Source organism: Adiantum capillus-veneris, chromosome 17 (assembly GCF_014529385.1).
Source record: "Adiantum capillus-veneris isolate H3 chromosome 17, ASM1452938v2, whole genome shotgun sequence".
Taxonomy (NCBI): domain Eukaryota; kingdom Viridiplantae; phylum Streptophyta; class Polypodiopsida; order Polypodiales; family Pteridaceae; genus Adiantum; species Adiantum capillus-veneris.
Window position 1 is genome coordinate 94,268,155 of NC_140947.1, and position 72,089 is coordinate 94,340,243.

The following is a 72,089-nucleotide window of genomic DNA, read 5'->3' on the forward strand; positions in this document are numbered from 1 at the left end:
TCTTTCGACATACAATGCATTTGACAATATAATCGGGTATGTCTGCCTTCATTTTTTTCCAATAAAAGTACATCTCTACTCCCTTGAGAGTATCTTGAATCCCCCTATGTCCCTCATATGGTGGAACATGAGATTTGTACATAATCTTGTCACGTAAATGATGTGTAATGCATAACCTATTTCCATAGAGATAATAATCATGTGCACACTGTATGATTCTTCTTTCTTCCCTAGGGCGATAAGTGACATTACATCATTGAAGTTTAGATCAATAGCTTCTCATTTATCATAGAGGATAGATCATCGTGAGTAGCTATTGATACAGCATTCACTCTTGGTCTTCATGAAAGTGCATCAACCGCTTGGTTGTGCTTACCAGCTATTTGAGCAATATGAAAGTTAAACTGTGAAAGGGTGTTTTCCCACCTCATTTGTTTATCACTTAATTTATTTTGCATCAAAAATTATTTAAGACTTTGATAATTTGTGCACAAAATAAATGGAGTACCTAGGAGATAATGCTTCCATGCATCGAGGGCGTGCTTCTTACTCCCTTGTTGGAAATGGATCTCGAGGCGACCATACTGTGATGTATGGCAATCGAGATAGTTTTAGGTCGTTGTGAGTTGACATACTCACTTATCTGCAAAGTCTATCTTCGTGTAGACAATGGCTTTGAGATGTAACTCCCAAAACTTATCCACACACTTTTGAATAGATTCTTATGGGGTTTCAAGCTTTACCATTCTGTGAGGGCTTTATCTTTGGCATCACTTGCAAGAAATTGCTTCATAATAGCAATCCTCAAAGATTTCCATGTTTTTGGAGCTACACTTGTGCCGGGATTAAATTTCCTTGTATGTGTATACTAGCCCTTTCCTAGGCACTTTCGAAACTTTGGCTACTACTACTCTTATCCCTCGAAAATCAACACTCCAATAACTAGACCTGTGGTTTAGAATATTGTTAATTACAAAACGTAGTGGTAGGTTTAATAGTGCTAAGCTAACATCGATTCCTATCAGGCAGTTAACAATTCAAGAATGGTTAAGCCGTAGGCAAGTCCCAAAAGACTCCATTATTAAGACCATAGTTTTCGGTGGTGTTCCCCGTACCCTGTAAACGGACATGCCAACAAAGATAATAAATCCGAGTCACACTTACCCTATTGCAATAAACAACTCTACCCTTTCATAGATTACTCAAGGACCTCACTTCTTAGAGAAAAAAAAGAAGAAATCTCAGCTTTGATACCAATGTCAGAGAATCTAATTCTTTCTTTTAGATTCAATGGAATTGAACATATAAAAGGAGAGAGTTTTCCCTTACGAGAGAGATTAAAGAGGAGACTATAGGTTGTGTCGGGATAATTTTCTTTACACAATTACATATTAAAACACTAAAATCATGCACATAATTCAAAGAGAATACTACAATTAAGATTAACAACTTTATGAGGACCAGATTTGCTTTGAGCCGATCCCCCCTCCAAAAGGTCTTTGTATTATAATTCTCTCGTGAAGAGAGCTTTGATAACAATACAATTTGTGCTCTTGCGGAGCTTTTCTTGAATCAAGAAGATGATGTACTTCAAGATTCCATGGTGCAACCTTCCTTTCCAAACCCTAAACACCCCAACGAGAAGAAAATAACTACGAAGAAAGAGGTAGATGAGAGTGAAAGAAGTATTTTTTAAGCACAAAAAAGTTTACTTTATATACGCTTACTTAATGGCAAGCTCTTAGCATACCTTAGCATAATAGAGTAATAGGAGAAGATGAAGAAGAAGATAAAACTCTCATTTGGTGGGATTTGCATCCATAGCCAAGATTTTTAGCATGGAGAGACTCTTTTTTTTTAAAGCCGTTTGAAGCTTTGCTTCGACTAGTTTTACGGGATTGCGCCCACTCACCCAGACCCACATGTCTTAGGGGTTGAATTATAGCGGGTGCGCTTAGAGCCCCTCACCTTTACCACTAGGCCAACATCCTTTGACTTATCTCTTAAGCTCCCATGAGACAGGGAGTGAGAGAAAGTTTACTTCACCACAATGTGAAATTTTACAAGAATGCAAAATGAGGGAGAGAGAGCAACAAAAAGCCCACAATAAAATGTAAACAATTAAAAATGCAACTAAAGCATGCTCAAACACTTGTCTCCACTTTCCTTCTTGAGAAAACTCGTCCACCTTCTCTTTTGACTTGTGATTAGTAAGGGTACACACACACACACACACACACACACACACACACACACACACACACACACACCTTGCTCAACTTCACAGAAGCAAATGGCAAGCTACTTTGGGCATGTGGCCTAACCAAATTTGGAAGAGAAGGTGTAGGGTCAACTTACCAAAATGGCGGGGTTGATCTAACCTTAAACTTAACTTTTCTCTTTCACTTATTAAAAGCCATAAACTTGCCCTTTAATTAAACTAACTCGAATGCAAAACCTTTGCACAAACATTGGAGGCTTTATGAAGCGAACCAGTGCTATAACCTTACTTGCTCATTAGGAAGGACTTTGATAAAAATAAACTCACCCTTGGGCTTTAAAGCATCATCTCCTTTGGGAACCCTTAGCACAATACTTTGGAGGTATCACCAAGCTACTCCCAAAACCTGTTAAATTTAAACAATTTGTGACAAGTTAGAATTTAACCATAAAGTTTCCCATACTTCATACTTGGAGTCTAAAGAATTATTCTAATGACTTGAACTTAACACATCTACTTTTGATTTTCAGACTCCTATAATTGCGGTAAGTCATCTCTTTTGTCTTGTACCTTTATTCAAAGCTACTCAGGATACATTTATCTTCTTTGACCTCTACCTATGACTGAAACAACTACATAGCAATTACTCCTGCTCTTTTAGAGCCTTCTTCCCTTTCAATCCCACGCCTTTGACCGGGTTGGTCCATAAACACTTAATCAATTTCACTTGCTCTGTTTTTATTTTCTTTGAGACTTAATTGACCAATTTAAGAAGAAAAATACTTTTAGAAGGTTAAAAGTTAATTTTCATGACACTCTTGGAGATATCCCCCTTCACTTCCAATCAAAAAAACTCCCTTCAAATTCCCTCAATGTCCCTTTTGCCTTTCATTGGCTAGAAAAAGATTGGGGCGCAAGAACATCAAGAGCAAAAATTGGGGAAAAAAAACACAAGAAAGAGGCCAAGAAAGTATGAGGTATGAAGTTGCACCCCTCAAAAAGGAAATTTAAGGCAAGAACCAAAGAAAATAGTGGAAGAACTAAAGAAAAAGAGGCAAGGGGACAAACCAAGGAACAGAAGGAGTCAATGTACCCAAGAAAGAGTCCAAGGAGGATGCAAACTCCTAGAGATCCACAAAAGGAGGCTGACGAGTAGGGCAAGATGGCATGCAACAACAAAAAGCTTTTTGAGGAGTGTCGAGGACGAACATAGATAACTCTAAAAATCGAAACCAATAACAAGACCAAATGTATAAAGCACATTAGTTCGTCTTTTCACATCACCAAGGATACAAAAATCTTGAGAAATTGAAACCAATGAGACAAGAACCATGTTCATTTCAAAAGTTTTTGCACAAAATGCAAGATGTATGAAGTAGACACCGGTAAAAAAAACCACCTCTTGCAAGCGAGCACTTACAAATATGCGATTTGTGATGGTCACAACATTCAATACTTGCTACTATTGTTAAGACTTCTCTTCCTAAATCACTGAATGTCTCCATGTGTACTTTCCCCTATGCATTCTCTTCTTCCTTCACATATTGTCATTTTCTTTCATTGTTCTACTATCGGACCTTGCCGGTCTTCCTTTGACCTTTACAATATGCCTAGACATGTCTCCTGATTGTTTTTAATTAGTGTTTGTATTAGGTGCATGCCATCTCTACACCATCTGTGAGTCATTGAGATGTGGCCTACTCATGGGGGGTATTGCCTCGCATTAAGGTTTCCTAACAAGGTGAAGCCTAACTCAAGCATAGTAAATCAAAATGTAAAGGAAGCCACTGTGGCCCTTTGGTAATAGGACCTGCTCACTAACTAATTAAACAAAGGCACCCGAAAAGGGGAGAAAAAAAAACTCTCCCCCTTGTCCTCTTGACAAAAAAAAATGTGCACGTGTGTGTGTGTGTGTGTGTGTGTGTGTGTGTGTGAGAGAGAGAGAGAGAGAGAGAGAGAGAGATTGAGATTTAACAAAACTAAAAGACTGGTATGATTTGACTAGCATTTTATAGAATACATGGCCCTTGGCAAAACAACCACAGTATGGGTCCCTTGAATGATACATGATAAGCCTAAAAGAATTAGTGAATCTTCCAAATAGATCAACCCACGGTAGGTGTTAGTTACTACCAACAAGAAAGCCTCTCTACTTCATTGATATATTTGTGGTGACCATCTTGATGAGAGAGCTATTGGTACACTTCATCCACTTGAGTGAGACCTTCATTGCAGCCAGACATTATCCACTCAAGATGCATCACTTTTGAAGATTCTCTGATACATCACAGCCTTAACTATCACGGATGTACTGATATATCACAGCCGTATCTGTTGAGAAATGCCTCCTGTAAATTCTAGATGGGACTATCGTCTATCTCTTCACTGTTTTGCGGAACCATGGAGCAGTGGATACAGCAGCTCTTGATAACGATGTCGTCTTAATACGTCACTCTCTCCAACATGATCGGAGTCTCACTAGTCACACTCGCAACCGGTGTGCTCGCACGAGAAACCCGCTTCGTCGGCACTAGAGGAGGCCCCTCTGACCATTTCTCCCCACTTAACCTGCTTTCCTCATCATCCTCTTCTAATTGTAATGCTGGAGGAAGATATGTATCATTTAAGTAGCTCTTCACGTTCAAATTTGGTTCCATTGCTCGTTCTCGGGTATCTTTTGCCATGGCCTCCTGTATGCAACAAAAATGCACCAGTTAATACAAACAAGACCTTTTGTCAGAATGGAGATATGTATCAAAGTAATCTTCGTGCATCAAAGCTAGAAATTAAACAGACCTCTAGTGGATACTTCCTAAAAGCTGGCTCGAATCGTTTCTTGCAATACAAATGGAAAGTGATGGTGAGGATGGGTAAAAGAATCAGCAGAGGAGTACACTTCTTTGCTTGCTTTGTGGCCAATAGCCCAGCTAAAGAGATCTGTTGTATGATCAAGCACGCGACAATGCGACCATGAATGTGAGGCCAAAAGGCACCTGCACTCTCGTATTCTTGAACATATACATTGATAATCTGGCTCAAAAGGTAAACAAAGTTTAGAGCAATCCATCTCAGTTGAAAGAAAGCATCAAAACAGACATATATTTGACAAACCTGGTGTCTATAGACCAAGTATGCAAACGCAAAGAATACAGTCACAAAAGGGACCAATATTGGCGCAATCACAGAATAGACAAGGCCCACTAGAAAATAAAGCTCCAGTTGAGGAAGTGATTCGTTGAGGCCAATGCTACCTGGATCCATGGCCTTATCCCTGTCTTTGTCAGTTTTAACCAGAAAAGTATTCTTCAAGTGGTATATAATCAAAGGCTTAAGTCGAACAACTTCTGCTGCGACCCCAGCCCATCCATCAACCATTATGTACGTGATAAAGAACAAAGCCTTTAAGCCCACTCCCTCACCGATCAATCTTGGATAGCTGTAAACAAAAATAAATACAAATGGGTCTCTCTCGCTCTCTCTCCTCTACAGAAAGTACAAAGAACTGAAAAAACTGAAACTGAAACGAAGGGGGGGGGGGGGGGGGGGGGGGGGGGGGGGGGGGGTGACATAATTGGGTTGGCTGATACAAAAGTAATACAAAGATGGACACAGATCACTAGTGATACAAATGAGATATGAAACATTAATATAACAATTCATTTCATCTCTCTCTCTCTCTCTCTCTCTCTCTCTCTCTCTCTCTCTCTCTCTCTCTCTCTCTCTCTCAGGGCACGCACATGCATGCGTTCCGATCGAATCAATCACGATTGCTGATCTCTCTCCCGCTTGAATAACAGGTCTTGAGTTCAACTCTCCTCATCAGATAGATCATTGGGATAGTTTCCTACAGCGTTAAAACAATCTTCTTCTTCTTCTTCTTCTTCTTCTCTCTCTCTCTCTCTCTCTCTCTCTCTCTCTCTCTCTCTCTCTCTCTCTCTCTATATATATATATATATATATATATATATATATATATATATATATATTTATTTATTTATTTATTTATTTATTTATTTATTTATTTATTTATATTTATATTTATATTTATATTTATAATGTTGGGCTCGTATTACTTTCAAGGAAGAAATAGCTAATTTACAAATTATGGTCATTCCAGCAAGATGTACTCGTGAGCAAGTAGACAATGAAAAGGCCTTTGGTACGATACAATGGAATTAGTGGGATTCCATTGTTGACACAATGTGGACCCCTTGGATTCAATCCTAAATTAGCCAATGTTGTATATTTTTTTATGCTCATAGTACGTGTTTTGACCTTCTTGATGGTGAGCTAACCGACCTTTGGTCACTTGGAAGCTCTATCAGGTAAGGTTGCCCCCTCAATGCCTTATTGTATGCCATTGCCACTCACCCCTTGTTGTTGCATTTGGATCAGTTGACTTCGCTTGATAGTCTTCACGGGTTGCAATTACCCTCTAGAAATGACTTTATTAGGCACGCTTAATGCCTAAGACTCGTTCATACCTTGCAATAACTAGGATGACATGCGAGAGATTATGTAGGCATTGGATACGTCTCAACTTGCGGCAAGCCTTAAGGTCAATTTCCAAAAATCCAAACTCCTGCCTCTTCATGCAGGTAACTGGCATCATCTTTTTTGGCTTGGAGATATACTTGATCCCCATGTGATTGTCAGACACTTGAGGTATCCTATTGGTTGGAAGGTAACCAATACTCAACAAGTGAATTGGGTTATGCAACACCTGAATGTCAAGTTAAAATATTGGAAATTGTCCACATGGCCATTACATGTTAGGCTCCATATCGTCCAGAGCATCATGCTTGCATATGTTCGATTCTACTTGTCGTTGTTGCATTGGCCACATCCTCGCCTCACATCGCTCATGTCTGATATTTTCTCTCATTTGTGACACTAATTTCCGAAAGAAAGGACTCTGTTTGTTATCAATGGAGAAAATTTGGACTCCGTAGCATTTTTGGGGGCTTAATATTTCCGACCTTCGCCGCCACGCCAAGGTTGTATCCGGACGTACGTATGGATCCGTACGATACCATACATCCATACAATACGGTTCTATACCGTATGGATCCGTACTGTACACTTTTTTTATTTTATTTTTTATAAAACAGCCAGGCTTATGTAGCGCTTGTTTTCGCCCTTGTTCTAGGTTATTTGGGCATCTTATTCAAGAGAGTTTTCTCTGCAATAGATACAAGTAGTAGCCCATAGAGCCTTGCACAGAGAGAGTAAGGATCGTATTACATGTTTTTGGCCTTCAAAAAAATTTTGTGCCTAACAACTCAATCCATTCGGTACTACGTACAGGTTGAGCGAATACGTACCGTACCTTACGTACCTTTCCACCTTGCACCACGCTCTCACGAGGAAGACCATGCTATTAACTACTCTTGCGTAGCAATCTCAGCCATGGACAGTCACGATTGCCTCAGTATGCCAGCATGTTACGCTTCCACCTTTGGTCATTGACAGACCTCCCTTAGTGTCACAAAGTGATGACGTGGCATGACCAACTGGAAGAGAAATGGTCGAGTGGACAAGAGAAACTGTACCAATCAACTTAAAGAACTTATGGAGCACCAACCGAGAGGCCTAAAACCCCAAATACCAAAAGCTTGACCTCTGGGAGACATTTTCGTAAAATGCTTGACATGCTGACGTGGCAGATCGTACGGATGCTAACATGACAGGGCCGTACAGAATGTATGCAATTTCCGTTGCAGGTGCCACGTGGCAGGCTGTATGGATTTTCGCAAATTACGTTGGCTACTTTTGAGAATCTCCAGCGCTAGCTTTTGAGAGGAGATGCTTTTGGGAGGAAGTGCTTTTGAACCTGCCTGCTTTTGGGGCTCGCTTTTGGGGCTCTGCTTTTAGGCATCCCTTGTATGAATAAAAGAGCCAACTATTTTTGTACATTGCTATAAGAATGAGGTCTCATCCTAGTGTAGAAGTACACTCGTCGATTTAAAGTGTATGTTCCACGAAATGACAAGAGCCTGCTATGTCAAGGACGGACGTTTACTTTAAGCCAAAAAAAATCCAAGAAAGGATAGAGTCCTCACCTGCATCCATTCAAACAAAACAACTATGTTAGCCTTGAATGCGTTTTACACGTGTCAATGGACTATATCAATTGTTATCCATGTCCATCTTACAACCTTCTCAACTTAAAACATCGTCCAAAGTAATCATGAATTCCAGTTTGCCAAGTAAAAGATTTGTTTTTTTTTCCTTTTAAGTTCATTCTTGTATTGAAAAAAGGCCATCACTCCTTTAAGATACAAGTGATTTCATGTAGTTTTAATAGATACGGTAATCATACAGCCCGATTTATTAAGACCTTAAATAGTTATTTATATACATATCATTTTAATCAGAAGGCCACCACCCCTCCCGATCCAAGTGTCTTACTCCCAATTTCAAACCCAAATTGTTTTGTTCCCTTTATACTAGTCCTTCCATATCGCATTTTTGCACTCTTGGGTTTTATACAAAAGCCAAATGTTGCTATGAACTTTCAAAACGCAACACAACCAATCTAAAAAATTATTAAGACCAGGCATGTGATCAATGTATCAATCCTACCCCCTTCCCCCGATTTTTAAGGAGAAAATTGAAATTAACTTAGTAGCTCTTTAGACAAAACCAAAAAATTCTTTTTACCTCCTATTCAGCAAAACATAGTTATGTGCATTAAAAAATACAGAGAGAAGGGTCCATTGTTTTGCCTAAAAAACAAAGGGTATAACATGCTTTTCTCATAACCCCCTCGACCAGCATCTTTTTTCTCAGACAAAAAGTTATCAAGACAAAAGTACTGCAAAAAAATAGTTTAAAACCCTAGTGATCATTGGTTCAGAACACCTAAAAGCAAAAAAGCCATCAACTGCCAGCTATCGGCCTTTTACCAAGGCACAACAACCATCCTTCGGGAGTTCGAGAGTAAGCCCCAAGTGTTTAACCCCTTAATCAAAAAAAAAAAAAAAATCTAGCCCATTGCTTGGAAAAAACACGTGCAGTATGGTAAAGTTGCCCTATATCGCTTGTGAAACCAGGAAAAAAACCACATAATGCCAACGACACTCTTTTAAACAAAAAAGCTGTATAGCCCAAATTTGTGCATCTTTCATGAACCAAACCGTAGTGTACTGGTAATATTACCAACCATCCAAACGAGCAAGTGCAGATCATATGTTGTCAATCAAAAAACCAAGTTAGTTCCGGTAGGGTACCAACCTGAGAAGCACCCCCATGTTCCACCAACTCCATAGCCACACAGTATGCAGTGGAGCAAAGAAAGCCCCTCAAACACCTCTCTCTCAAAAACACACACTATACGCAAAAGTCAAGGCTAAGTGAGAGGCATAGAGCATCCCTCCCCTCATTTAAATAGTGAAGCACCTCCGATAGATGCACTCAGAAGCACTAGCAAGGAGAATCCATTCCACGTTTGTTCATCAACACGTCAGAATTCTGAGGCTTATGATATAGGCGGCAGTTGCCATGGTAACTTCAATGGGAGAGAGATGGAGCCCTATATCCAATCGGTGCGCATGCATAGCAGAGAGAGCTTCTCGAGACCAAGGCAGAGAGTGGGGCGGACGTGAAGTGTGCACACACGCCAGTAGGTAATAATGTGTCACATAAATAAGTCACGCGCCCTATTTGGGGGAAGAATTTTACTCGTAGATTTTAACAGAGGCGGCTAAATGCCCAGTGAAGGGCCCCATCACATGGGGATTTAGAGGTCAAGCTCTCTAGTGAAGGGATTCATCCCACGGAGATTAAGTGGATGCCCTAAGGGGAGAACTTTAATTTTTGTCAAAAGGGGTCCTTGATTGCTATGCATACAAAGTAATTGCTCATTCTAGAGTCCCTTTTTGGTGGGGAAAAATCCCTGATTCTGTCATGCAGTGAGATTTAGTTTGTAAGCTAATTTGGTCCGGTGTAGAGCTATAGCTATTGTATCTGTACTTACATGTGTGTGTGTGTGTGTGTGTGTGTGTGTGTGTGTGTGTGTGTGTGTGTGTGTGTGTGTGTGTGTGTGTGTGTGTGTGTGTGTGTGTGTGTGTGTGTGTGAGAGAGAGAGAGAGAGAGAGAGAGAGAGAGAGAAGGACTTCATTGAGAATCGCCCGTGCACTTCGCTTTATTACCTGACAGGCTCTTGCAACCCCTTGCGCGACCTCTGTTGCCACCTACACACAATCCTCTACCTACAGGTCTACGTGAAATCAGCAGCCCGTCTTGTGACTGTAGCAGATGAAGAGACACTGCAGATGCCCCCAGTGTTCTGAGCCCTCAACAGTTCTTGTACAGCTTTCACTCCCCTTTCTGTGTGTGTGCGTGTGAGAGGGTGTAAGTGTGTGTGTATGTGCACGTAGGCCTTTGTTCAACGTGCGTTTTGTCTAGGGATGTGTGTGTGCATGGGAGATTTGGGTGTGGTAAAATCTTCTGCAACTCGTCTATCGCGGACTCTGTTCTGCACAACATCTACCTTGTGCAAGCCCTTCACAGCGTGCCGTTGGTTGAAGTTTGATTTTGCCTGCACGCGATCCTTCTATCGTTTTGTGTGTGAGAGAGAGAGAGAGAGAGAGAGAGAGAGGTGTGAATATAAGCTTTCAAGCAGTAGGTTTCTGTACGGCCAACCTGTGTGTGTCTGTCTGTGTCAATAGCAGACAAATATCAAAAACCCCAAAAAAGAGTGTGTGTGTGTGTGTGCGTGTGAGCTTCACATGGATTCGACTGATCACTATATATACAAGCGCCGGAAAGCCATGGAATCTTTGGATATGGATGCTTTAAGCCTTATATGTTTGCATGAGGACTCCAAGGATGCACGTCAAGCCTAGGAAGGAGCCGCTCCCGTCATGGAAGTGCGCATCCCTATATAGGAGCTTATAAATCCTGTTGCACAATATGCACTTAACGCGGTGATTCTTTTTTTCCCGGGTAGAACGCCTACGGCTCAATATGTAGGCCAATGGGTTGATTTCCTACTCAAACGGCAAGCAGTCCGAGGGGTTTACTTTGGTGCGCGAGGGTTCTATGAAGTCTTGTTGGCCGACATGGATGCTCGGGATGCTCTGCTTGAAATGTATCCTCTTTTTTTCAATACGCAGATGACTCATGTACTACCCTCGGCTCTCACCAAGGACTATCAGAGTCTCATTCGTTACAAGTGTCCCGTCTGGGTTAAGGTGGTCGACTTTCCTCGCACTTGGAGTCACTTTCTTCCTTGGTTGGCTGCTCAGCTGGGCAAAGTCATTTGCCCTCCTAAGCTGCACGCAAACACAAACCATTTTTGTATTCTGTGGGACAAAGATATCCCCACACCAACGGGTATTTCGATTGATTCTGGGGATGCAGTGGTTGGAAAGTGTCCATTTAGGCTTAAATGGTGCAAGTTTGCAAATTCTTGTTTCCGCTGTGGCAAATTTGGTCATATGCAGTCCGAATGTTTGGAACCAAATCTACAACCACCTCCTTCAGCCATCCCTACTCCTCAACCTCGCTCACCTCCGAAATCTTCTACTGAGGTTCAAACCAAAGGTGCTTCAACCTCCTCCCCGACAGCTAGGGCAAATAAAGGCAAAGGGAAACGATTACAATTGTCTGCACTTTCTGCTTCTCCAAATATTAAAGACAAAGGAAAAGAACAGGTTTCGACCTCTCAACCTTGGATAGAGCCCAAGAAACCCACTAAAGCTGCTCCAGCTCGTATTCCGGCATCTTCTCGTAATTATGTGCCCCCTTTGTATGTTGCTCAAAAAAAAATCCCTTGTAATGACAACACTTCTTTGGCTCAAGCTTGGGACAAGGTGGTTCGCTCTTACAAGGAAGTTGCTACAGGAGAAGCCTCTTCATCGCACGGTGCCTTTATTTTCAATCATCCGGGTTGAGGTCTTGACCCACCTCTTGAGGTACCTACAGATCGAGAGCATGTGTCGATGGGCACTCATACTTGAGTTTTCTCCCCTTTTTCCCGTTTCCTCGCCTGCTGTATATACCATATAGAATGCTTAGTTCTTTGAATTGCATCTCCTATAATCTGCGTGGGTTATGCGATCACAATAAGTGGCAGCTTACCTGGCACTATGTACATACATGTAAAGCGGACATTGTGGTTCTTCAAGAGCATAACCAGCATCAATTTGCAAGACAGACTTCTTACTTTGCAGGCTATTGGATAGCTTATGCAAGATCAGCTGGCTATTCTGGAGTGCTTATACTTGTTCAACATGAACTCTTCCCGACCTTGGTTTTCAATGACCCGGGCTGGGAGATGGATGGTCATCCAATGTATTGTTAATGGAGAAGTTAAGTTTTCGAATTTGGAGGATTATATGCATACATAGCTTCTGCAGATAGGGCACGGATGTGGAGTGCTATCTCCTCTTATTGTTGGCGTTCCAATGCCTTTCTCTGCCGGGATTTTAATAATGCACCAAACCTTGCGGATAATACTACTGGCCATTCTCACATGCTTCATATGGAACGGCAATCATGGGACCAATTTATGTCGACATGTAATGGGCTTGATTTGTGGCCCTTTTTGCATGCAACTGATGCAGGATTCACTTTTCAGCATAAAGCTCAACTATGTATCGCGCTCAGTTGGATCGTTGGTATCTTTTTCACATGCAACAGTATGATGACTTTGTATGCGAGATGAAGATTGATTATGCTACGTGTCTCTCGGATCACTTTCCCGTATGCTTGAAATGTAACAATGTCAGACTTTGTAGATTATTAATTTATTTACGAGGAAATAATTATCTAATTAGTTGTGTGCACATCAGAATAGATATAGTAGTTATGGGGCCTCAGGTGCACCCAATATTGGGCCAGAGCACCTTAGGGAGACTCTAGCAAAAAATACACTGAAACCCTAGTGATTGGGAGATCGGGTCTTCAGTAAATGGGTAGATAGTTAGATTTCAGGCTCTGAAGAATTACGTTAGTGCAAGCACAGGAATGAGATGGGGTCCTTAGAACACTAACCCCTAAGGCCTAAATTATTTTTACGGCCTTAGGACAAGTCAGTTAAAATGAATTTAAATTGTTTGTGCCGGACCAAATTGCAGGTGTCACAAAGTGATGACGTGGCTTCCCGAAACCCTAATTCTGTTGAAACCCTAACCCTAAAATCAGAAACCTAATTCTGTCCAAAACCCTAATTTTGTTGAAACCCTAACCCTAAATTCAAAAATCCTAATTCTCCCCTAACCCTAACCCTGATTTGCTCACGTGGTGGGCTGACACGTAGCCTGTTGTACGGACACCAACGCGATTTACGGAAAGCTGGGCAGATTTTTGGCATTGCTTTTGCTTTTGCGTGGGCTGTTTTTTATTTCAGCTTTTGGCATTACTTTTCGACGCAATGGGAAAAGAGAGAGAGCCTCTTTGCTTTATTTCATTTAAGCAAGAGAAAGAGAGAGAGAGAGAGAGAGAGAGAGAGAGAGAGAAGAAAAGCCTCTGCTTTATTAAAAGAAAGAGAGAGAAAGAACTTTTGCTTTATTTTTCAAAGCTTTTACTTAAGCTTTTGATTTTCAGCTTTTGGGGGCTCTGCTTTTGGCAACCCTTGTACTCTTTATATAAGTGGGTAGGCCACTCACAACTCAGAGCATCTGGACGCAGAGTGAGTGAGCGCCTGCCCACACTCTTGTACTTTGAACTCAAATATTAATACAAAAAGAAATACCGAAAGGGGTGACAATCTTTGGGGCCAATATCTCTAGGCACGGAACTCTGTCGGGCCAGTGTCGAACAAATTGTGAACTGTGAACTGTTTTGAAGTGGTTATTTGGTGTTGTCATGGTAGATTCTCGACTTGGAGTGTCCAAGTCTGTTACAATGGTATCAGAGCACGGCCGATTTCTCTTCTACGAGAAATCCGATACCTAATTTTATTTTTTTTTCTGCGGCACCTATGGCTTCAGCAAAGATCAGTCGACTCCCTCTGCATCCGGAGATGAAGGAAGGAATCACAACGAAGATTCACGCGAGGATTATGGCCCACCTCGGCCTACTCAGGCAGAGCGTCAAGAGATGGAGGGCCGACAGTTGATCGGGGATGCAACAAAGATGATGCTTAATTTTGCCAAGGACCCAAAAATGGCAAAATATATGAGCAAGACCTCTTTGAAGGAGGTGCATACGCAATGGCAAAAAACCACAACACCACCCCCAAAACCCGCTCTCAAGAAACCTTCTACTCACAAGAAATATACAGAGAAGGAATTAGAAGAGGTTGTTGATGCACGAATTGCTCAACTTTTTGACGCGCAGAACAAAGCGAAAAAGCACGGCAAAAAGTAGAAGAAAGGCACTGACTTCCCAGGTTATTTGGGTCGTCAGACAACTTTTAAAAAGGCAAAGAAACAGAAGAAGCATGTTCAAATCGAAGGAGTACCCAGTTCTTCTTCTTCTCCTTCTGACAGTTCTTCTAGCTCATCTGACTCGAGTGAAGAAGATAGGAAAGGTAAAAAGCGAAGCAAGAAACAACGCTTCAGAAAGGATAAGAAAAAAACAAAGAAGTCTAAATCTCGCCCCGTGAGTGACAGTTCTACAGACGACTCGTCTACAAACAGTTCAGACTCTGATGAGAGTAACTTTTATGCAAAGAAGAAGAATTTTTACAGTGCCAACCAGTACGACTTCCTTGAAGACAAAAGCAAGAAAGTCCGAGAGTTTAAGAAAGGTGGACAGTCAGTTAAATTTGACACATTTTCGGGTTATAGAAATGCTTCGAAGGCTTTGTCTTTTGTACAGCAGTTTGACATTGCTTTCGCGGGAGGACGTTACTCAGAGCACTCTAAGATTCAGAGAGCTGCCTCTTACTTTAACGGGAATGCTCGAACTTGGTCGCCCACGCTTCTATTAAGCAAGACTACGCCAGTTAAAGTTTACTGGTGCATATTGGAGCAACTTTTAAAAAAGACATTAGTTTACTACGAAGATTCTTGTTGTTTATTGCACTTGGGCATAACTTTATAGGGGAAAAAATGAATGTAGCACCTGTACACAGCGAGCAAAGGATTGCACTACAAGATCCATATAGGAGCAAATATCTACTACATGGCGCAGGGAGTGGGTAGAGAGATGAAGCGATGAAGGGATGAGCTTGGTGGAGGGAAAATGTGACCTACCCCACCGATGAGATCATGACACAAAGAGCCGAACAGACTTTGACAAATGAAAGTAGAAAGAGGAAGAGCAACCCAGAAAAGAAAGATGCACGACCCAACCTTACTCCTCATGAGCGAGCTCGCTTCATCAGGGAGGGGAAGTGCTTTGGATGCCGGGAAACTGGACATATCTCCGTGAAGTGCCCTAACAAGGAACCGAATGAACAGGATGAAGAAAGGCCAGAAAGTTCTAAAGAAGCTGAGGGACGTGGCAGAAAAGGCAGATAAAAAGCAGAACTGGTACCACATTGCGTGGGGCCTGAACCGAATGAAATGAATGAAAGTACAAACTTTTAGGGCAAAGGGAAAGATTCAGGGTAGGATCCGTACGTACGTACGGATCTGTACGATACGGTACGTCCGTACCGTACGGTACCGTACCATACGGGTTTTTTTTTTGGGGGGGAGGGGGGGGGGGGGGGGGGGGCGTAGTGCTATGGGTAATATGTGGAAATAAACCCTATTGTGGAAGGAATTTTTGGTTTGCCCTTCTTTAGCCTTATCCCAACACCTAGTTTTGTAGACATTTCGACATAACTTGCATTTATAGAGCACACACGAACGTCATTACGGTGGTGAATATAGCAGGGCAAGCACGATCAGGAACTCGTATGAAAGCTTTGCCTTGGTTTATAGAATAGTGAACTAACATCCTTGGAGTGATACTTATGAATTTTTTATCAAGTATAGACCGTATTGTAGGTTTTTGGAATTAAAAAAAAAAACACCTACGAATTTTACATACCTAACAACTCTATCCATTCGGTACTACGTACAGGTCGTACCGAATACGTATCGTACCTTACGTACCTTACCACCTTGGAAAGATTAGGAAGCTCTTTTGAGAGAGCCAAGGTCACTTCTTGAATTGGAGGCTCGATTTGGAATTGCGCCCGACAGGCTGAGGCCGCAAGCGGAGGTCAAAAGGGATGTTGCCATTACACCGAGCATTGGTAAACTTCATTTGCAATGACAAGGGTATTGAGGTGTTAGGTGCAACGGAATGAATGTTGTATTTTCTCAAGATTAGTGATCTTTATTGCTCAAGGTTCCTTTTAGTTCTTAGGGAAAGAGAGAGCTTTCCATCTTATGGAGAGTGATATGATCACGAACAAAGTGAGTGGATATTGTGCGTGCAAGTGAATGAGACTGAGAGAAGGAGAGAGAAGAGATACGACACCCGAGAGGTTGTAAAACCCTCCTCTGAAGGCCCCACTCTCGTCGGCGAGAGTGGTCTATTCTTTGATTGCACAAAGGTGTACAATGCGTATGCAATGGACTATGCAACTTGGTCTATGCCGATGACGACGGCGACCTAAGGGCTGAAATCTGCAATCTTTTATCTGCCCAATTTCGGGACTGTTTCGGTGGCTGAAAATGACTGTTTTGGCTGCGTTTTCGAGGCCTGAAAATGGCTATCTTCTGCAAGGCTTCAAGGGCTAAATCTGCTACTGTGTCTACTGCTGAAAACGCTGCTGTTCTGATGCATTTATGGCTGAAAAACCAAAATGCTGGTTTTTAGGGTTTGCTGCGTTTTTAGGGTTTGCTTATATAGAAACTTAGCAAAATTGCCCTACCTACTTTTGTAGGAAAGTCACTTAAAAATAATAAGTGAAAATCCCAATAATAGGAAAATAGGCTAAATGCATTGGAAAATTCCCCTAACTGATGTTAATGGATTCTGATGGGAATTCCGATGATCATGATGTGTGCAACCGGAGGATATGCATCTATGCTAAGTGACTGGGCATACACGGTCTACGAATAGACTCACAAAAATGCCAGATCACTGCTAATCTAGACTTGACTAAACCCTGCTGTGGTGTAGCTTGTCCACGGACACATAGGGTTGGGATGTGTCACGTGACATCCCCTCCTTTTCAAGTGAGGTATTGGTACCGAACTGTATGGCGTCGAGGGAGATCGCCAACAGCATCCGGAATCCTGGAAGGGACTCTTCGCCGGCCCACCCTGATGTGTGGGTCGTGCGGTACTTGAACTTCATAAAGGTCTGCAACGCTTGCTTCTTTGGGCCGCGCCGAAAGCGACACAAAGTCTTCTGAATCTCCTTTCTTGCTTCAACTTCGTCTAGAGTCCTCCTCCTTTCGTCTTCAAGAATCTCCATGGCTGAAAATTCCTGAAACAATCTCCAACACAAAACCATGAACATACCCATTCCATGTATAGTGAAGGAAAAAAATCTTGTCTTCTCTAAAGACTGTGTATGCAATGTCGATGAACATAGAGACAGAGTGACAACCCGTTCATCAAACACATGCAAACAATGAGGTCGAATCTTTTCTGTTTGATCAAAATCAATCAACTGTGGCAATTCACATGCTTGGTACTCATACTATCATGTGATCTTTCGGAAACTGTGTCATGTCAAGGAAGAGACATGGAATGTGACTTCTTGACATACAAACTTTTCAGCTTTTCACGAAAAATCCGCATACATTCGTGCGCATCCATGAAAGAAACGTGCTCAACATACAATATGTCATGCCTAGGAAAAGGGATCACATAACGATGCTGACTAAAATACAGGAAACCGTCACGAATGAAACACTCGAACAATGCGTACGTATCAATCATGCGAACACATAATACATATTGTGAGGGTGTTTTCTACCAAGGCTTGAGAGCCAAGATCGCTTCTTCGGGATCTATCGAATCGTCTTGTGGGGGATCTGTGGACCTCGACTCGAAAGCCAAGATCGGATCTTCGTCACGGGGTTCTTCTTGAGTGGGTTCTTTCTGAGGGGGTTCTGTTGACCTAGGCTCGAGAGCCAAGATCGATCCTTCGTGATTGATCGAATCTACAACGAGGTTAGCTTCGCTAGAAAAAGCATCCACTAACACATCCTCTTGGTGAACAATCACATCTTCTTCAAGCAACTCATCATGCTTGTGAGAAATCACATCTTGATCATGCAAATCATTATTATTCAAATAATCATGCTTATCTTTGTCATCCAAATCATCATCATGCTTCACACAATCATGCAAATCCTGTGTATCCTGCTTTGGAGAAGAAGAGACTGAGACAGTCTCCTTTCCATGATTCTGTGCAAAGTACGCATGTACTTGAGAAAAAAGTCGCAAGAACTCTTTGTTTTGTTGGTCGCTCTGTTCTTGTATTGCTGTTCTTTCTGCTTTGTCTTTTGCGTGTCTGCGATCCATTTCTGCTTCTCTTGCTTTGGCTTCCAAGCGTGCTTGCTCGCTCTTACGCGCTATGGCTGCCATTCTTTCTTGGGACTGACGCTCCATGGCTGCCATCTTTTCTTCGTAGTCACGCTCTATTTCTGCTTTTCGTTTGGCATTTCTTGCTTTGTCTGCTAACTTCTTGTCAATCATCCTCTTGTCGAAAGCCTCCATAGAAGTTAGTGCAATCGGTGTCGTAGATGGAGAAGGGTAAGAAAAACCTCCTGGTGGGGAAAATTCTTCTTCGCCTCTCTCATGCTCATCACTTCCAAGCGAAGTATCCATGCCGCTTCGAGTGATGACCATTCTGCAATCGTGGGTTCTTGTGGGTTCTTGGGGTCTTGGGTTCTTAAGTTCATGAGGAACTTGGGTTCTTGAGGGTCTTGGTTCTTGAGGTCCTTAATTCGTGAGAATCTAGGGTTCTTGAGGTTCTTGAGGTCCTTGATTCGTGAGAATCTTGGGTTCTTGAGGTTCTTGAGGTGTTCTTTCGCTTGCAAATCGCGTTGGAGAAGGATCTTCTCTTCACCCGAGTTCTACCCTTTTCTGCGGGCGCACCCCTTGGCGGCCTTGCGCTCACACCAAGGTTGCTTTTTCCCACCTCACGTCGATTGGCCGGCCGCTAAGTGCACGGTCCGCTCTCAATGAGTGAAAAGAGACACAAGGGGAGGCTGGACAAGCCCTTCTTTCTTGGGATTCCTGTCACTCTTCAACAAAACACGATTAGGAATCGCCACGCCCAAGTAAACTTGGGTTCGTGCGATCGCAACAAGCAAAAAAAATTCTTGTGGTTCTTTCCTTGAGTAATGCAGAACACTTCCAAAGCTCTTATACCAATGTTAGGTGTAGCGGAATGAATGTTGTATTTTCTCAAGATTAGTGATCTTTATTGCTCAAGGTTCCTTTTAGTTCTTAGGGAAAGAGAGAGCTTTCCGTCTTATGGAGAGTGATATGATCACGAACAAAGTGAGTGGATATTGTGCGTGCAAGTGAATGAGACTGAGAGAAGGAGAGAGAAGAGATACGACACCCGAGAGGTTGTAAAACCCTCCTCCGAAGGCCCCACTCTCGTCGGCGAGTGTTGTCTATTCTTTGATTGCACAAAGGTGTACAATGCGTATGCAATGGCCTATGCAACTTGGTCTATGCCGATGACGACGGCGACCTAAGGGCTGAAATCTGCAATCTTTTATCTGCCGAATTTCGGGACTGTTTCGGTGGCTGAAAATGACTGTTTTGGCTGCGTTTTCGAGGCCTGAAAATGGCTATCTTCTGCAAGGCTTCAAGGGCTAAATCTGCTACTGTGTCTACTGCTGAAAACGCTGCTGTTCTGATGCATTTATGGCTGAAAAACCAAAACGCTGGTTTTTAGGGTTTGCTGCGTTTTTAGGGTTTGCTTATATAGAAACTTGGCAAAATTGCCCTACCTACTTTTGTAGAAAAGTCACTTAAAAAGAATAAGTGAAAATCCCAATAAATAGGAAAATAGGCTAAATGCACTGGAAAATTCCCCTAACTGATGTTAATGGATTCTGATGGGAATTCCAATGATCATGTTGTGTGCAACCGGAGGATATGCATCTATGCTAAGTGATTGGGCATACACGGTCTACGAATAGACTCACAAAAATGCCAGATCACTGCTAATCTAGACTTGACTTAACCTTGCTGTGGTGTAGCTTGTCCACGGACACATAGGGTTGGGATGTGTCACGTGACATAAGGGCACGAGGAGTTTTACGTATTTGCCTTGGAAGGTTGTGACGTTCTACTCGAAATCCCTTGGTACCACCACAACAACGCCGTGGTTGACTACCGGGCCGAAATGCGACTTTGACAAAAGAAGGGCTCAGAGATTGTACTTGATTAAATTTCAGTTTCTTTACTCACTTTTTTTTGAGAGAGAATTGAACGATGGATGGAGGTCAAATATGTTTTGACCTGAACAAAAGAATGCCAAGATTTTCTCCACACTCATGCCGATTGCTTTTCAGGGGCCTGTCAGACGATTTACCACCTGCTCGTCTTGAAGATCATACCATTGATCTGATTCCTAGAAGCACGCCACCGAACAGGACACCTTACCATGTGAGCCGAGCATAGAATGAAGAGATTATGAACCAAGTGAAAGACCTCTTGGAAAAGGGTCTTGTCCAGTCTAGTACTTCACCATATTGCTCTCCAGTGTTGCTGGTTTTGGAGAAAGACGGATCTTGAAGAATGTGCATCGATTATAGAGTTCTCAACAAAATCACCAACAAGAACAGATTTCTGATTTCTAGAATCAATGATATACTCGACAGATTACAAGGATCCTCGTGTTTTAGCAAAATTGATTTGAAGAGTGGATATCATCAGATCAGAATCGCGCCGGGAGATGTCTACAAGACGGCCTTTCGGACGACTTTTGGGTTATTTAAGTTTTTGGTGATGCCATTTGGCTTAACCAATGCTCCTGCGACTATTAACCGGATGATGGACAAAATTTTTCGAGGGTAAAGGCATTTTTGTTAGCACTTTCTTTGACGATATCATTGTTTTCTCCAATAACGAGACAGAACATAAAGATCATCTGCTTCAGGTCTTTCAGGCATTACAAGATCACAAGTTAGTGATTAATGCAAAGAAAAGTGAATTTTTCCTACCAGAGATACAATTTTTGGGACACATTGTCTCAATAGCAGGAGTGCAAATGGATCCAGCCAAGATAGAGACTATCCATGATTGGCCCAATTTGAAGAATGTCCATGAAGGTAGAAGCTTCTTTGGATTGTGTTCGTACTAAAGGCGGTTCATTTGAAAGTTTGCAGAGGTTGCTTCCCCTTTGCATATCTTGACACTGAAAGGAGTCCCTTTCTCGTGGGGACCCACGGAAGTGACTGCCTTTCAAGAATTGAAACAGAATTTGACTACAGGACCAGTTTTGACTTCGGCAGACTTGTGGAAGTCATTTGAAGTATATTGTGATACTTGTGGTTGAGTGCTTTGCTTTATGCGATCGCTACTCACCCCTTCCTTATTCATGTGTATTTGGATTCCTTGATTTCCACTGGTAGGCTACATGGCCTGACTTCACCTTCTGGACAGCAGTTTGCTGGTCAGGCTTATGCGGATGACTCTTTGTTCATGCCTCGCAATAACTATGATGATGTACAACAAATTATGCATACTCTTCACTTGTTTGGATTGGCAGCAAGTCTCAAAGTTAACTTTTGTAAATCCAAGCTATTGCCTCTAAAAGAGTGTGACTGGCATAAAATATTGTGGCCTGGGGAGATTGTTCCTCCACATGTTCTGGTTTTCCATTTGGGTTATCCGCTGGGTTGGAATGTATCGGCTATGCAGAAACTGGATTGGGTGCTCCAACGTCTGCATTCCAAGTTGAATTATTGGAAACTATCCACGTGGCCACTTCATGTGCGTCTCAGGATTGTCCGATGCATCCTTATGGCTTATGTGCAGTTTTACTTGCCTTTGTTATCCTGGCCTCGGTTGCGCTTGAAGCCCCCTCATGTCCAATATTTTAGAGCATTTTTGAGGGACCTCGTCTAGCAAGAAGGGTCTTCGGCTTCTATCTATGGACAAGCAGTCTTCTCCCAAGCGGCTTGGAGGGTTAAATATTTTGGAGTTGAGACGTCATCTTCTAGCTCGGAAAGCTATGCTGTTGCCAGTTTTGGTGGAGCAGCAGCAACCCTGGCTCTCATGATCACACATTTGTGTACGCACATTGTCACCCCATCTTTTGGTCATTGGAAATCGACTTATTGGGATGTTGTTTTTGAGAAGCTTGAAGGACACATTCCTAGATGTCCCTTTACTTCTCTAATTGTTGATTGGAAGGTTGTCACTTCGCATTTGGCTTGGAATGGTCGACAATCCTCTGTGGGTAACAACTCTCTTCGCTTGAAGAGTCTGCTCTGGATCAGAGCCTTCGCTTCGACTTTGGTTCAACGATCTCCTTGCCAAGCGTATTTTCTTTCCCAAAAAGGAATCTGTCAGGTGCATCTGGCGGTTGATGACTCGAGTTATGTTCTCTCGTTCGCTGATGTATTGTCCCCGCTTTACGTTGGGTTTTCACTATTCTCCTCTCTCGCGGGAGATTCAAAGGATGCTTGCTGCTCACTCACCCATTCCTCCTTTGGATGTGGACTCTTGCTTCTCTGATGGAATCTGGCTACTACTAGATTGGACTGCATCTCAGTTGGTAGTGTCTATGCCATCCTTCACTCTGATGTATGGATTGTGCATCAGGGTAATCAACTGTGGTCGCTTTCCGAATCATCCTTGTGGTGGCAACACACATTGTCTCGCATTTGGCAGATTCATTTGCCTTTGAAGAAACGTGTTTTCTTGTGGCGCTGCTTGGTGGGAGCTCTATCTGTTCGCAGTGTGTTACATGCTTAGCATATTGCGCCTTCCCCCTGCCCCAGATGCCTTGAAGCTGAGGAGACCGTGCCACACTTATTGTGGCGTTGTCGTTACTCCAGAGCCTTCATTCGACATGTATCGATTGCTCTTCGGCTTCATTCGACATGTATCGATTGCTCTTCGGCTGCATTATCCTTCCAGCTCTTTTCACATATGCTTTTGTCTTTTTGGGATGCTACAGTCACTGCAATCTCAATTTGCCGTACTCTTCACCTGGGTCAGATTTTGGACTTTGCGGGCCATCTAGCACCATAGGAACTCCTTAATGTTCCAAGGCACTTCTGTTGACCCCTTTCCCTATTTCAAATTATCTCTTGGTCAAGCACTACATTCTGCCTATGACGCTGGGGACATCACTCTTGATACCTACAGGATTTACTTTGACTGTTTCTAGCCTTCGAAGCCTCGTAGTGCTCCGCTTTCTATATCTTTTTCTTTTCATGGGTTTTCCTCGATTTGAGGTTTCCCACTTGTAAATTAATCAAAGCAAATTTACAAAAAAAGTGTGTGTGTGTGTGTGTGTGTGTGTGTGTGTGTGTGTGTGTGTGTGTGAGAGAGAGAGAGAGAGAGAGAGAGAGAGAGAGAGACAAAATGTTATATTAAACGTCTTCAAAAAGGACACAATGACCTTTATGAACCCTTTTAGTCATAGTTCACCATCTCCTAAACTATAATAACCATCCTAGCCATGATATTGAGGACCATTACTGCCTACAATAGCATCCACAACAAACCTACCCATCAGTATAACGAGATTCAGAGCAACACCGTAGGCAACATCCATCACACTCTCAGTTGAAATGGCCAATCTCCCATCACCCAGCCAAACTTTGACAGGACAAAAGTGGTTTCATCCAAAAAGAGTCCACGCAATAGTGCATATACACTATAGAAAGTATCTCATCCCAAGTAAGCTTGGCTGGCCAGAGGGGGCAAAGAATGCCTACCATCCCTCATGAGAAGGCAAGGTTGTTTGTCCTCTAATCGTGGCATGCCAACCGGCAAGAATAGGGCATCAATTTCTAGCAAACGGGAAGCAACCTCACGTCAAATCCCGTATGGACTGCTAATGAAATCTGCATCTAGCAAAGAGGCCTTAAACAAGCTATGTAGCAATGCTCTTTCTAGATTCTTCCTTCTATTTAGAAAGCATGCTGATTCTCTCTCAACCTGAATTCACTTATTTCCTCTCTCTAAAAGAAGTGAAGTTTTCTCTCTTAATAGCCAAAGATTGTTTTCTCCCTCCTGGTGTCACAAAATGATGACATGTCTGCCCGAGAGCCGAAACCATGACTGCTGCTGAAAACCCTAATTCTGGAAACCCTAACCCTAAAACCTGCCAACCCTAATTTCTGCCAGAAAACCTAACCCTAAAAACTGTCATAAACCCTAACCCTAACCCTAGGGCAGCAGGCTGAACCCCCGGAAAAAGCGCTGACTTGAACATGGCACTGTATGGCCAGGCCCGGAAATTGCGGGGCTGCTTTTGCGGCAGATTTGCCAGCTTTTGGGCGACGGCAGCTGGTGCTTTTTCTCTACGCATTGGAGCTAGAGAGAGGGAGAATACTCTGCTTTATTTTTACAACTCAAGAGAGCTTGAGAGAGAAGAGCTTTTGCTTTTATTTTGTTAGGCTTTTGATCTGAAGCTTTTGGGGCTCTCCTTTTGGCATCCCTTGTAATTTAAAAAAGTGGTGAGGGCTCACACTCTGCAGAGCATCTAGACGCGGAGTCTGAGAGTGAAGCCCGAACCACTCTCTTGTACTTTGAACTGATTAATACAAAAAGAAATACCGAAAGGGGCGCAAGTCTTTGGGGCCAATATCTCTAGGCACAGAACTCCGCCAGGCCAGTGCAAATCTATTGTGAACTGTGAACTGTTTTGAAGTGGTTATTTGGTGCTGTTGTGATTGATTCTCGACTTGGAGTGTCCAAGTCTGTTATAGTGGTATCAGAGCACGGCCGATTTCTCTTCTACGGGAAATCCGATCCTCAATTTTTTTCCACGGCACCTATGGCTTCACGCAAGGATCAGTCGACTCCCTCTGCATCCGGAGATGCGGGCAGGGATCACAACGAAGATTCCGGTAGAGAATATGGCCCGCCTCGCCTACTCAAGGCGAGCAAAGAGAGATGAAGCGTCGACAGTTGATCAACGATGCAACAAAGATGATGCTCAATTTTGCCAAGGACCCGAAGATGGCAAAATATATAAGCCAAACCTCTTTGGAGGAGGTGCATACGGAGTGGCAGAGAACCACAACACCACCCCCGAAACCCGCTCTCAAGAAACCTCCTTTTCCCAAGAAGTATACAGAGAAGGAATTAGAAGAGGTGGTTGATGCACGAATTGCTCACCTTTTTGACACGCAAAAAATAGCTAAAAAGCACGGCAAAAAGCAGAAGAAAGGCACTGACTTTCCGGGTTATTTGGGTCGTCAGTCGACATTTGAAAAGGCAAAGAAACAAAAGAAGCGTGTTCGATTTGAAGGAGTACCCAGTTCTTCTTCTTCTTCCTCTTCTTCTTCTTCTGACGGTTCTTCTAGCTCTTCAGATTCGAGCAAAGAAGACAAAAAAGGCAAAAAGCGAAAAGGGCAAGAAAAAGGCAAAGAAGTCTAAATCTCGCCCAGTGAGTGACAATTCTACAGAGGACTCGTCTACAGACAGTTCAGACTCTGATGATGGCAACTTTTATGCGAACAAGAAGAATTTTTATAAAGCCAACCAGTATGACTTTCTCGAAGATAAAAGCAAGAAAGTTCGAGAGTTTTAAGGAAAGTGGACATTCGATCAAATTTGACACTTTTTCAGGATATGAATGCTTCGAAGGCTTTGTCTTTTATACAGCAGTTTGACATCGCTTTCGCGGGAGGACGCTACTCAGAGCACTCCAAGATTCGGAGAATCTTGGAGAGCTGCCTCTTATTTTAAGGGGAATGCTCAAAGTTAATGGTCCACGCTTCTTTTAAACAAGACCACGCCAGTTAAATGGCTGAAATTTAAGAAGCTTTTTATTTCTTCTTCGCTGACGCAAGAGTAATACGAGCTGCTTGGAACCATCTTCGGATGACCAAGAGAGATACAGTGGATGCTTATTGCGAGAGATTCTGGAGCTCTTTTCTACCCGCATCTTCATTCAAGAAGATCTCGTTCAGAGAACAGATTGAGCGGTTTACTTTGGGTCTACCTACAGAGATCCGAGATCACTGCTTGGAACAGAAGTCAGCTTCTATTCAGGGGTTAATGAGTCATGCGAAAAGGGGCTTTGCCATTCACTCTGGCAGTCTGACCTACCCCACCGATGAGGTCACGACACAACGAGCCGAACAGACTTCAACGAATGAAAGTAGAAAGAGAAAGAGCAACCCAGAAAAGAAGGATGCACGACCCAAGCTTACTCCTCAGGAGAGAGCTCGCTTCATCAAGGAGGGGAAGTGCTTTGGATGCGGGGAATTCGGACATATCTCCACGAAGTGCCCTAAAAAGGCACAGAAAGAACGGAACGACAAGGACGACGAAAGGCCTGAGAGTTCAAGAGCAATTGAGGAAAGTGTAAGAAAAGGCAAGACGAAAACAAGACTAGTTCCAGATTGTGTGGGTACCGATCCCAGCACCATGGATGAGAGTACAGAGCTTTGCCGAGCTTGGGGCAAAGTGAAAGACCAAGAGGCCTTGATCTTCTTTGATGGAGGAGCCAAGGCCAACTTCATTTCACCGGAATTGGCGGCGCAGCTCGAGATCACTCCCAATCGGATGAGACCACTTGCGGAGGCTGTTCTAGCAGCACCAGGCAGGGACGTGGCCATTACACCTGTCATTGGCAAACTTCGGTTGCATTGTCAGGGGTATTTGGGGCATGAGGGCTTTTTCATAATGCCTTTGGAAGGTTGTGATGTTCTCTTAGGGATTCCCTGGTACCACAAGAACAACGACGTGGTCGGTTATCGGGCAAGGAAAGCGACATTGACTACAGAGAAGGGCAGAACCATTGTACTTGATATTAAACTAAAGGGCGAGTCTGTCCCTATTGTATCGGCTTCGGCCATTTCTAAATTGATGAAATCCAGTATGTTTTTTACTCGATCTTTATGAAAGAGTTGACTGATGAGGATAGGACAAATATGTCTAAACTTGATAAAGAACGCCAAGATTTTCTACACTCTCATGCCAATTGTTTCTCAGAGGGCCTGCCAGGCGAGTTACCACCTGCTCGTCCTGAAGATCATACCATTGATCTGATACCTGGAAGCACACCACCAAACCGGCCACCTTATCGTGTGAGCCGAGCACAGAATGAAGAGATTATGAACCAAGTGAAAGACCTCTTGGAAAAGGGTCTTGTCCAGCCTAGTACTTCACCGTATTGCTCTCCAGTGTTGTTGGTTTTGAAGAAAGACGGATCTTGGAGAATGTGAATCGATTACAGATCTCTCAACAAAATCACCATCAAGAACAGATTCCAGATTCCTAGGATCGATGATATACTCAACAGATTACAGGGATCCTCGTGCTTTAGCAGGATTGATTTGAAGAGTGGATATCATCAGATTAGAATCGCGCCGGGAGACATCTACAAGACAGCTTTTCGGACGACTTTTGGGTTATTTGAGTTTTTGGTGATACCTTTTGGCTTAACCAATGCTCCTGCGACATTTAACCGGATGATGGACAGGATTTTTCGAGAGCACAGGGTATTTGTTGGCACTTTCTTTGACGATATCATTGTTTTCTCCAAGAATGAGGTAGAACACAAAGATCATCTGCTTTAGGTCTTTCAGGCATTACGAGATCACAAGTTAGTGATTAATGCAAAGAAAAGTGAATTTTTCCTACCGGAGATACACTTCTTGGGACACATTGTGTCAGCAGCAGGAGTGCAAATGGATCCGGCCAAGATAGAGACTATCCGTGATTGGCCCGATTTGAAGAATGTCCATGAAGTTAGAAGCTTCTTGGGACTGTGTTCGTATTAAAGGCGGTTCATTCGAAAGTTTGCAGAGGTTGCTTCCCCTTTGCATATCTTGACACAGAAAGGAGTTCCTTTCTCGTGGGGACCCACAGAGGTGACTTCCTTTCAAACATTGACAGAGAAATTGACTACAGGACCAGTTTTGACTTTGCCAGACTTGTAGAAGTCATTTGAAGTATATTGTAATGCTTGTGGTCGTAGTCTGGGTGCGGTCTTAATGCAAGAAGGCCATGTCATTGCTTACCTGAGCCGATTGTTCTCAAGGCCGGAAACGACAGCACAGATATATGAGAAAGAGCTTTTGGCGGTTATCCATGCTCTTACTCAGTGGCAACACTACCTACTCGGAGCGGATTTTACTGTCTTCACAGACCATCAGAGTTTACGCTACTTCTTGTCATAGAAGCAACTTTCGAAAAAGCAAATGCGGTGGACGAACATCTTGTCACAATTTCACTTCCAGATTGTCCATGTTTAGGGACAAAAGAATGACGTGGCAGATGCTTTGTCTCGGAAGCCGTTGGTTCTGGCTATTTCCGCGATACATCATAGGAGCTTCGAGGATATGGTCGATCAGTATGCCACAGATACAGATTTTGCAGACGTTTTCACACGAATACGGGATGGGGGGATAGTAGCGAGTATATTGTGATGCTTGTGGTCGTAGTCTGGGTGCGGTCTTAATGCAAGAAGGCCATGTCATTGCTTACCTGAGCCGATTGTTCTCAAGGCCGGAAACGACAGCACAGATATATGAGAAAGAGCTTTTGGCGGTTATCCATGCTCTTACTCAGTGGCAACACTACCTACTCGGAGCGGATTTTACTGTCTTCACAGACCATCAGAGTTTACGCTACTTCTTGTCATAGAAGCAACTTTCGAAAAAGCAAATGCGGTGGACGAACATCTTGTCACAATTTCACTTCCAGATTGTCCATGTTTAGGGACAAAAGAATGACGTGGCAGATGCTTTGTCTCGGAAGCCGTTGGTTCTGGCTATTTCCGCGATACATCATAGGAGCTTCGAGGATATGGTTGATCAGTATGCCACAGATACAGATTTTGCAGACGTTTTCACACGGATACGGGATGGGGAGATAGTAGCAGGATACTCCATTCGGGATGGCTACTTGATGAGAAAAACCATGTTGTGCGTTACACAACCGTTGAGGGAAAAGGTTATGACTGAATGTCACTGTCCACCTTTTACGGGTCACCGCGGCATTGCTACCACCATGAAAGGGGTAGAGAGGTACTTCTTTTGGCTGAGACTCAAGAAGGATGTGGAAGAGTTTGTACGCAGTTGCTTGGTATGTTGCTTGGTATGCCAGAAGGTCAAGTTTGACAAGCATAAAGCACAAGGATTGTTACAGCCTTTACCCACACCCACCCGCCCTGGGAAAGTATTGCAATGGATTTCATTTTTGATCTCCCGAGAACACAGAGTAATCACGATGGTATCTAAACTGTTATTGACAGATTTAGCAAACAAGCTCATTTCATTCCAATGAAGAAAACAGTCAAGCCGGATCACTTAGCGAGACTGTTTGTGGCCCAAATTTTTAGATTACATGGCATGCCTGAGACGATTGTCTCTGACAAGGACCCCAGATTTACGAGTTTGTTTTGGAAGGCAATTTGGGAGAACATTGGCACGCGGTTGCAGTTCTCGTCATCGTTCCACCCGTAGACTGACGGGCAATCTGAGATTGCCAATTCAGTGGTTTTAGATTCATTGAAGTCTTATATCTCAGATCAGAAGACTCAATGGGAAAAAGTACTTACCTTTGGTGGAATTTGCCTACAATAACACGATACACTCTTCGACGGAGAAGGCGCCATTTGAGATTGTTGAAGGTGCTGCGAAGGTTCCAACCTTCCTAAGCACGAAAGATAAGATTTTTGAAGCTGATGAGTATACGCGTGCAACTTAGACACGGCTTTTGCCAAGGTCCGCGAGGCATTGCAAAAATCTCAAGGCACACCTGAGAAAGAAAAAGGGAAAGGAGAGGCTTTTTCCAAAGCTTAGTATGAGATACTATGGACCTTTCCATATCTGAAAAGATCAATGATGTCTCCTTCCGACTGAAACTGCCTAATACTTGGAGGATTCACAATGCATTTCATGTGAGTCTCTTGCAACCTTTTAAAGGTGATGTGCCTGATGATGGGGAGCCTGATGAGCAACCCGAAGTGGAAGAAAACGAGGAGATCCTTGTTCTGAACAGACTTTGGCACATAAGGATACGAAGAATAAAGGTAAAGTCCGAAGGCGGTTCTTGGTTAAGTTCAAAAACTATCCTGCATTGGATGCGAAGTGGATGGAGGAGGAAGACCTAGCAGATACTCTTTAGATTTTGACACTTTACCTCGATGCTTTTGGTTTTGCATAGACTACTCCAAATGGAACCCAGAATTCAGCTTGGCCGGATATCTCGTGCAGTGGGATGCGCAAGAGGGGAGTCACTCTGCTCCTTTGTCAACAGATGCCTTGATTAGATACTAGAGTCACTGATGTCTCTTCGAGCTTCAAGGATACTGAAAGCTGGCAATATTCTGTTGTATGACTTTATGAAATGGAATTCCTGATTATGATACTGATTTGTTCTTAACTTCTTTTTAAGTGCACGAACTGATAGACGAAATGACTGCAGCATTTTGTTCTACTAGATCTCGAATAGACATGGTTGCAATAGGGTTAGTCAATCGGACATCGATGAGGTTTCGACTGGATCTAGATGTGATTGCTAGCTACATTGCCGATAAATCATGGTCTAAGATCCGAATGAATGTTGAATGTCATGTGATGTCCTATGATGTCTAGTGATGTCCTGTGATGTGACTGTCGATTGGTACATGTGCTAGATATGTGTTCCTAGTACGTAGGTACTAACAGTCAGTGTCTGCTAAGACGGTTTATGGCCTCTATTTGTTTTGCAGGCGTAATCGAGGGCGATTACAATGCTTTCAAGAGGGGGTATGTCACAAAGTGATGACGTGTCTGCCCGAGAGCTGAAACCATGACTGCTACTGAAAACCCTAATTCTGGAAAACCCTAACCCTAACACCTGCTGCCAGAAAGCCAAACCCTAACCCTAAAAATTGTAGGGCAGCAGGCTGAACCCCCGAGAAAAGCGCTGACTTGATGACGTGTCACTGTACGGCCAGGCATGAAAATTGCGGGACTGCTTTTGCGGCAGATTTGCCAGCTTTTGGGCGAAGGCAGCAAGTGTTTTTTCTCTACGCATTGGAGCTAGAGAGAGGGAGAATACTCTGCTTTATTTTTACAACTCAAGAGAGCTTGAGAGAGAGGAGCTTTTGCTTTTATTTTGTTAGGCTTTTGATCTGAAGCTTTTGGGGCTCTGCTTTTGGCATCCCTCGTAACTTAAATAAGTGGTGAGGGCTCACACTCTGCAGAGCATCTGGACGCGGAGTCTGAGAGTGAAGCCCAAACCACTCTCGTACTTTTTGAACTAATTGATACAAAAAGAAATACCGAAAGGGGCGCTAGTCTTTGGGGCCAATATCTCTAGGCACAGAACTCCGCCGGGCCAGTGCAAATCTGTTGTGAACTGTGAACTGTTTTGAAGTGGTTATTTGGTGTTGCTGTTGTGATTGATTCTTGACTTGGAGTGTCCAAGTCTGTTACACCTGATAGCATCTTCTCTCTCTAGAATCAGTTGTTTTACTCTGTCTAGATGTTATGTTAGTCTCTCTCTCCAAAAGAGAATTGATTTTCTCTGTCTACAATTTAAAAACTGATTTCTTTCTTGCCTTTTGTCCCCAAAAAAGGGCTCTCTTTTTGCTTGCTATTGGTTTTTGAGAGCTTGCGCTTCTTACTTTTCCTTGCAAAGCATTTGGTTTTGTGCTTTTGTTCTTAGAGTTTGGTTCTGCTTTAAAGCGTGTATGTGTGTGTGTGTGTGGTGTGGGTGGGTGGGTTTGGGGGGGGGGGGAGGCATAGTTTCCCAGAACAGGAACGAAAACGGGAACGGGAGGGTTCGGAACGGGGAGGAGGAGGGGGGGGGGCGGAACGGGAACGGGAACGGGAACTGGCCCCAAATCTGCCCCCTAACCTACCCTCAAATTGCACCAAATATGTTCCCCGAACAATCCTAAATCTGCCCCAAAAAGCCCACTTTTTTTCCCCCAAATGCCTACTTTTGCCTGTTCCGCCCCGCGTTTTGCTGTTCCGCCCATTCCGGAACACCGTTCCGGTTACACCTTGTTCCAAAACGACGTTCCGTTCCCATCTCCGTTTCGGGAGCGGGACTCATCGGAACGCCGTTTCGGAACGTTTGGACTGTGTTCCCCCCGTTCCCTGTTTGGGGGGGGGGGGGGCAAGAAAACCAAGGCTTCTAGGAAATTGCATTTAATATTTTTGAGGAAAGAACCTATATAAGAATCTCTAGAGTAGGCAATTTGACACATCTCCACATGGAGCTTGTTGAAGGCGCAAGAGGACAGTTCTTGACGTCCCTTGTATGCGAACTCAATCAATAAACACCCAACACGGGGTGCTAACAATGGCGGTTCAAGGCCACTGACTCTCTTGTACAAACAAGAGCATCCCCATTCCACCATCTTTTTCACCTCTCTTCACTCTCCTGTTCAGTTCAAATTTTTGTTCAGTTGTTTTCAACTATTGAAGAGATAGGCATTTCGACCAAAACTCTCTCTCTCTCTCTCCAACTCCTCGTCGGCTAGATCTTTAAGGTCTCTTGGGATAGTTTCCTACGACGTTAAAATTATCTTCTTCTCGGGTGAGTGTGTGGGTGTGTGTGCGCGTGTGCTAATAAAAAGAGAAAAATGGTATAACCTTTCTATCACCCAAGAGTGGTAGATTGGTTATGCCATTTCCCTCCTGAATAACGCGTCGTGAGTTCAACTCCTCGTCGGCTAGATCTTTAACGTCTCTTGGGATAGTTTCTGTTGCCAAATTGGCTTTCTCTGACAGAGAAATAATTCTAAATGAATTATTGGATTTATAAGTGAGGGTTTTCTCTCTGAAACACCAAGGAAAAATAATTCTAAATGAATTATTGGAATTTTAAGTGAGAGGGTTTTTCTCACTGGAGACATCCGAGTACAGAATATTCCTAGTGCGTCATTCAGAGTAATGACGGGAGCACTGTGAAAGGGAATATCTGTAAGGCCACAAGGAACGGGTACTTCTCATGCGTCACAACGGATGGGTGACAGGGAGCATCGCGAAGAAGTATCCGACCATCCGGGAACGGACATCTCCGATGCGTCATAGGATGGGTGACATAAAACATCGTGAAGGAGATTGTACCGTAAGTTCGGTAGGAAAGGACTAGGTGATGGGTATTCCTGATGTGTCACAAGGTGGGTGACGGGTGCATCGGAAAGGGAATATCCATAGTCGGGAGGAAATTCCGAACTGTGTTAGAATTGTGCACAAGGAAAAAGCAAGCACTTGAATGAAGATGGGTTCAGAGGAAACTTTGAGGAAAAACAGATGCTTTTTGAGAAAGCGGGATTGCCTTTCGAGAAAGCAAATGCTTTCTCGCGAGGAAGTCTATGTCTGCATTGCAATTGTGCATGTGATTGCATCCAGGGACGCCTGGGAAGTGCTGTGAAAGAATTGTTTTTAACTTATAAGGTTTTATTGAGTTTTTGGACAGATTCAGACCATTTTTAAAGGTGACCAACCGCCCACTTAATAAGTGGGCAGCCATCTGATAAATAAGGCAACAGATCAGCCAGTGTTTTCTCTCTCTTTTTCTGGCAGAGCAGCGAAAAAAAAACAAAACAAAACAAAAAAAAATTGAAATTAAAAATTTTAAAAAAAAAAACCGGCTGCGATCTCTACGCGCAAGCAGCTATTCGTGCTTGTGGCTAGGAGCTATAAAAGTATCACATGCCCTCACTCAGAGGGAAGACCAATCTTTGCAAGGAGGAGACGCTGCTGCAGATTTCAGCCGTAAAGAAGACGTTGCCGGTGATGCCCATGGCTGCCCCAACTGTACGAGATGTCGCCAAGACCCAGTGCGCGAGTTCCCTCGCGAAGAAGTGCCTACGGAGCGTGTTTCCATCTCGAGAAGTTGCTGTTTTTCTCTGTTTTCAGCCCATAAACGTCGCAGACTGGGCTGATTTACGAGAAGGAACCCAAGAACACACCTCTTTTGTGTGTAAGATTGGAAGAGAGGATTTTCTATGTAGAGATCTCTTCCGGGGAATTGTTTTTCGAGAACCGAGATGCGTTTCGAGCATCGAGACTTTGAAGGTGACGATTTTCATGTTATGATCTCTGAGTATTTGATTGCAGGTGTACTTCCTCTTTGTGAGGGAGTAGGAGCAGAGGAAGGCATGAGCCTCTACACGAGAAAAGCGCTCTGAGGAACTAGAGCCAGATCAGCCCAAGGGTTTCGTACCCAAGTTTGGGAAGCAAATCCACGGATCGAGGAGAGGTAGACTCTCGAGATGTAATCCAGAAGTTAAAATTCCCAAGGGAAGGACTTCGTGTCCAAGAAAGCGGAGTTAATCTGCAGGAAGAGGACTCTGGAAACAGAGTTAGAAAAGAGTTGTAGGGATGTCATGCCCTGAGTCTGGAAGGGGAGATCCAGAGGCGAGAACCTTGGTTCTCAAGGATTTGGAAAAAGGAACGGAAGTTCCTTGGAATAGGGTTTTGCCCTAGGAATCGGAAGCTAGGGCTTCCAAGAACCATCAAGTCTTATTCTAGAACGAACGTGGTAATACGTTCGGTTCAAGTGCTTGTATAGACTTCTCCTCAGTAATAAAGATACTATTACGGGGGGGGACCAACCCATCTTTTGGTCCCCAGTACTGTGTCGATCTTCTTACTCTCTATCCCTCTCTCTATCTATTTCTCTCTATATCCTCTGGCTTCAATATTAAGTGATAAATTTTATTTATCCGAGTATATTTTATATTGTTATGCGCTCCCGTTTGTGACAGTGGTATCAGAGCATGGTCTCCTCTCTTTCTCTATAAAGGAGGACGACTCTGGGAAGATACAGGAAGAAGCCATGACAAGCCAAGAGAGAAGTAAGCAGGCGGAACCCTAAGTCCTGCAAGGAAAAGCTCATAGAGTTGGAATTTTTTTTTCTCTCTACAAGAAGTTGACACAAGGCTTGGGATTCTCTGAGAAGGCGACAAGAGCATGATGCTCAAGAACCTAGAGAATCCAAGGAGTGGAATGCTCGAGATTCTTCAGAATCCAGAAAATATCCATGAACGTCAATCCAGAACTATAGCCATGAAAACCCGTCATTCCGGGAAGGATATGAAGAAGGTCTCTAGACCTAGGAACACTTCCAGTCAAGTTTGATACTTTTGACGGAAGGGAAGATGCCCCAAAAGCTACCGCTTTGATTCGACAAGTTTGAAGTTGCCTTTGCAAATGGCAATTTTTGAAAAAGCGTCGAAGATGAGGCATGTGACCAAACACCTCAAGGGGATTGCAAGTACTTGGTGGTATACCAAAGCTCTGGAAGGAACTTACAACAAGACTTGGATTCGATTCAAGGCTGAATTTTTCGACAAATTTTTTCTCTACGCTTTGAGGAAGGCATTTAAGAAGATTGGGATTGGTTTGCCCAATAGGAACACAAGCGAGTCAAAGCAAGTAGTGGTTCACCCTTGCCAACGTAGCTCCAATCTTGATCCTCTCTGAGGAAGGAAAGATAAACAAATACAACAAAGGACTTTTGCCCGAATTTTGTGGACACATCTGCAAGATACTTTGTAGTGGATGGTGGAGTCAGCAGTACAAGCTGAAGTGTACACCTCAGTGTACATAGAATCTAATCCCCACAGTGGGACGGGAACCATTGAACACAGAAACAACGAATTTTTGTTACCTCTCCTCGAAGGATACATTGCTATCCGGAGAAAGTTTGGAGTAAGGGAATTCAATCTAACTCCTGAATGCTTGAATAGAAGACCCTCAAACTCTAAGTGAGAGGACAAGTCTTTGATCAAAGTTAAATCTTTGAGAAACTCATCAACTGCATATTGCTTTTATGCACGAGATATGCACATGTCTAACCAAGACAATTACTCTCGAGTGTTTATGAGAGTAAGGTTGAGTCAGAACATTGTTTTATACGATGAAGTGCTTTGCTTAACCATCCGGAAGGTCCATGATTGATATGGTATCCGGTAGTTCTCCAACAAATTACTTGCTATTGTGGGTAGGAAATTATGAATGAACCATTCTGAGTTTTCCAGCAAAGAAAAGCTTTCATTAAGCTTGAATACTCTTTAAGCCAACACCCCCTATCCAGTAAGGGAAGATATGGTAGTGCTTTTCGCACAAGTGAATAAGCATTCTCATTACGAGGGAAGGAACAAGCGACGACTACAGCATGTGCTCGAGGAATCCAAGGATTGAAATCCTAGATTATTTGATGAGCGGGTTTTGCTCTAAGATCGAGCCAAGGGATCGTCAGGTGAGCGTCTTCGCTCCAAGGATCTTACGAAGGGAAGGCAATTTCCCAGGTTCACCAAAACTTTTAACACAGCTTAAGTTTTATGTACACTTTTGAGTACATGGATAACACACGAAGATGCAGACCTATGCCAAGGACCTCGAGAGTTTGTTATACTCTCTTGAGCGCCTTTTTGCGTGCAAGGATATTCCAACACGAGAATCTCTATTTGAGATGTGTTTGGTAGAAGGAATTTGAGTTTCTCTACAGAGAAGAGGCTTTCTGATGGTCGTTGATCATTGAGTACGCTATGTGCTTTTACCATTACAGTAGCAACTTTTGGTTGCAGTATATGTTTCTCCATGAGCAGGTCAAGTAGCATTTACATGCTGCTGGAATAAACTCGAACTATTATGTTCGTAAGAATATAGTTTGCCAACCGTTTCAAAATGGTAAGAATCAAAGAGGGTTCGCTCTATCATGAACCGGGTTTGAACGTACGTTCAGAAAATGCTATGGCTAGAGTCCTATCTGCCTGAGATTTTGCAAGGCGTCATTGATGCTCGCAAAGTGAATCATTTTTTATGATATTGTAAGGAAGAGACTCTAATGGGCGTCTGGAAAACACTGCTGGTGGTAATAACTCGCAGGAGGAAAAGATTGGAAGGAAGTGCTGCCGTGCACAAGGAATCTTCGGATTGGAACCGTCCGCCTACGTTGAGCGACAGCCCGAAACAAGAACCTTCTTTAATGTTATCGCAAACTCTGTTTGTGAAAGAAAGACATCGAGCTTAATGCTCTATGACTTGGGCATTCCCTATGTGGGAGGACACAAGAGGTTTAATACCCTCTAGGCTAACAGCGCAGGATTATGCGCAACGACAGATACCTAGATTGATTTCTCGGAAGATTATTCTTCTCGAATTTGAGAAGACGGAATCAAGTTAACAGAGTCTCGGATAGCGAAACTTTGGATCAGAACAATTGGCCTACCCAAAGCAAAGGCCCGGAATAAGAACTTACTTTGGTAAGGTGGCACACTTTGTCTGCCACAGGAAGATTCACATGAGCTTAATGCTCTCAACATGCCCTATGCGGGAGGACACAAGAGGTTTAATATCCTCAGGACTAATAGTGCAAGGTTATGCGCAAGGACATAGACCTAGATTGATTTCTAGGAGGATTATTCTTCTCGAAATTGAGAAGGTGGAATCGAGTTAACAGATTCTCGAATAAGGAAACTTCCAATCTGTCGGAAAGACGCGAATGACGAGTTCTTACATGGCTCGTAACTTTAAGGAAAGGTGAAGGACATCCTCGAGGTACTAGAGGAAGCACATGAACCGGTAAGGTAAGTATTGAATTATTGAATTTTTGTTTAATTTAATTTTTAGCTTCTCTTCTGAGAAAGGACCAACTCAACTCACCATTGAGCAAGATTTGGAATTTTTCCGATTTCTCCTTGGCAGTTCAGTTGGACCTCTACAATTGAGGACAACTGTTTATAAGTGAGAGGGATGTTGCCAAATTGGCTTTATCTGACAGAGAAATAATTCTAAATGAATTATTGGATTTAAAGTGAGAGGGTTTTCTCGCTTGGAACACCAAGGAAAAATAATTCTAAATGAATTATTGGAATTTTAAGTGAGAGGGTTTTTCTCACTGGAGACATCCGAGTACAAAATATTCCTAGTGCGTCATTCAGAGTAATGACGGGAGCATTGTGAAAGGGAATATCTGTAAGGCCACCAAGAACGGGTACTTCTGATGCGTCACATCGGATGGGTGACAGGGAGGAGCATCGGGAAGAAGTATCCGACCATCCGGGAACGGACATCTCTGATGCGTTGTCAGGAGTTTTTTTGGAGCAAGGGATTGTTCATATGTACATACATACACATGCATGGTGCATCAAAAAAAGGATTGCCCATTTTCCAGAGCCAGGTGGTTATGTGGGGCCCACATGTGTACAGGTAGGGCAGCATGTACATAGTGCATCGATTTTCATTATTACTAGTACCAGTGTGTTTTTTCTATAATAATGAGGAGTTGGTAGCGCGTAAAACTTCTCGAGGAAGCTATCCGCGGGCCAACGACATGAGGTAAGCAGGTGAGTCATATGGCATCTAGTGGCATCAGGACGGCGAATGGGGTCAATATTTGCACGCAGAGAAGTACGGACACAACGTGGGTGTTTTCTTGTGAGAATTATGCAGAAAGGTCATCATGAGGACCATATTTTGGGGCTACTTCACATGGTGGCGGGATGCATTATTGGAAAAATTTGAGTGCCAGGTGTGCGCATAGAGGCAGCAGGGTCACAACTATGCACTGCGAGGTCAGTTTTTGGCCTGTTCGGGGTCCGTTTGAGGTCATCTAAAAGGCCAAGGGTGCCCAAGTGATAAAGCTAAGTGTGGGAACTGAAAAAACAGAGAGAAGACCAGAAAAAACGTGGAGAAGAGAGGAGGAACAGCCGCAGGTGTGTTTTTGGGGTTTTTGGAGCCTGTTTTGGCCGTAAACTGCTCATCCGAGGTCGGATTTGAGCACTTTGACATTGTAGACCGGGGTTTTGGGCCGTTCCGGACGCGATGGCGCTGTCCATTTTGCCAAATTCCTCACTCTTTTTCTACTGTTTTGACTGTGTAAGTTTCTCCTATGAGCGAAGTTTCTGCTCCAGTTTGTGATTGTATCTGGCTTATTTTACCCATATTGTGTGAGCTATTTGCCCCATTGGTGTTGGCACAAGCTCATTTATATCTAAACATCAGAAATTCTCCTCTTTTGAGCTGAGTTTTTTGGGTGTGTCTGTGTGTGTATATCTCTCTGTGTGGAGTGGGTAAACGGATAGTCTCTCTCCTCTCACTCCATAGGTGTGTTCCCTGTCTCGGCCAGGTGTGTTGTGTAAGCCGAATGGTGTCCCATAGTGTGTGTGTATATCCTTCCAAGAGTGTGCGTCGGGTCATTATAGAGGCATTCTGTGTGTTTCCATCCCGCTCACATTCTTTTGGTGCCCCCACGGAGGATCTTCTTCGAGTACCTTCTGCTTCGAGCTTCAAGCTTCGAGATTCGAGACTACAGGTTACAAATTACAGGTTACAAGTTACAGGGGCAGGTACAGGTACAAGTGATTCACACAGGTACGGGTAGCTTGAGTACAGTGATATACTAGCAGTGGTGTCACTTGCAGTTGTTGTGGGTATGCATCATTTGGCGCCTGTTTGAGCGCATTGTATGCTGGATTGTACATTACTTGTGGAAACTGCCATTGTACACCTTTGTGGAGCCATATTTGGTTTTATTTGGCAGTCCCAGCCATTTCTGAGACTTGGTCTGGAAGATAGTCATTTCAGAGACTTGACTATACGAGATTTGCATAAGCCTTCGTGTGAGGCTCGATAGCGTGAGGTTTTATTGAGCTGGGGGATTCTCAAATGTGGAGATCCTTTTGGTGATACAGGTAGCTGGAGCACCCTTTTCGTGACCTCGCCATAGGCTATGTACTAGTGAGTCCTATTTGATGCTCGGGTTCTATTGTTAACAGTTTATGCATACATATATAGTCTATATTTTGGGTTCTTACTGCTCTACTTCTGGGGAAACTCTGTCAAAATTTTTCCAAATTGTGATGGCTTATTTTTTGGTCTTTTAAGCCATTTATATTGTTATGCTGCTGAAATTTTGGCAAAATCAGAGGATTAGTCAAGTGTGCTTTTTTGAAAGCTACATGGATGGCTTTTAATGGATAATCACGACGGACCTCAGTTCACTCCTTTTCATTTAACACAGAGAATCCAGATAAATGTTCATGTGTCCAGGAAGATTTTTTTCCAACAGCGCATAGTCTTTATGTTCGGGCCAAGAAGATTGAGAGAAATATTGTCACGAGGACGTGGCAATTATTAACCATGTCACAGAGATGTGGCAACTGCTAACCTTGGTTGTTGGTTTCTTTCCAATGGGGTTTATTTTATTTGTTTTGAGACCCTCTTTTTGAAGTAGCAAACGGTCGGACATTGTATGGCCAATGTGAACGGTAGATTCACCCGCAGACGGGAAGTGGTCGGCACTGGAATTCGTATGGTAAGAGAATGTCTAGGCTCAAAGCAAGATCATATAGGTCCCCCCGTCGCACTTAGCAAGTTGGTGGATACTAGGAAGTGAACTCAATTAAGGCGTAAAGTCAAGGTGGGACTACCAACAAAAAGTATCCGACAGTTGGGCCACATTGCATTTTTGGATGCGGTCCCAATGAGGATAGATGGTCAGAAGACCAGTGGGAGCCCAACGGAAGCATCTCCTAAAATTTAAGGAACTGCTATTTTGGGCCGTGAAATGTGTTCGTGTCATTACCTCCGGTATGACTAGGGGAACATTTTATAACTCTGCCGTGAAGTCAACTGGACAACCGGTCAAGATATTTTTAAGCGGCGAACCCGAAACGGACAAATGCTTGTAAATGCGCCAAGTGTCGAATTTTCATGCACTTTCCTCTTGCAGAAGAAGTGGCGCTGAATTTTATGCTGGGAGAGGCCTCATTTCAGTTTTTGTCACAGGTTAAGAGCTATGGAGTGCTTCCTTTCCCTCTCATGTACAGTGTGGTGCTAGGAGTGATGCCCTGCACACTACACACTGCTCTCTCTCTCCCCTACGTGCAGTTATGTGATGCCCCACAAGAGGGCTACTCATTTGATTGATATACAGTTGTGTGGGTTAATGCTTTTGTGCTGAGGCAAGAGCCTCCTTGAGCAGGAACATAGGTAGCTAACTGCTGCTCCAAAGCAGGCACTGGTGAGGGTCATAACCTCACCGTACACGTGCAAAATCAGCGCTGAGTATGCGCTGTAAATTCACTGTTTTTCAGCCATACGGACGCCAGGACCATTGGGAATCGTGCCCCACTAGCAGAGGACAGTTAGGGGACTGTTTGGGGCTGAAAACAGGGCAAAAACCAGTAAATACAGCGTGCTGAATTTACTGTTTTTGGACAGGAATCAGAGGGTATACGACAGTGCAAGCGAGTTCCAGCAGGGGAATTGGTTTCGCGCAAGTGAAGGAGATTGTACCGTAAGTTCGGTAGAGCATTGTGAAGGAGATTGTACCGTAAGTTCGGTAGGAAAGGACAAGGTGATGGGTATTCCTGATGCGTCACAAGGTGGGGGTGACGGGTGCATCAGAAAGGGAATATCCATAGTCGGGAGGAAATTCCGAACTGTGTTAAAATTGTGCACAAGGAAAAAGCAAGCACTTGAATGAAGATGGGTTCAGAGGAAACTTTGAGGAAAAACAGATGCTTTTTGAGAAAGCGGGATTGCCTTTCGAGAAAGCAGATGCTTTCTCGCGAGGAAGTCTATGTCTGCATTACAACTGTGTATGTGATTGCATCCAGGGACGCCTGGGAAGTGCTGTGAGAGCATTGTTTTTAACTTATAAGGTTTTATTGAGTTTTTGGACAGATTCATACCATTTTTAAAGGTGACCAACCGCCCACTTAATAAGTGGGCAGCCATCTGATAAATAAGGCAACAGATCAGCCAGTGTTTTCTCTCTCTTTTTCTGGCAGAGCAGCGAAAAAAAAACAAAACAAAAAAAAAAAATTGAAATTAAAAATTAAAAAAAAAAAAAACCGGCTGCGATCTCTACGCGCAAGCAGCTATTCGTGCTTGTGGCTAGGAGCTATAAAAGTATCACATGCCCTCACTCAGAGGGAAGACCAATCTTTGCAAGGAGGAGACGCTGCTGCAGATTTCAGCCGTAAAGAAGACGTTGCCGGTGATGCCCATGGCTGCCTCAAGTGTACGAGATGTCGCCAAGACCCAGTGCGCGAGTTCCCTCGCGAAGAAGTGCCCGCGAAGAAGTGCCTACGGAGCGTGTTTCCATCGCGAGAAGTTGCTGTTTTTCTCTGTTTTCAGCCCATAAACGTTGCAGACTGGGCTGATTTACGAGAAGGAACCCAAGAACACACCTCTTCTGTGTGTAAGATTGGAAGAGAGGATTTTCTATGTAGAGATCTCTTCCGGGGGATTGTTTTTCGAGAACCGAGTTGCGTTTCGAGCATCGAGACTTTGAAGGTAACGATTTTCATGTTATGATCTCTGAGTATTTGATTGCAGGTGTACTTCCTCTTCGTGAGGGAGTAGGAGCAGAGGAAGGCAGGAGCCTCTGCACGAGAAAAGCGCTCTGAGGAACTAGAGCCAGATCAGCCCAAGGGTTTCGTACCCAAGTTTGGGAAGAAGATCCACGGATCGAAGAGAGGTAGACTCTCGAGATGTAATCCAGAAGTTAAAATTCCCAAGGGAAGGACTTCGTGTCCAGGAAAGCGGAGTTAATCTGCAGGAAGAGGACTCTGGAAACAAAGTTAGAAAAGAGTTGTAGGGTTGTCATGCCCTGAGTCTGGAAGGTGAGATCCAGAGGCGAGAACCTTGGTTCTCAAGGATTTGGAAAAAGGAACGGAAGTTCCTTGGAATAGGGTTTTGCCCTAGGAATCGGAAGCTAAGGCTTCTAGGAACCATCAAGTCTTATTCTAGAACGAACGTGGTAATACGTTCGGTTCAAGTGCTTGTATAGACTTCACCTCAGTAATAAAGATACTATTACGGGGGGGGGACCAGCCCATCTTTTGGTCCCCAGTACTGTGTCGATCTTCTTACTCTCTATCCCTCTCTCTATCTATTTCTCTCTATATCCTCTGGCTTCAATATTAAGTGATAAATTTTATTTATCCGAGTATATTTTATATTGTTATGCGCTCCCGTTTATGACAGTTTCCTACGACATTAAAATTCTCTTCTTCTCGGGTGTGTGTGGGTGTGTGTGTGGGTGTGTGTGCGTGTGTTTATAAAAAGAGGAAAATGGTATAACCTTTCTATCACCCAAGTGTGGTAGATTGGTTATGCCATTTCCCTCTTGAATAACAAATCTTGAGTTAGATCTTTAAGGTCTCTTGGAATAGTTTCCTACGACATTAAAATTCTCTTTTTAATAAAAAGAGGAAAATGGTATTACCTTTCTATCACCCAAGTGTGGTAGATTGGTTATTCCATTTCCCTCTTGAATAAGAGGTCTTCAGTTCAACTCCTCGTCGGCTAGATCTCTAAGAGTCTCTTGGGATAGTTTCCTACGACGTTAAAATTCTCTTCTTCTCGGGTGTGTGTGTGGGTGTGTAGTGTGCGTGTGCTAATAAAAAGAGGAAAATGGTATAACTTTTCTATCACCCAAGTGTGGTAGATTGGTTATGCCATTTCCCTCTTGAATAATAGGTAATAGGTCTTGAGTTCAACTCCTCGTCGGCTAGATCCTTAAGATCTCTTCCGATAGTTTCCTACGACGTTAAAGTTCTCTTCTTCTCGGGTGTGCGTGTGCTAATAAAAAGAGGAAAAATGGTATAACCTTTCCATCACCCAAGTGTGGTGAATTGGTTATGCCATTTCTCTCTTGAATAACAGGTCTTGAGTTCAACTCCTCGTCGGCTAGATCTTTAAGGTCTCTTGGATTAGTTTCCTAAGACGTTAAAATTCTCTTCTTAGTAAAAAGAGGAAAATGGTATAACCTTTCTATAACCCAAGTCTGGTAGATTGGTTATGCCATTTCCCTCTTGAATAACAAGTCTTGAGTTCAACTCCTCGTCGGCTAGGTCTTTAAGGTCTCTTGGGATGGTTTCCTACGACGTTAAAATTCTCTTCTTCTCGGGTGTGTGTGTGGGTGTGTGTGCGTGTGCTAATAAAAAGAGGAAAATGGTATAGCCTTTTTATCACCCAAGTGTGGTAGATTGGTTATGCCATTTCCCTCTTGAATAACACGTCTTGAGTTCAACTCCTCGTCGGCTATATCTCTAAGGTCTCTTGGGATAGTTTCCTATGACGTTAAAATTCTCTTCTTCTCGAGTGTGTGTGTGGGTGTGTGTGCGCGTATGCGTGTGCTAATAAAAAGAGGAAAATGGTATCACCTTTCTATCACCCAAGTGAGATTGGTTATGCCATTTCCCCCTCTTGAAGAACAGGTCTTGAGTTCAACTCCTCGTCGGCTAGATCTTTAAGGTCTCTTGGGATAGTTTCCAACGACGTTAAAATTCTCTTCTTCTTCTTCTCTCTCTGGAATCAATGGGCTAGTAGCCCTTTGTACTACATAAAAGCAGGATGTCAATTACAAAACATCGCTGAAGCAGCAAGCTGGATCACACTATACAACCATAGGTTAAAACAACCCTTCAAGATCTGCTGCTTTTTGAGGGAAGGAAGAGTCTATGCTATAGACCCTGCAATATTGAATCCAAAACTGTATAAATTGAGTATGCAGATGAACTAAACAAAACATACAGTCATGTACCTTGCAGGAGCCTCCCTAATTATCGAATTGAGCTGTTCATAAGCAGACCCTGTAAATATACTGCCAAAGAATACCGTAACCACCAAAAATATGAAATATTTGCCTGCAGCTCGCCTTTCCAATGAAGACAAAGAGGTGTATCCTTCAATCTTGGACATGAGCATGAGAATACTTGGAAGGAATATAAGAAATAGCTTCAATGCTAGACCAGGCAAGTAGCCTTGAATGAGTGAATTAATAAAAGGCCTGGCAAAAATAAGGTTTTAGTTAGCCATAAAACTGGTAGGCAAACCAGTCTAAAAACCATGATTGGCAGATTTGTTTATCAAACTCGTATGCAAACGAGCAATGGCTCGCAATAAAGAGCATTTTACTTAAGATTATTAAACTGAGGACAATGGTCCACAAGCAACAGAGTCAAATACTTACAAACTAACTATGGGTTTCAAGAAGGGCAATTTTTTCGAAAGTTCATCCATGCTTGCAAGAGACTGGACAAAACTGATTGGAATTATGAAGAAGAAGACTAAAAAGAATAGTGCAATGGCCATTGCAAGTCGGCGAACCGTTAGCTCCACGAAAGGGATGGCTAGATTGGGCCAGTAAACATCACTGGGCTCAGGCGCCCAATCAGTAAACCAGACTGTTGGATTCTTTGTCTGTTGGGTCTGAGCTGCGACAGCTGCCCCCCACCGCCCTTTAAAAGAAACAAAGGCCACAGGAAGCACTGCTTTGGGGTCATCCATCACACGTTCACGCTCCTTCAAAATCTGTTTGCAAAATGATCAGATATGATATTTTTAACCTTCAAATAATTGCCGCATGAGAATTTAACACTAGTCCTCTCCAAAAATAGCCACTTTCATTGCTTTTAGAGACTTTTGTAAAAAATTATCCAACACTACATAAACTATCTAAATAGAAAATGCTTTCAAGAAATTATGCCGAACATTCAATATGAGCTAATAAAACAAAGTACAAAGGTAAATGAAGGTCTAAAGGTGTTTTTTCATGGCCATCGTCAACAACTAGTTTGTGGAGACGTACAATTTTTCTCTACTCTCTTTAAAAAGTAAATCAAATAATTGTTAACCAGGCCCAAACTTCATTGGCAAATCCTTCATTAGGTATGTGACCGTTGTACCAAGCTCTTTTGAACTACATTCAAAGACAGTCGACATTTTTTACTCCTCCAAGTTAAGTAGTGAAATGCAGTTTTACGTGTACTTTACTAATTTTAGAAAAGTAAGTTTCATATTTTCAGTAGGTTTTCATATAAATTGTGTAATTGAAAACTAGTTTCATATTTTAAACCAATACATAAGAAGTTTCATGAGGTTTTGATGTCATATACAAAAGTTATGTCTCATTTACTAGAATCTTGATCTGAGCCAGTTTTGTGGCTCATTACAAGTCTAGGGTCAACCCTCTTAATCCTCATGCTCATTAACCCTTAAGAGAAGAAGCTATATATTCAAATAGAGAGGACGTGAATGATCATAAAAACAACATAATAATAGTGTTGTATGCTTCCTCATAACAAAATTTGGCAAATTGATGCTGCCATATTAAAATCATCTTCTTCATGCTACACATTACTGCACAATGGATGAAGAGATGCTTACCTCCATTGACAATTTCTCTACTGCAGTAGAGTACCAATCCACAGCATCCACTTGCCTCCCCCTTAAGCCACAAAAACCTATCTGAAGCACAAAACAAACCTGAATTACAAAAAGCGGTCTGCCTTTTCATCTTCATGACAAGATAAGTCACAATGAAAAGAAACAGAAACCCACCATCCAAGCAAGCAGCTCTAAAATAGAACATTACAAACAAGAAAACCAATGCAAATGACCAAGTTCACTTGTATGCACAAGAATTGTTCAAATCAAGCAATGACCTGGAGTGCATGGATGTAAGGCTGTGGCTAGGATAGTGAATCCCATTATTCACCCCTATCTATATATGCTTTAGTCAAAGTTAGCTAGAAAAATGTAATGAGATCCATCTGTGGTAATCAAGAGCAGTATTATCGAGATTAAAATAATATAAGAGAAACCCTTCTACGCCATGCCATTCCTAGTAGAGATACCTGTACTTCAAAACATTGTATCCATAGGCATGAATAATAGTGTATATTATAGGTGATGCTGCTGTCTCCTTCAACCTATATTTTATTTTTGTATGGCTATAATTCACTATAGCTTCTCTATCAAAATCCACTACAATTTATAGTTGATCCTATTCTAATGTCACATCTAGTGTCCATGCTAGATTATGAATAATTTCAGTAATGATCAAAGACCTTTTTTGTGCAAAGAAGATCCCCTCAGTTGAGCGTTTTCTCCCACAAGACTTTCAGCCTCTTGTGCAACTCACAAACACTGAATTATATACCTAGATGAATCCAGGATAAGCCCAGATTCACCCTTAAAGGAAAGTGCAAGGTATAGACCCATGGTAGTCAAACACTGAATTATCCTAAATATTCACAATCTGTGTCTCGCCTGTATGTAACAAGACAGAATTATGCACTTGCATGGCCCCACATCTGTGTCTGGCCTGTGATCAAAATCTTTCCCAGCTTATGTAATAAGATAGAATTATGCACTTGCATGGTTGGGGGTTCCACCAGATTGACCACCCAATAGAAAATAAACATTTGAAAAACATCTGGCATGCTCAGAGACAAAGAATGTGTAGCTAATCCTAACTAAAGGAGCAACCACTACATCTCGTCAAAACAACTATGATGCAAAAAGCACCAGATTCCAATAACCTTTGTCCTGGGGCGCACTTCTGGATTTCGCGATAGCTTATTTTGGTAGTATGTTAGCCAATTTTGAAGTGACTCCTTCTTCTTCACAAGCTTTGCAAGTGCGTTTGCATTACGCACCATCTACAAAAAAAGAAAAAAAAGGCATAACAAACAACAATCACCTATGCAGCTCTTTTCACTTGTGAACACCTTCAGTAATTTAACAAGACCTGATGTGACAGATAATAATCTGGATGATTCACTCGGAAAAAATGTTCGACATGGAGAGTCCGGGATTCATCAGGATCTGAAGGAATGTTTCTAACTAGTACCTGTAAAGTAATGAGCAGGTGAGACTTGTGACACACATGGCACTCCAAAAGTTTGTTTTCCCGAATAAGAAATCCCATACCGTAAACTGGTCAGGTCTTCGATCTTGTGCATCGTGAAAATTAAGTCTCATAAGCGTTACTGTTTTGTATTCGATGTAAAGCATTGCACACACCCATGCAGCGAAGACATAAGCCATAGTCACATGTGCCCATAGTCTTTCATACACAACATAAACAGAGTCAGCATTTTCAAATATAAAAGAACCTTAACATGTGCATCAGGTAATTACTACAGTCACTCAAGAAAGGGCATTAGCACAGTATAAAACCGGTTACCTTTGAGATCCTGCAGGCACATTGGTAACTGACAACAAGCCAATATCAATGTGACCAATATCCTTTGTTGATAAATTGTCGCCTGTTGCATTGATAGGAACAAGAACTATAAACCCCATAAACATCAAAGGTATGAATATTTTGAGCCTGCCATCCAACGAGCACAAGAATATCAAAAAATTGTCCTGTGAAAAACGTACATAAAAGCCCCATTACCGGCCATGGAATCTAGACATGTAAGGATTACGTTTTTTGCATATTATGCATATGCAATTGGTGCATTCACAATTTCACATGTTCTTTGATGGTGCAAAATGCTTTACACAAGCATCAGCAAACTTTTCCAATTTCAATTCTACAGGCATAAAGCATCTGTGCATGGAGTTGTAATTGCAACTTCCTGAATAGACATACATAGATACATCCACATGAGGCGCATACATTAATTTCTGTTGGCAGACTGAAGGCATGCATTATACATCTGAAAAAAAGGTCTATTATCAAAATTGCAGTTCATACTGAGTTGAATAAACTGGCTAAAATATGGTAACATTGTTGATCTCACTTACCCAAGTATGTAAATTCGCAGGAATATGGCAGAGTCAAAGCCAGCATGTTCAATAAGCTCTGGTTCAGGCATATGAAGCGCGTCCCGTGTCCAATTGAGGAAATGCAGATACACTTTCCAGTTGAGATTTACAATACTGGTTAAGGACCTCCCAACTCTTTTGGAAGCTCTCACACCCATGGTGTACCACTTGGGATTATAGACCCTGTCATTGACAGGCTGAAAACGCAAAACTGCAAACAAAACCAAAAAGATGAAGGCACTGAGGATGTTGATGCCGGCCGATACTCCCAAATCTGAAAGTCTGGATTTGGGTGTGTCACTTGCTGTGGGTGCCGCTGCTGACGACATTTGTGTTCTTGCTTTGGCTTGTTATTCTGTTCTATGCTTGTTTAAAGCTGCAGAAAAGCAAAGCGGGTGTTAATCACTGTGGAATTAAGCAAAGCCCAAACAAGGTGCATGAGCCCAGACAAATGTGACATGTTTCCATCCATCCAGGCTAGAATATGGAGCTTAATTAAGCTGTGCTTCAAAACCCACAAAACGTGTTGATAAAAAGATAGTTCATGTTTACAAGATTTCCTTGCCCTGTTAAGAATTAATTTTGTTGCTAAAGCTTCTCAACTAATCGAGCTCAAGGATCTGAACCCATTATCCAAAACATAGCAGTTCTTTGTCTGTACCATTACAGGTTTGCACCTGCTTGACCAATTTCAAAGTTCAAACCCTTTTTGTGTTCGATCTGACATTACCTGATGTTGTCTTTATCCCGGTAACTGAAATTTTCTCCGTGTGAAGAATTTTCCGTGTGTGTGTGTGTGTGTGTGCGCAGGCTGTGAGGGTGCGTGTTTAACTTCGCGTGTGTGTGTCTTTGAGAGAGGAGAGTCTCCGGCCTAGAGAGAGAGAGAGAGAGAGAGAGAGAGAGAGAGACGCAGAAGAGTCCGGCCTGTATCAATGATGTGTGTAAGGGGGGCTTCGAAGAGGGGAGCGAGGAAGAGAGAGAGCCCACAACGGGATAATTTTTGCTTTGAGGTGTCGCGACATCTGTGTGTGTGCCGGCTTTTGCTTTCCCACCCAAAGCCAAGTGGAGTGGAGTGCACATTTTCTTATGGGAGTCTCTTCAGAATTGTGAAAAGGGGGAATCTCCAGATGATGCTTGAAATGGCAGTGGTGCTTGAAATGGAAGTGGAGGTGGCAACGAGGGAAGCAAGAGAGAAGAGCCACGTGCCGCAAGGACTTTGGGTGGGTGCAAAGCGGCATGGAGTCTCTCTCAAAGACTCTCTCTCTCTCTCTCTCTCTCCAAGGCGGTGGACGGTTGTACTTCTCCCTCTCTTTGCATGTGCACTAGAGGTCGGTTTGTTGAGCCTGCAGCAAAAACTCAAGGGCGATCTCTCTCACTTAAAGAGCCTGCAACATAGTAGAGTTCTCTCTCTCTCTCTCTCTCTCTCTCTCTCTCTCTCTCTCTCTCTCTCTCTCTCTCTCTCTCTCTCTCAGCGGCTCACTGTGGTGGCTGCAGCACCCGAGTAGGGGTTGGGGGCGGAAGGAGGCAAGGCAATGCTCATGTGTATGGAGGGTCGTGGCACAAGGGGGGGATGGCTGACGTGGAAAGAGGAAGGGGGGAGGAATATCCAGGGGGATTTTGGGAACTAGGATTTGTTTTAAGTGAAGCCCGTATGTTTGGACGATTTTTAAAAATCGCTTAAAAATTAGAATCTTGAAGTGATGTGGGGTTTGTTGAAGATGCGGGTTCCTTAATCAAGGAAAGGCAAAGAGAGGTTGATGTGTAGGCTACCAAAAACTGGCGGTCCAGGCCATGGGGGACGCGTGAAAGGCAATTCAAATGGCGAGGGGCAACTGGCGGAGTCTATAGCGATTGTGTGGTTCCGTGGCCGCCCACATGGGCTCTCTCTTTGTCGATCTCTCTATGTCTTTCCAGGTCCTTCCAATCGACAGAAGCATCTGAATCTCTCTCTCTCTCTCTCTCTCTCTCTCTCTCACACACACACACACACACAGTGTTCGTAGGAGAATCTCTTTGTTCCTCTCGTTGTTGGAGTTTGTGTAGTGTAATGGAAATTGCCTATAAACTTTGAGAGTAGCGGAATTAGGAAAATTAGAGAAGAGCTAGCGGGGAATGAGGATAGGGAAGAGAAAGAAGAAACATTCCATAAGAGAAAGAAGTAGTTCCTCCGCTTATCATCATTATTCTTGCTAGCATACATAATAGCATAGTAATGAAGATGGAGAAGATGGAAATCTTAAGCATTGAAGCATGGCTCTTGGTGGATTTGTATTCCATAGCCAAGAGTGTTGGTGTAGGCTCTCAACTTCCCTACTAGCTTGGAGAAGGAGATGGAGCTCTTGACTTTGCACTTCACACAATGAGAGTGTGTGTGGGAGAGTATACCCCCCAAGCTAGCCCCGTTCTTGCTTTGGTCGACCCCCTCTTCTAGCTCATGAAAGAAGCTTATTGGACCCCTGCAAGCCTGGCCAGTCACATGCAGAATGCATAACAAGCAACAAGGGTAGCCTTGGGACAAGTGTCCCCCTTTCCCCTTTGAGAGAGAGGACTTGATAAATGCAAAAACAATTAATCAAATTAGCTAATTTATCATCGGACCCATTGGGAGGCCAACCAATAGGCTATAAGCACACCATGAGGGCAACATGGGTAGGGGCTTCCCCCTTTCCCCTTTGAGAGAGAGGACTTGATAAATGCAAAAACAATTAATCAAATTAGCTAATTTATCATCGGACCCATTGGGAGGCCAACCAATAGGCTATAGGCACACCATGAGGGCAACATGGGTAGGGGCTTGACATGTATCCTTGCTACCTCTTGAGGCTTGGGCTTTCCTTGTGTGTGTGTGTGTGTGTGTGTGTGTGCGTGCGTGTGCGTGTGCGTGTGTTTTCTCTCATCCCCCTAGCTTTAGGGCTCGCCCCCTCTTGAGTAGGGATTGGATGTCACTTTTTGAACACCTTACCCTCAAGCACCTTGATCTGCAAGCATGACAAAGCACCTCAAGCTTGGGTAGTGTTCCCACAAGCACCTAAGCTCCCTAGTCGGCAAGCAAGACAAGCAGGTAGTATTCCCACAAGCACCTCAAGCTCCCTAGTCGGCAAGCACGACAAGCACCTCAAGCATCTTAGTCAGCAAGCACGACAAAGCACCTTAGTCATCAAGCACGACAAGCACCTCAAGCTTGGGCCGGGTTCCCACCTCAAGCTTAGCCCTAGCTTACCTAAGGTCAAAGGACTTTTAACACTGTCATAATAACTAATATCTAATTCTCCTAAATGATTTTCTCATGTTAAACTGACCATTTAATATGGGGGGAGAAAAAGCTAGAATATTGGTTAAGCTAGCAGACTGGCCACATTAGGGATCCACAAGAGGGAAAATAGGGATCCAAAGGGGGGGGCATCTGCAAAAGAGCAATGTGCAACAATGGGCTTTAAAGACCCTAAGGTTCAGCCCATTAAGACTTCCAAAATGCTAAGGTTCCAAAATTCAAAGGTTATGTCCAAAGGTCAAAGATTAGGAAAATTGGATACTTGTGTGTGTACAAAAAGTCTTCAATGAGTCCTACATAGGAGGGGGCAAGCCCTGGGAGCAGGGGATGAGAGAGAAACACATACACACAGTCACAAGCTTCCTTTACACAAAGGGAATGTGGGACACATGTCAGCTCCCTAGCCCAGATGCCCACAAGGTCTACTCAAATCCCATTGGATGGCCATGGAGGTGGACCAATGAGAATTAATCTAGAGTAAATCTAGTTTAATTAATTTAAAAACACTTAATAAAAGAACCAATAAGAATTAAGCTCTCTAGAAGACTACTGGACAATCTCCTAAGGGGTCCAATGAGCATCCAACAGCCCAATGGCTTGCCTGATTGCTATTGGCCAGGAGACAAAGGGGTCCAATGAGAGTTTAGTTGCATTAAATAATTACCTTAAGCTCTCACAAAAGGGGAAAGGGGGACACATGTTGGAAGGCTATCACTTATGCCTCTCAATTTTCATTGGTTGAGCCTGGCATGGGCCAATGGGGTGCCTGCATGAGTAAAATGGAAGAGGGGTCGACCAAGAGAGAGAGGGGGTTGAATTTGTCGTCATTATTCCACACACACTCACACTAGCTCATGTGTGAAGCAAGAAGACTCTCTCTTTCCTTCTCAAGTTTTAATGAAAAGCTTATCACCTACTCCAAGCTTGTGAGAAGGGAGGCCTACACCAACAACTCTTGGCTTTGTGATGCAAATCCAACCAAGAGCCAAGCTTCAATGCATGCTCATCTCCTCTACCATGCTAATTACTAAGCTATGTTATGCTTTTTGTTGCTCTCTCCACCCAAGCACTCTTGTTATGCTCATTAGGAATCTATTCTAATGAAATGCTCACTATGTTCATGCTATTTTTCGCTACACACAAGTTACTAGGCCATTAAATGTTACATTGGTATCAAAGCACAAGGTTTCTCTTTTCTTTGCTCAAGAAGGGAGGTCCTCAAGCTAGGTGTAAATGGTTGGTACTATTAATTGCAATTGAGTAAGTAGAATAGGGATTTTTCAGCCTTGGAGTGCGCCTGCCTTCATACAGATAACGAGGCATCTTCGTCGAGAGCTATGGCCTTAATAGTGGAGTCCTACGGGGCTTGCCTACGACTCCACTATTGAGATATTAGAAGCTTGATAGGAGCCAGTGTTGTTTTGGTGTTGAACGACCCTCTCTTCTATTCCTTGCAATTTATGGTATTCGAGCCACGGGTACAGTAGCTTGAGTGCTTTTCTAAAGGGGTAAAGAGGAGTAGCAACTAGGGCTTGAAGTGCCAAAGTACACCTAAAAAAAGTTTACACCTAAAAAATTGTCAGAATGGTTGACAATAGTAAAGAGAGTGGAATTAATGTTGATACCTTTGATTTTGCTAATGAGTAGGCTACTAATGATGCCCCTATGCTTGTTAACTACCTTGTTTCTAGGCTGCAACAAGCCATGGGCAATCCATCCCTCCAAAGTGAAGTGCAACGGCAGCTTCGTGCTCATGGGATTCTCCGAGCACCCCACCATGACGAGAGAGTACCTAGGAAGCCTCCTTGTGAGACTCCCAAAAGAGGCCTCTCTCCCATTCGAGAAGAAGAACAAGATCCATGTGAAGGGCTCAAAAATTTGCTTCTTGATGACGCATCTCCTTCTCAACAGAGAACTCAAGAGCCCCCACAAAAGGAACGAGAAAGAAGTGAGCCTCCTGCCACCTCGGCGAAGATGGCTCCACGAAGACGGCGGACTAAACGCTCTCCATCACCTCCTAAACGGAGAAGACCATCGCACACTTCTCCACACCATAATTTCCAAAGAGGGATGACAAAAAGCAAGAGAAGAAAAAGGCGAGAAAGAGGTCACCCTCTTCTTCATCCTCTTCCTCTTATGAAGAAAGTGATTGTGCCGACAAGGAAGAAAAAGGCAAGAAAGAGGTCACCCTCTTCTCCATCTTCTCAAATTCTTCATCTTCTGAAGAAAGCAATGGTGCAACTTTTGAACCATCAAAAAGAAGAGCCCATAGGAAACCCTATGCCGCGTGGAAGAGGTCATCCAAGCTCAAGAAGTTCAAAGAGGGAGGAAAGAGCATCTCTTTCCTTACCTACGATGGCACCTTTGGTGCTACGGTTAAAGTGAAGGTGCCACGGGAAGCGTGTGTGAGTGCAAGTGCGAGAGAGAGAGAGAGAGAGAGAGAGAGAGAGAGAGAGAGAGAGAGAGAGAGAGAGAGAGAGAGAGAGAGCTGCTTTGGGTGGAGCGCACAGCAATGTAATCCTGTTGCAGCTCCTTATTCTTTTGTGTATTAAAGAATGAGTGTATAATGGTTAAGTTAGTAGATGGGTTAGTAGTAAGTGGGATGTCCGGCCAGTTGGCCTGAATCCCAACAAACTCCCACTGGAAGGCCAATGCAGCCCAAGTGACCTGGTATATACAACCGTAAAGAAATCTAGTGGCTTCAACCTATACCCATCAACTCGCTGCAATGTGTAAACCGCTCCAAAGCTAAGCCTTTCGTCAAAGCTTCTGTTGGGTTGTGGTCAGTGTGTACCTTGACCAAATCAATGAGCTTTTTGGCCAAGAAATCTCTCGAGAGATGATACCTGACTTCAATGTGTTTTGATTTGGAGTGAAACACGGGATTCCTTGCCAATGCAAGAGCACTCTGACTATCACAATAAATCAATGGAGTCTCATCAATGCCAAGATTTTTGACCAAGCGAGATAACCATACAGCCTCTTTACTTGAATCTGACAATGCAACGTACTCTGCTTTTGTATTGGAAGACGACTTATAATTTTGAAGACATGACTTCCAAGATACTGCTCCTCCAGCAAATATGAAGACATAGCCAAATGTCGATCTCCTATTGTCGACACAACTCGCATAGTCTGCATTCACATAACCCGCGATGGATGCGTCACTGTTCCCGAAGCGTAAACACCTGCAAACCGTACCTTTGAGGTACCTAAGAATGTGCTTCACTGCTTCCCAATGCTTGCTGCCAAGATTTTCCATATATCGGCCCACCACTCCCACTGCAAAAGCAATGTCTAGCCTTGTGGCTACCATAGCATACATGAGACTACCCACTACCGAAGAATATGGTACCTTAGCAATTTCTGCTCTCTTAGCATCAGATTTGGGTGCATCTTCCTTGCTGAGTTTCAAGAATGCCTACATTGGGGTACTCAATGCTTTTCCCCCCTGCATATTGAAACGCTGCAAAACTTTCTCAATGTATGTTTCCTGAGATAACTCAAGAATATGACATTTGCAATCTCTTTTGATTCGCATGCCAAGAAAGTGTGTAGCATCCCCCAAATCTTTCATTGCAAAATTATTGCTAAGTGTTTTCTTCAAGTTGGCAAGTTTCGCAATGGATTTCCCAGCTATAAGCATGTCATCAACATACAGAACTAGAATGATCATCGAGCCATCGTCTAGCTTTCTTGTGTACAAGCAGTGATCCTCTTCACTCCTTTTATATCCTTGAGACCTCATACATGCATCAAATTTATGATACCGCTGCCTTGAACCCTGTTTTAAGCCATAAAGTTCCTTTTTGAGCTTACATACTAGCTCCTCATGAGATGCGTTCTCTTGAACAAACCCTTCATGCTAAACATCCTCATCGAGATCCCCGTGAAGAAATGTTGTCTTCACATCCATTTGGACAAGTTCCATGTCCTCAATCGCTACAAGACCAAGTACGGTTCCAAGCGTTGTCATCTTGATGCCACAGGCAAGAAGATTTCATCAAAATCGACTCCCTTTTGCTGTTTGAACCCTTTGGCTACAAGTCTATCCTTGTACTTTGGATTTGGATCACCTGAGGTAAATTTCTTCTTGTAGACCCATTTGCAAGGTAAAGCTTTTTCATCATTTGGCAGTTCTACCAAGTCCCAAGTGTCATTAGCCAGAATCGAGTTATACTCAAATTCCATAGCCTCCTTCCACTTCACCACATCATCCGTCATCATGGCTTCTTGGTAGCAGCTTGGCTCATCGCAATCAGTCAACATGATGTAATCAAGACCTGGCTTGAAATGCGCAGGTGGACGAGAGACTCTAGTAGACCGTCTCACTCCTTGACCATTGCTATCTGCTTCCTCTGGAGCATTACTAGTGGAAGGTACATCACTAGCCTGGTGAGTTGATTTTACTGTCTCTGAGGCAACACCTCAAAAGTGACTCTCCGAATCTCCATTTCCTTGATAGGTTGTTTATGCATCTTTGACTCATTGAAGATCACATTTGAACTACGGATGACTCGATGAGATTCCAGGTGCGAGAGATGATATCCCATCTCCCCATCTGCACCATATCCAATGAAATACATTTGTGTGACTTTGGCTCTAACTTCTGTCAAAGTTGTTTAGGCATGTGAGCATAAGCTTCACAACCAAAAACACGTAGATGGTTATAGTGGGGCTTACATTTAGACCATAACTCTTCTGGAATCTCATAGTTCAATGGTGTACTAGGCGAACGATTTATAATGTGCACTGCGGTCAAGACGGCTTCTGCCCAAAAGCCTTGTGTGAGATTTTCCCTAGAAAGCATGGCAGTGACTCTTTCCTGAATCATACGATTCATGCGCCCAACAACTCCATTATGGGTTGGTGTAGATGGTGCAGTAAACTGCCTTTTAATCCCCCTTTTAGCATAGAAATTGTCAAACTCCTTGGAGACATACTCTCCACCGTTGCCAGTCCGCAACCTCTTGAGTTTCTTAACATACTGATTCTCAATGAGTGCTAAGAATTTTTGGAACACAGGAAGAACTTGATCCTTATGTTTCAAAGGATATGCCCACACCTTTCGAGTAGAGTCATCTATGAATGTCACAAAATAGCTACCCCCCCTAGAGATTTGGTTGACATAGGACCACAAACATCACTATGTACTAAATCTAGAGGTTCAGCTCGCTTTTGACCCAATGGTGTTGGGGTATAAAGCCCAATGTGGTCGCCCAGGTAAGTGGGCGGGCCGCCAGGTATGTACACATATTCTTTTCTAAAAACCTAATAAGAACTCACTATGCTCTACACATTACAGTAGAGCGAGTTCACCATATCGTCGTGCTCTTCTTCTCGCACTCTCTCTCGCGTCGCACTTCCGCTCGTACTCCTTCAACTGGTATCAGAGCTCAGATCGAGGCTCGGGGCAGCACTGCAGGAGGCTAGAGTCACCAGCTCAGATTGGAGTGAAATTCGACAGGCGAAGACACGACCCCAAATCATTTTGAGGTCATCTCGGCCACCGTTCGGCTTCGACAAAGGTCTGCACAGGCCATTTTCGACTACGTGGTCTCAACGGGTGCAGATCCGACTCTGCAAATTTGGGTTTTCGACCTACGACTGCAGGTGCTAAGGATATCGACACTCCCAGAGTGTTGATTTGTGGCTGTCTACACATCGAAGGACGGCTCACAATTCTTGGAGGCGTGTCACATACGACACGGGCGCATCTACACACAGACTGTAGGCGACATCCACTAGTTCATCAAGTAGCTTGTGTTTGCTGCTTGATATTCCAGATTTCATCCTGACATTGCACGTACTTCCACATGGGATGTATTGTCAGAGATGATGTATGTCTGTTGAGGGTTTGCTGGCTGTGAGTCACGCAGCAAACAACTGCCGCAGCGGTTACAACATACAATGGGAAATTTGTGGATGTATGACTTTGTGGGAAGTCTATGTACTGTCAGATTTACTGCAGCCTTTGTTGAGGTTCGAGTGAGGTTTTATTGAGCTGGGGGATTCTCGAATGTTGAGATCCTTTCGGTGATACAGGTCTTGGAGCGATCCCTCGAGCACCCTTAGATAGGCAGCTAGGATGTATTGACTATGAGTTAGACAGTTGGGATTGCATCTTTGCTTTACTGCCGTTGAGGCATTGTCGCAGTCTATGCTTACAGGACAGTGACAGGACAGTCAGAGACAGTACAGGTGCAGGACAGGTTTACCCACAGCTTACAGTGTCAGAGAGACAGTGTTTTTGAGTTGTTTTTTGGTCTGTTTTTGAGTACACCAGAGCCATTTTACAAAGGAGACTTTGCTGAAATTTATGCAGAATCTGAAGCTTTCTTGGTTCATTTGACAGGTTGATATTGGTTCAGAGGTCAGTTTACAGGGGAAACTCTAACGAATTTTTCCCAGGAAAGTAAACTACTATGAAGCGTAGCTATGGCTGGATCACAGGACACTGCTCTTTACAATATCAAGAAGCTGGATGGAACCAATTTTCCATTGTGGAAGCAGCAAATTTGGCACGTGTTGGTACAAAAGAAGCAGATAAAACCTATAAAGCTCAAGGGGATAAAACCAGAAGATATGGACGAAGATGAATGGAGCGAAATGGATGAATTGGCACTTTCTACCATTATGCTGACTTTGGCAGAAAGCGTTTACTTCAATGTAGCAGACGAGATGTTGGCTTATCAAGCATGGTTAAAGCTAAGTGATCTTTATGAGAAGTAGAGTGCAGCTTCACAGGTATACAGGCTTAAGAAGCTTGTTGACTTGAAGATGAAAGAAGGGACACCTATGTCTAATTATCTGAATGAATTCAACACAATCTATAGTCAGTTGTCAGCTCAAGGTGTCAAGTTTGATGAACCTGTTAGAGCTATGTTCATGTTGATCACATTGCCGGAAAGTTGGGACACTTTTCACACAGCTTTGAGTAATTCTGCACCTCCAGATGGTTTGAACATAGCAGGTGTAGAAGGAAGTCTGCTTACTAAAGAAACCAATAGAAAGACAATGGACAAAGGCAAAGGAACAGCCTTAGTTGTCAGGGGAAGGACCAAAGAAAAGTACAAAGGTGGAAAGAGGAATCAATCTCGTAGCAAGTCCCGCAGTGCTAAAGGGAAGAGTGACATAGAATGCTACCATTGTGGCAAGAAGGGTCACATGAAAAGAGACTGCAGAGAATGGAAAGCATAAAAAGGCAAAGGGAAAGCTGAAGACCATGGTGAGAAGAACAAGTCCTCAGTTAAGATTCAAGAAGTAAATGTGACAAACACTGTTCCAGAGGATGACAGTCTAGTGTCAGGAGACATCTACTTCTTGAAGAATACAATGGACTCAGCTCTTCTTACAGCATCTGATGGAAATGCATTGAGTGACTGGATTATAGACTCAGGGGCATCACTTCATGTGTCTCCAAACAAGGAGTGGTTTACCTCTTATGTGACCACTAAAGATCATGTTCGGCTAAGCAATGGGCAGACATGTGAGATCTTAGGTGTTGGAGATGTTCAATTGAAGTTTCAGAATGGCTCTTCTTTCACGCTGAAGAATGTGAGACATGTTCCCGCAATTACAAAGAGCTTGATCAGCACAGGTTTACTTGATGATGCTGGCTACGTCACCACTTTTGGACAGAACATGTGGAAGATATCCAAGGGTTCTATGACAGTAGCACATGGAGTAAAGTCTGGAGGACTTTACATGATTTATGTATCAAATGTCTCTAAAAATGTAATCAATGTAACCGAGCAGCCGAACGTTTCTTTGTGGCATAGCCGGTTAGGACATATGTCCAAGAAGGGAATGGAAATCTTGTCTCGTTCTGGTTATTTGCCTGGCTTTTCATTTAATGATTTTGAATTCTGTGAACATTGTCTGTATGGTAAGCAAACACAGCAGCCACATAAGCATAGAAGCAGTAGAAGAGATACACAGTTGGCACTTGTTCATAGTGATTTGTGTGGACCTATGCCTAACCTATCTCTAGGGGGAGCTTCTTACTTTATGACATTTATAGATGATTACTCGAGGAAAGTATGGGTTTACTTTCTCAAGCACAAGGATGAAGCGTTTAGTGTTTTCAAAACGTTTGTGACACTTGTCGAGAATCAGAGTGGCAAGAAGCTTAAATGCTTACGCACTGACAATGGTGGAGAGTATGTTTCAAAGGCCTTTCAGGACTTTTGCGAGTCAAAAGGTATAAAACGTGAACTTACTGCTCCTTACAATCCTCCTCAAAATGGTGTTGCTGAGAGGATGAATAGGACCATACAAGAGAAGGTCAGAAGTATGTTGTCTAATGCACAACTGCCAAATGGGTTTTGGGCTGAAGCTGTATCAACAACTGTTCATCTTGTAAATAGATCTCCTAGCAAGGTTTTGCAGAAGGATTCAGTGCCAGAGATGGTATGATCAGGCAAAATGCCCTCATACAAGCATCTCAGAGTCTTTGGCTGTGAGGCATATACTCACGTTCCAAAGGAATTTAGGAACAAACTTGAGCCAAAGAGTAGAAAGTGCATCTTTCTAGGCTATGGTAATTCTGGTGAGATGGGGTACAGACTTTGGGATCCCGAATCCAGAAAGGTTGTCCGTAGCAATGATGTTCACTTTAATGAATCCAAATATCATTCTAAACCAGAGAGGGTTGAGGAGATTAGAAGAGTTGTCTTCCAAGAAGATGGACCTGCATGTGCAAGACAAAATGTCAGGGCTCAAGAGGAGCAAGGACAGAATAGAGTGGAACCACAGGTTGTGGTTGAGCCTGAGCCACCTATTGTGCGTAGATCTGGACGTGTCACGCGACCTCCTGATAGGTTTGTTCCATCTATGAACTATGTCATGTTGATTGATTGCAATGAGCCTTCATGTTACAAGGAAGCAGTGCAAATGAAGGACTCGGGGAATTGGCAATTGGCCATGCTGTCAGAGATGACAGCTCTGCATAAAAACAAGACATGGAAGCTAGTTAAATTACCACAGGGCAAAAAGGCTCTACCTTGTAAATGGGTTTACAGGTATAAGATCACCGCTCATGATAGTCAGCCAAAGTACAAAGCAAGGCTTGTTGCCAAGGGCTTTAAGCAAGAACAAGGCATTGACTTTGAGGAAGTCTTCTCTCCGGTGGTCAAGATGACTACATTGAGATGCTTTCTTGCATTGGTTGCCATATTAGATTTGGTGTTGCACCAAATGGATGTCAAGACAGCGTTCTTGCATGGTGATTTAGATGTGGAAATTTACATGCAGCAGCCATAAGGGTTTGTTGAGAAAGGCAAGGAAGATTGGGTATGCCAATTGTTAAAGAGTCTTTATGGCTTAAAACAATCACCGAGGGCATGGTACCATAAATTCCACAAGTTTATGCTTTCTCAAGGCTACAAACGTAGTGAGTTCGATCACTGTCTATATACAAAGAAGGCTAAGGATGGTAGTTGGCTGATCCTTATTTTGTATGTGGATGACATGTTGATTGTTGGCAAGCACTTGGAAGAAATTTCAGCTTTGAAGTCAAAGATGGCAAAATCGTTTGACATGAAAGACATGGGTGAGGCAAGTCATATACTTGGTATGCGCATTGAGAGAGACAGATCAAAGAAGTTGATTTGGTTATCTCAAACAGAGTATATTGACAAGGTTTTGCAACGTTTCAATATGGAGAAGGGAAAGGCACTGAGTGTTCCATTGCCACCATATGTGAAACTTAGCAAACAAGATTGTCCTGTGTCTGAGGAAGAACAGGCTGAAATGGATAAGATTCCATATGCGTCTGTAGTGGGTAGTTTGATGTATGCAATGATTGCTACTCGCCCAAACATTGCATTTGCAGTGGGAGTAGTAAGTCGATACATGTCAAACCCAGGCAAGAAACATTGGGAGGCAGTGAAAGGAATATTGAGATACCTGAAAGCTACAAAGAGTATGTGTATATGCTATGGGAGTCAGGAGCTAAGTGTAAAGGGTTTTACAGACTCAGATTATGCAGGTGACTTAGACAACCGAAGGTCTACGTCATGGGATGTCTTTACATTGGCTGGTGGAGCAGTATCATGGCGTTCTAGATTACAAGATTGTGTTACTCAGTCTACTACAGAGGCTGAATATGTTGCAGCATCAGAGGCATGCAAAGAATCAATTTGGCTTAATCGACTAGTAACAGATTTGGGAATCAAAGAAGAGATGCCTGTGTTATATTGTGATAGTCAAAGTGCTATACAATTGGCTCACAATCCAGTTTATCACTCAAAGACAAAGCATGTGGATGTGAAGTATCATTTCATCAGGGAAATGCTCGAGGATAAGCAACTTCAGCTTGTCAAAGTTCACACCACAGAAAATCCTGCTGATCTATTTACAAAAGGACTTCCCTCAGAGAGCTTTGCGCATTTTCGCAAGCAGTTAGGTGTAGGGTAGTACATCACTTCTCTACATCTGTTGTATATTAGCTTGTATAGTAGCTTCTCTCACACTTAAAGTACCACATTGGACTTTAAGTGGGAGGTTGTTGGGGTATAAAGCCCAATGTGGTTGCCCAGGTAAGTGGGCGGGCCGCCAGGTATGTACACATATTCTTTTGTAGAAACCTAATAAGAACTCACTATGCTCTACACATTACAATAGAGCGAGTTCACCATATCGTCGTGCTCTTCTTCTCGCACTCTCTCTCGGGTCGCACTTCCGCTCATACTCCTTCAAATGGTAAGTGAACGGACCTAGTCGGTTTGCAATAGATGCAGTGCTCACAAACAGGAAAGTCAACATAAGACAAGACATGTAAGTAGCCAAAACGAGTCGGAGTTCTCATTCCTTTTTGGCTAATATGACCTAGCCGAGAATGCCACAACTCAGTAGACGACAGCTCGGCTATAGATATGTAATCATGACCAACATCTAATACATGCATGGAATACAAGGTACCATGCTTTTGACCTCTGAGTACAACAAGATCACCTTTGCGTACTATCCACGAACCATTGCCAAATGCGGTGTTGTAGGCCAAATCATCAAGCTGACCAACAGAAATCAAGCTTTTAGTCAACTTGGGCACATGTCTGACATTACATAAAGTAAAGTGCGTGCCATTTCTTAGATGCAATTTGACGTTTTTGACACCCTCAATGTCTAGGTCATAAGAATCACCTGTTAAGTATGGAGCCTGATTTACCCCTTGTAATTTTCTATGGTAAAAGCGCACATTTGTAAGGCCCCCATTATGAGGAGAAGCTATCGTGCGTGAAGGAAAATCACTCGCCGGAAACCAAAATTTTCACGGCCAAAAATCAGGGGCAACTTCCCTGAGACGTTTTTTTTTCCCCCCTTCACTGGAATATTCCTTTTCGCTTGAATATTATGGCCGGACGGCGGCTGGAAAGTGGTCGGAAAACGACCGATCGGTTGGCCGGTGTCCGGTAGTCAATGGCTAGTGGGCCGGTAGTCGGAAGTCAATAGCCGATGGCCGGTGGCTGAATTCAAAAGTGGACTTGTTTTCTCAAGGGCGGCCACACATGGGCAGATTGGAGGGTCCGATTTGGACTTATCTACAAAAGGGCGGCTACACATGTGTGCCTCTCATGAGAGAGGGCAACCCTTTTGGCCTATAAAAGGAGTCCATTTCTACTCACATTTCATAATGTGAATTTGATGCAACAAGGTGAGTGTGAGGTGGTGAGAGTGAAGCAAGGCGGGAGCTCTATTAAGCGTATAATCCCTTTGTAAACTACTTCTTTTTTTGAAGTACTAAAGCTATTGAGTGGCTGCTTTCCCGTGGACGTAGCCCACATTGGGTGAACCACGTATATCGTGTGTACTCTCTCCTCTCTCTCTACTCTATAATCTCGTGTGTGTGAAATCTATCTCTCTCCATTAAGTAATCTACTCAAATATTTATTTAGCTACATCATATTTCCTAACATCACCAAGTCTCACTTTGCCACAAGAGTGAGAATAAGTAGAGAACCACTCTCTATGTGGTGTCACATGGAAACTCGCACCAAAATCTACTATCCAATTTTGTGCATACTGTGCATCTTCTGTAACAAGAGCCTCAACAGGTAGATCTGCTATGAAGACCAATACGTCAGAGGTAAGTGGCATAACAACCGCTAGAAGAGTCTCTACAATAGGAGCATTTGAAGACTCTAGCACATTGATCTCCTCTAACTTTGCTTTGCCCTTGTTTGAATCATCAGACTTAGAAGTGTCACTGGATTGTTTATCCTTATTGCTTTGCTGCCATTTCGTGCAATCCTTCTTCACATGCCCTTTTTTATGGCAGTGATAGCACTCGACATTATGCATAAAACCCCGAGACTTACTGCGTGAGCCCCCATGTTCCTTGCTTTTGGCATGACTTTGAGTGCGACCCCTTTGTATATCACTAGCAACATACACATCACCATCCTTCTTGCCTTCGAGAGATTTCCTGCAAATCTCTTCGGTAAACAGACTCACAAGGACATCATTGTACACTAGGCTGGTACCAGGTGCTGAGTTGCTAATCGCAATACAGAACGTATCCCAAGACGAGGGTAAGCTACATAGCAAGAAGATACATTTGATTTCCTCATCGAAGACCAAACCTTGAGTGGTCAACTGAGTGAAAATGATATTGAACTCATTAATGTGAGTAGAAAGTGCCCTCTTCCTTCATATGAAGGTCAAACAGCTTCCTCATCAAGAAAACCTTATTAGCGACACTTTTATTCTCATAACTGGAACACAACTTATCCCATACATCTCTAGTAGTCCTTTCTCCAACTATAGTAAAGTACACAGATTCGGCCAAATGCAAACGGAGGTTAGATTTGGCCTTAGCATCAAGTCTTTCCCACTCAACATTTGTATACTCGCCCTCTGGGCGCTCCATGATAGGATCCAACTGGCCTTTTTGTATAAGAACATCTTGAATCTGCTCTTTCCAGATAGCAAAAGTTGTCCCATCAAATTTCTAGGTATTGTAAATATCTTTTTCACCGCTAGATGACATGGCTGCAAGCTAAAGATAATATGGCGATAAACACTGGTAATTCTGGGAAAAATTCGGCAGAGTTTTCCCAAAAAAACTGACAGAATCTCAATCCAAAACGGTCACAAGAGATCAGTAACACATAAAAAATAATGCTCTCAGAGCATAAGGCAAGTGCATCAACCACTAACTGTGCATAAAAAATTCAAAAGCTGACCCAAGACTGCCAACACGGCGTCAAATGCACCTAGCTCTCTCTAAACATGTCCTATGGCGAGGCCACGAAAAAGGGGTACTCCAACAACTTGTATCACCGAAAGGATCTCAACATTTGAGAATCCCCCAGCTCAAGAAAACCTCACGCTATCGACCCTCACAAAAGTTTATGCAGGCAAGAAACCGGCCCAGTCTCAGAAAGGGCCTCCGAACCAAGTCCAAGAAACGGTCGGGACTGCTAGACAAGCCAAATCGGCTCCACAAAAAGTACATATGGCAGTTTCCTCAACTCAACGTACATCCACTATCAACAATACTGCAAGGTGTAGTATATGCGCTTAAACATGCACCAAACAAAATGTGCAAGCTGTAAACAAATCCCTACGGGGAGTAAAACCGCTCTCAAAAGAGCTCAAGCACTATCAAAAGTACCAAAACAATGCATATGCGCATCAAGTACTGACACTAAAATCTGTGTTGATGCTAAACACTGCAACCTCTAACAAACCTGGATGTCCTTTATGTATGCAAGAACCTTGTCAGGACACTAGCAAGGCCGGACTAGACAAGACAAGGGCTGGGCTAGGCGGTGTGGAACAGGTAGTCCAACTAGGGCAAAGGGCCAGGGGCTAGCCTATATAATGGGTGGTTGGGTGGTGGACTCTGAGGACCCTAGTTCCCTTGTCTTACACTGGTATCAGAGCTCCGGTCTATTCTAGGCAAAGTGGGTCGTGGACCTCCATTGTATGCATGTTCATGCAACCTAAGGGCGAGATTGGGAGGCGGGCATGGCCGCTTAGCAGAGAGGGAGTCGAGGACAAAGAAGGAACCGTGTGTAGGCGCCCTTAAGCCGGGGAGGGAAAACGGTCCGACCTTCGCCAAAGCGGGTGTAAAGGAACGCTACAGGATCGCGTGGCCAAGGGGAGTATAACTCGACCCTGGCATGCTGCAAGCTGAGCACCACAGAGTTCGGGGGTGGCCTTGTTCTCTCTCGCGGCTACTCTCTGTGCACCATAGCCGACTGTGAACTTGGCTTTTCATACACAGGCGCCCAAAGGCCATGGGCCTTAGGGCAATACATTTTTTTGACACTAAGGTAAGGGTTGTTGCCCACGGAGTTCACAAGAAGGCGCCCTTCACCCGGGCACCATAGCCATAAGGGAATTAGCTGCGCATCAATGCAAAGCCCTTGGGGTTTTGTAACCTCAACGAACCAGATTTCCAGGGTTTGAGTCACAGACACAAGTGATGTTGAAGCCTTTGGAATGGTGTGGTTTACAAAAACAAGGATCTAAGCTCGGCCTTGTTGACTTGAGCAACAATCGCGAGTGCAGCATTGTGAAGGTTTTGTAGTACCTGACGATAGATATGTAATGTTCTCGCGACTACCCTCAGCAAGGCCAGTTGGGTGGAAATTCTACAATTTACATGGCCGACCATGAGTATGGCCATGCCGAGATTGGCTTTGCATGGAATTTCTGAAAATACTCATCATGGCCATGTGGCTAGCAAGCTAAGTCGGCATCAGTCAGTAATGAGGTATGCATTTGTTTTTGAAGTTGTTAGGCCAATTTGTTTGCACATGATGAGTGATTCTTGTCCCAGCAAGGCTGTTGTACAAGTGATCAATCTCCATTCATTTCCATAAATTTGCTAGCATGAAGGATCATCACTTGCACATGCGACTGCATTATGCCTATCATGTGCATGTTGTATTGTTACTTTGAAATTTACATAATATTTTCAACAAGCAAGGCTCGCATGCAATCGATAGGAGTGCACTTTAGGCAATCCCAACACAAGCACGGCTTCTGTTGGCATCGAACTAATGCTTCACCTACCAACATGACTCAAGCATGGCTTGAGTACATGCAGCCGTGATCCGCTGGATGGATCAATAGCAGTTCAAGTTTGATACACATGGAATCTCAAGGCGATCGACACACCCTGTTGCTCGCCTTTATGAAGGGTGCACAGAGCTCGGCATGGCCGACTTCTTATCATTGCTTTCAGCAACAGCAGGCGAAGATACTTGCCACGCGGCACTAGCCAATTTCAATTTGAAATTGCTTGATAAGGCCAATTCTGGTTTGCCATGATCTTTGTACGTCAATACCAACATTTTTTCACTACAAATGTTTTGGGCATCTTGCCTTGAAGATTCTTGCAATTGGACTATGCTATGAGCATACAACCTAGGCGGGGGAATTGGCAATATGATTGCAAGTTATTTCATTACATACTAGACGGGCGTATATGATATATAAGGGTGTATATGATGCACACAATAATTCTCTCTCGTGCAACGGATAGAGCTATGAGCTGCAATTGAGCGATTTTTCCTTGACATCTCAAGACAATTGCTTACAGCAGGACAACCAGGTTAGCCAAATTTATGTTTTGTTTGTTTTTTCATGAAAACGTTATTTATGTTGTTGGTTATGCAAAGCAATGTGCTTTGCCAGTTTCCCATGAAGCAAGGCTTCTAGATCATGCTATGCTACTACCCATTGACTTGGCATCAAGAGCATTGGCATGCAAGTTTGGGGAAGTGGTACGATCAAAAATTTGTTCCCATTTAGGGCGTAAGGACATCACGTTATGATGTATCACTACCACTGCCGAATGTGCAAGGCACTTATGGTTTTGGTTCTCATGTTTGAGGCCATCACTCTGCATGAAAGGCATGCTAGCCAAGTGAATGACCTCCACCACTTCATGGATTACGCTTCCGCTATCACACTCGCAAATCTGTCAAGGACAGAATCAATGATGGATTGTTTAACATGATTGTTGGTTGCTATTAACACACAATAACACTAAAAGGAAACCTAAATCTAGGACTTATTTCATGGGCAAAGTGCAATGCTAAGTCCTCCTCATACAATCACGACCCCTGCAAGGTAGGTGGATCGGAATGAGTTTTGTGTTTTTCTGTTACCTCTCTCGATGAGAGAGTCATACCGAAAAACTGGGGAATGCTTATATGATAAGCTGCAAGTCAGGCATAAGATGCGTAAGAGCACATAGCTTGGGCACACACTCTAAAAACTCAAGGAAAGTTCCTCAGCCCAACATGATCTTCTTTTCGTTCTCTATCTCTCTCTCTAAGAAAAAAAAAATGAAAATCTTCTGAGAAGCTTTTGATACATGTTTTGCTTGTGAGTCAGCTTGAGCCAAGGTGCTCTAACTCACAGCTAGCACGTGGCTAAGATGCTACTCAAATTATTCTTCATCGGTCCGTCAATTGAACACTATTTTGCATAAGGGCTATGAGCCAAACAGGCTAAGAGCCGTTGTCAGGACACTGGCAAGGCCCAATTATTGGCATTCTTTGGGTGATTGTTTTCAAGATCTACCCAAGGAAGTACACATCGACGTTAATGGACAAGCAAGAGTCTTGTCATTAAGGATGTTTAGGGTGTCATTTTTGCACTACATGTTTTTAGCGCGACACTCAAGTTGAGTTTTTGATAATCTTCAGCTCACAGTAGCCGATCTCTACAAGGAAGTATAGATGCAGCAATTAGTTGCGACAGCATGGCTGTCCATAAGAGCTCGGCAGTTCACTTGTGTGGGTTTCCTGCTCTCTCTATAGCACTACGGAGTGTCTATGGACATACTGTTTTGGGGTAAGACCCGACGGGTGATTGCTACATCACCCCATAGGCATTAAGGATCACAGTTTGATCTGCATTGAGGATCACAATTGATCTCTCCCAGTTATACTTTCAAGGAAAGAATTCCGCAATCTACCACGCGGTAGCGGATGAATACACTTTTCAAGTTGATTCCAATCATTTTGTACACGGTTGACTATGTTGGTTACCGTTATCTGCTAGTTGAGCAGTTTCTACAAAGAGTCTTACCAAGGGGTTTGACTACGTAGATTCTAATCCAACGGCTTGGATTACAAAGGCAACACCCAGGGTTCACATTGCAATGTTGTTTGTTTTTTCAGGTAGGGGACGTGCTCCTCTCCATTTGAATACGGGTAAGTGAACATTACGTTCAAATCTCCAGGTACGCATCTATTGATTTGGTGTTATTCCATTTTTAGTATGCTTTGCTTGGTTTTTCAAGACGTATAAGTACGCTTGAATGTTACAGAGCCATGCCAAGGGCATGTCGGCACAAAGTATTTTGGGCCAAGGGTCCAATCTATCTTTCTGCCTTATGCTGTTACGAACCTACTTGTAGGGTTCAATTTGGCACATGTTGTCACATGGGATACAACATGGTCTAGGAACTCAAGAGTTTGGTTTAGCCAGTGTGGAGCAAGATAAGAGGGTCCCTCTCGCTCTTGTCGCGGAGTGTTTGCAGTTACCTCCACACACAAGTACAACTTGTACTTGAAGGATGTCACTTTTCCTGACATCCTTATTTGAGACATATTCCACATGTGGCAAATATGATTCTCTGGGACTGACACTGGCGCCCGACTTTTAAATGTTGTGTCGTGACAAAGTCCCTACGTGCTTGTCGCATTCGTTTATTAGACCATTTGGAGCACACCGTATCAGGAACAATTTCAGTGGCTAGGTACCTAGGTGTGACCGGGTTGTCACATTCTATTATGGTTCAACTTTTGTTGCAAAGTACGCTACGCTCATGAGAATGTCTCATGGTTGGTACCTAGGTGTGACCGGGTTGTCACATTCTATTATGGTTCAACTTTTGTTGCAAGACTTTCACGTATGTATCGTGGAAAGTCTCATCATGGAATTACGGTTCGGATATGTTTGTGTTAAATGCATGCACACTAGGTGTTATGGGCCCTAGTGTTTAACACAAATTTATTTGCAGCGGCATGCTAATTCATGGACTTTTTTGTTTCTGCAATTTTTTGCACTTCAAGTGCAACTTTTCAAGCAGATTTATGAGTTTACACCCTATCGTACAAGGTAACGGCTACGTATGGGTGTCTGTAGTTGGTTGGTTTAAACTCTATGAGCTTACTCCACTCCAAACTGCTTTCAACCTAGTTGGTTGTCTCCACTCCATATCAAATATATGGTTGGATAATCAATGGTTGAGTCCTAGCTTATCATCAGTCGTGGTAGACTCTCTGTCAGTGGCTAGGGAAAAGCACCTCACTCTTACTACTGCTATTTTTTGCTAAAGGATCTGCTGCGAGCATACGTTAGCATAACGCATTTTGAATGGGCGATTCTCTCCCTATTCTAGAATTCGCTTACGTAAGGTTTTCAACTTTGAACACCTGTTGTGGTGGGGTTGGATACCGTTTCCATAGTTTCATAAGTCAAGGACTTAATAAGTGTGCTGACCAAGTATGTTGGCAGGTAACCTTCATTAGGGGTGAACATGTAGTTCTATGTGTTCCAAAATGTTCAAAAGTTTGACATAAGGACACACCCTATTCTACTTCTTAGTAGCTATGAGCTTTTTAAGATACTCACGCGAGTTGAAAATCTGGCTCACAACTTCATGGAAAGTTGCGCCAAGGTTTTCTTGCATTATTCCAGTACCTTCAGAAGATATGAAAACTGGTTATGCCTTTGGAAAACTCTTAGTTGTGGTTACTCCTTTACAGTACTTAAGTGAGTTATAAATGGAGTTACCATTTAGACCCAAGTGCTTGCAAAAGGACAACAATGTTGAAAATCAAGATGTTGCTCTTGGTTTCATTGAACCTCCTCACTGCATCACGTATCCATTGGCTAGCGTATGGGATGCCAACACGGAAAACATCAGTGTTCTTACGAAGATATCACCACTTTTGTTTTCGAGGACGAAAACTCTTCTTAAGGGGGGAGTAATGTCAAGACACCGGCAAGGCCGGACTAGACAAGACAAGGGCCGGGCTAGGCGGTGTGGAACGAGGAGTCCAACTAGGGCAAAGGGCCAGGGGCTAGCCTATATAATGGTAGGTTGGGTGGTGGACTCTGAGGACCTAGTTCCCTTGTCTTACAAACCTGTGAGGAGATGGATGTTTGAAAAACCCGAGCCAATGTCGATGCTGAAAAGTGCTCCTAATCAGCCCATAAACACCGTCTCAATAGCACATAATAGCCATAAAATGACTATATATAATCCCAAAATAGTCTCTGAACAACTTGCACGTGTGTCATGTACCTGTAACTGTAGCTGTAGAAAAACGACACAAAACGCTTTTTTGGTTATACCCATAATTCTGGTTACAAAAGGGAGAGGGAGGGGGGGGGGAGGAAGGGGGGAAGAATGGGTGGGTATATAATGGTGACCAAGAACGGGGTGTGGGTATACACTGGTGCAGTGGGGGCATATACTGGTATCAGAAAAATGGGGTGTGGGTATAAACTGGTGACCAAGAAAGGGGAAGGAAGCGAAAGAGGGGGGGGAAGGTTGAACCGAAGTAGTGGTACCATTATCCAGCATAAGTTTTAAAGCAAATCAAACGAGGGTAAGTTGGGCATGTTGACCTTGCTATGCATTAGGACTGTTTTTTAAGGAGTGTGTGTAAGTTTGGTCCAGTGGTCCAACATGTGATGGGTTTTTCCAAGTGGGAGAGGTGCGCAGAGTTTTGGCAAGCTTGATGTATAGGTTTCCCAATTATTAAGGGGGGTTTTAGTTTTCTAGTTTCTGGGGTAAAGGGTAATTTGAAAATGATTGGGGGAGGTTTTTTGATTGGAGAGGGTTTATTTAAGAGGTTGTTTCTTTCCAAATAGGATATTAAGTTGAAGATCCTAAGGAGCACTTCCCTAGGATAGCCTCTTTTCCTAAGTCTGATAAAGAAGAGGTTCCTTGTGGTTAGGTAGTGTTCAAAGGAGCTTTCCCTCACAATGTATCTTCTGAGTTCTGATTAGATGAAGGCTATTTTTTGGTGGGTTGGATGCCAAGAGATCCATGGTATGTAGTGAAAAGAATTTAGGGG

The 72,089-nt window shown here is 43.3% G+C and overlaps 1 protein-coding gene across 2 annotated transcripts; it reads right to left on the reverse strand.

Annotated features, from left to right (window-relative positions):
* Window positions 1-4,190: 4,190 nt before the first annotated feature.
* LOC147437727 (hyperosmolality-gated Ca2+ permeable channel 1.2-like) lies at window positions 4,191-49,767 on the reverse strand. Of its 2 annotated transcripts, none has more exons than XM_086487220.1 (12): window positions 49,489-49,767; window positions 48,738-49,134; window positions 48,169-48,315; window positions 47,913-48,048; window positions 47,731-47,832; window positions 47,522-47,641; window positions 46,365-46,445; window positions 45,169-45,509; window positions 44,740-44,985; window positions 5,333-5,657; window positions 5,018-5,251; window positions 4,191-4,911 (listed from the first exon to the last, which is right to left on the reverse strand). In XM_086487220.1, exons 2-12 carry the CDS (start codon window positions 49,085-49,087, stop codon window positions 4,663-4,665), a joined length of 2,331 nt encoding a protein of 776 aa, XP_086343346.1. In that variant the 5' UTR covers window positions 49,088-49,134; window positions 49,489-49,767; the 3' UTR covers window positions 4,191-4,662. The 2 variants fall into 2 exon arrangements, with proteins under 2 accessions (XP_086343346.1, XP_086343347.1); XM_086487221.1 differs by lacking the exon at window positions 49,489-49,767 and adding an exon at window positions 49,324-49,451.
* Between the last annotated feature and the right edge of the window lie 22,322 nt (window positions 49,768-72,089).

What these genes read in the sequence shown, in the direction of transcription:
- LOC147437727 (XM_086487220.1), bottom strand. Translation starts at nt 49,087, where the DNA reads ATGTCGTCAGCAGCGGCACCCACAGCAAGTGACACACCCAAATCCAGA. An exon ending in GTGCCTGCAGGATCTCAAAG is followed by an intron (nt 48,049 to 48,168) that starts GTAACCGGTTTT and finishes TGTGTATGAAAG; the next exon opens with ACTATGGGCACATGTGACTA. An exon ending in ATTATTATCTGTCACATCAG is followed by an intron (nt 47,642 to 47,730) that starts GTCTTGTTAAAT and finishes CTTTTTTTGTAG; the next exon opens with ATGGTGCGTAATGCAAACGC.